Below are 72,089 nucleotides of genomic sequence, written 5' to 3' on the forward strand. Positions count from 1 at the left end.
CTTGGAATCGGGCGCGAGTTCCCGCCATTCCGGCCAGCAGGGTGGGCACTTAGTCTCATAAATGGAAAATTCCACCCAATGTTCTTTCTAAATCTGATCATTTCCTAACTCAGTTCATCTGTATTTCTTCCTGTTCCATAAATATGATAATGTATGGTTTGTATTGCAAGGATTGAACATCCCAAAGAATTGGTGTGACTTTGATAACACATAATTGAAACTTGAGTAATGTATCAAACTTATCTTAATCTCAGTACATTTCTGCCTTAATATGTGGAGCCCATATAATTGAATAAGCTTTTTGACCCAAAATGATTTGTTGATGTGGATTGTTCTCCTTTCGCATTTCTCTCTTCATGTTCTTCCATTGTAATACTGTTTTAACGCACACTGTAGTTTTCAACATTGCAGCTTAATAAGGACTGATCAATCAGTTGTGATGTTCTACTGAAGCCTGCTGACTGGAATATTTGTGTTCCAGCAGCTGTTCAGTCAACTGTAATGTTGAAAACTGCTGTGCTGGTTAAAATGGGATGTGAAGCAGAAGGAATGGGGTCAGCTGTTTGTTTATAACTGTTTCTAGCTGGGGATTGTAACTCAAGATGGGTAACTTTTTAATTCACTGAAATGATGTGTGAAACATGGGGAGTCATAACGGAAGGATTTCTGCGCAGTGATTACATTCACTTATGTGAATATCTGGTAAGTGAATAACCCCATGTAAGAGGGCTTAATTATGTGTAGAAAGTGTTTTTGGCTGAAAGAGATATAAAAACAGAGGTGATGAAAATATGGGTTCCATGTTTTTGTCATGTGTTTCTGACTTGCATTGACAATTTGTATTCACTCTTGCAAATTGGACAAATCACAAATTATACTAAATCATAGAATCGTAGAATACTAACAGCACAGAAGGAGGCCATTTGACCCATCAAGTCTTTGTCAGCTCTCTGTAAGAGCAATTTAGCTTGTCCCACTCCACACTGTTTTTTCCTGTGGCCCTGCAAATTGTTTTTCTTCAGGTGCATATGGATTTGAATTTCCTCCTCCTTCCACCGTCTCAGGCAGGGTATTCCAGATCCGAACCATTTGCTGCATAAAACAGATTTTCCTCATGTCATTTTTGTTTGTTTTTTGCCAATCACCTTAAGTCCTCGACCCTTTTGCTAATGGAAACAATTTCACCCTCCCTGCTCTGTCTAAACGCCTCATGATTTTGAACAACTCTTATTAAAACTCCTTTCAGCCTTATACAAAAGCAAAATCCTGCAAATGCTGGAAATCTGAAATAAAAACAGAAAATGCTGGAAATACTCAACAGGTCAGACAGCATCTGTTAACGTTTCAATCGTGACTTTCATCAGAACATTTCTGATGGAAGGTTAAGTCCTGAAACATTAACTCTGTGTCTCTCTCCATGGATGCTGCCAGACCTGTTGACAATGACCAGCATTTTCAGTTTTTATTCCTCTCAAGTTTGTGTTCAGAGAACAACCCCAGCTTCTAGAACCGATCCACCTGACCGAAGTCCCTCATCCCTGGACAATACTGGTAAATCTTTCCTGTACCCTCTCTAAAGCCATCACATCCTTCGTAAAGTGGGTGCCTAGAATTGGATATCACACTCCGGTTTAGAATAAATTAATATTTTATAAAGGTTCATCATGACTTCCTTGCTTTTGTATTCTATGTTTATAATGCCCAGGACCCCATATGCCTTTTTAATCCCTTTCTCAGCCTGCCCTGGCACTGTTAGTAATTTATGCACATATACCCCAAGGCCTCACTGTTACCTGCGTTTAGAATTGTATCCTTTATTTTATACTGTTCCTCCTCGTTGTTCTTATCGAAATGAATCACTCTGCACTTTTCTGCATTAATTTTCACCTTCCACATGTCTGCCCCTTCCATCAGCTTGTTTATGCCCTTTTGAAGTCTATCAATATCTTCCTCACGGTGCACAATATTTCAACGTGTTGTGTCATCTGAAAATTTTGAAATTATGCTCTGTACACCCAAGTGTAAATCATTAATATAAATCAAGAAAAGCAATAGTCCTGGCAACAACTCCTGGCAAATCTTACTGCATATCTTCCTCCATTCCGAAAAGCAACCTTTCACTATTCTTCTCTGCTTTCTATCACTCAGTTAACTTTGTATTTATGTTGCTGCTGTCCCTTTTATTCCACGGGCTTCATCTTTGCTGGCAAGCCTAGAACATAAGAACTTAAGGAATAGGAGCAGGAACAGGATATATGTCCCCTTGAGCCTGTTCTGCCATTCAATAAGCTCATGGCTGATCTGATCTTGGCCTCAAATTCATTTTCTCGCCCATCCCTCACAACCATTGACTCCCTTGTAGATCAAAAATCTGTCTAACCCAACCTTGAATATATTCAATGACCCAGTCTCCACTGCTCACTGGGGAAGAGAATTCCAAACACTAACTACTCTCTCGGAGTAGGAATTGTCCACATTTCCAACTTAAATGGGGACTCCTTATTTTTAAACTGTGCCCCCAGTTCTAGATTTCCCCATGAGAGGAAACACCCTCTCAGCATTTATCCTGTCAAGCCCTCTCAGGACCTTAAATGTTTCAATAAGATCCACTCTCATTCTTCTAAATTCCAATGAGTATTGGCCTAAACTGCTCAACCTTTCTTCATAAGACAACCCTTCATCCCAGGAATCAACATAGTGAACCTTTTTTTGAACCGCTTCGAATGCAAGTATATTGCTCCTTAAATAAAAGAGGGAGGCTGTGAGTGGAGAGAGTGTGGCTCAGAGTGCCACCGAGAAAATGAGGGTCATGGGCAGAGTGGTCAGAAATGACGAGGCTGGGAGCGGAGCGGTCAGGGAGGGCGAGGCCGTGAGCGGAGTAGTCAGTGAGGGCGAGGCTGTGAGCGGAGTGGTCAGAGAGGTCAAGGCTGGGAAGGGAGTGGTCAGCGAGGGTGAAGCTGTGAGTGGAGCGGTCAGGGAGTGCGAGGCCGTGAGCGGAGCGGTCAGCGAGGGTTAAGCTGTGAGCGGAGCGGTCAGCGAGGGTGAAGCTGTGAGTGGAGCGGTCAGGGAGTGTGAGGCCGTGAGTGGAGCGGTCAGCAAGGACGAGGCTGTGAGCGGAGCGGTCAGGGAGGGCAAGGCCGTGAGTGGAGCGATCGGAGAGGGCGAGGCTGTGAGCGGAGCGACCGGAGAGGGGAGGCTGGGAGCGGAGCGACTGGAGAGGGGAGGCTGGGAGCGGAGTGATCGGAGAGGGGAGGCTGGGAGCGGAGTGATTGGAGAGAGGAGGCTGGGAGCGGAGAGACCGGAGAGGGGAGGCTGGGAGCGGAGAGACTGGAGAGGGGAGGCTGGGAGCGGAGAGACCGGCGAGGGGAGGCTGTGAGCGGAGTGACCGGAGAGGGCGAGGCTGGGAGCGGAGCAATCGGAGAGGGGAGGCTGGGAGCTGAGCGATCGGAAAGGGGAGGCTGGGAGCGGAGAGACCGGAGAGGGGAGGCTGGGAGCTGAGCGACCGGAGAGGGGAGGCTGGGAGCGGAGCGATCGGAGAGGGGAGGCTGGGAGCGGAGAGACCGGAGAGCGACGTGAAGCTGCGAGCAGAGCTAGCAGAGAGACCAAGGCTTTAATTGAAACGTTCAGAGAGGGAGAAGTGTGGGAGTGGAGCAGTCAGAAAGCATGGTGAATCCACAAGGTTGAGAATTTCTTGGATAGCACTTATCTGGATGTGGTCACCCCATAGCTTAAGGTAATGCAGGCAGAGAGTGTGATCGCCCGTCAGTCAAGGAGACCAGGCAGTAGTACAGGTACCTCCTGATTGCATCTCATTCTCTAACACTGGTTGGAGGGCTGGTGCCTTTGTGGAGTGCAGCAATAGAAAAGTCCACAATGCCACAACTAGCCCAGCTGTACACGGGGGCAGGAGGAAGATTGGAAAGTAATAGTGATAATGGATTCTATAGCTAGAGGAACAGACAGCAAGCACTCCTGCAGCTGCAGACATGAACCCAGGATGGTATGTTGCCTGGTGTCAGGGCCAAGGATGTCACTGAGAACTGCAGAGCGCTCTGATGGTGGGGGCAGGGGTGGGGGTGGGGGCTGTGAATGGCCAGTGGTCATGCTCCATGTTGGTGCCAACAACACAGGTAGAAAGAGGGATATGATCCTGCAGTCATAATTTACAGAGCTAGGAAAGATACTAACAAGCAGGACCTTAAAGTAATCTGGATTATTTCCAGTATCATGGGCTACTTAGGATAGAAATAGGAGGATAGAGCACATGAATGTTTGGCTGGAAAGATGTTGCAGGGTGGAGGGCCTTGGGTTTCTGGGACATTGGGCTGATTCAGGGGGAGATGGGGCCTGTACAGGCTTGACAGATTGCATCTGAACAGAGAGCAATGTCTCCTTGGGGTGATTGGCTCATACTATTGGGAAGGGTTTATACTAACTTGGCAGGAGTGTGGGAACTCATCTGTCCTTGTCTTGCTGACCTCCACAGTGTGACGTTTCTTGTGGATTGTATTTCTTGCTTGAAGCAATTTTTCGAAGGATCAGCTTGTCTTTCAGTAGCTTGTCACAGGATGCAGTACAGCCCAGGTCAAAATTCACTTGCACAAACTAAATAACCTTCATGGGAGAACCACTGAGACGTGAATTATCAGGTGATCAAACTGCCTTCATTATTGAGAAGACATGTTCAGCAAGAGCCCTGGTGTGAAAATCAGGTGCTATGAAATGCAATAGATACCAGGAGGCAGGATATACGGGACAATTGGCTGCTTCTTAAGAAAAGTCAGGACACCTGCTTAAATATGGGACTGTCCCTTTAAAAACGAGACATATGGTCACCCTAGAATATGAAGTTACGGTGAATATGGAGACCTGACTCAAAAAGGGCCAGGACTGGGTACTAATTATTCCTGGATATAAGGTGTTCAGAAAAGAAATGGAAGGAAGAAAAGGAGGATGGGTGGCAGCATTGATTAAGGAGAATATTACAGCACTGGAAAGAGGATGTCCCAGAGCGGTCAAGGGCAGAATCTATTTGGTAAGGGCTAAGAAACAATAGAGGTCCCATTACACTGTTGCGTGTATTCTCTAGACCACCAACTACTGGTAAAGATATAGAGGAAAAAAATTGCAAGGAAATTACAGAAATGTGCAAAATTATAATGAGAGATTTTCATTATCCTAATATGAAACATAATAGTGTAAAGGGCAGAGAGTGAGAAGGGTTTCTGAAGTGTGTTCAGGAGAATTTTCGAGATAAGTGTGGGCCGAATGGTCCGAGATTTGTACTATGCTCAGTAGCAGGCGTGAAAAACGTTTTACCCGCTGGCCGCAATGGCTTCCCGCTCCATTAATTATGCAGCCACAGGAAATATACCGTCCTCACTGGCAGGGGGCCTCGGAATCACCCACCACGCTGTTACCTCACTGTTTCCTCACTCAGGGTGCCATATCTAAACTGCAGCCGTGCACACAGTTCTCAATGCTTGCAGCCCAGGACTGCTCCAGTGAGGACATAGCCCTGAAAGCCAAGGAGAGTTCAGTGACTCGTCATTGGAATGCCTTTTGGAGGCCCGCCGTGATGTCCTCCACCTCTGACTGCAGGAGGTCCAGCAATCTCACCACTCCGGTCTGGGAGGCGGTGGTCGGTGCCAGCGCTCCACAGAAGAGGTTGGCCATCCAGTGCAGAAAGCGGACAAATTATTTCACCTGTGCTGCTAGGGTAAGGCACTGTAAACTCACACACTCACAAGCCCATCACACATTCACTGGCATCTCACTTACTGCCAGCACAAGGGACATTGCCACTCACTCACTCACACACACCCTCACATCTCCATCTGGCCTCATCTCCTCTGGAGACTGCCTCCTCAGCCCTCACCATCTGAGGCCACCTGCACAGATCAAGATGTGCCCCCATACACACCCTAGGATACCTCCCTTCCCCAGTACAGCCCTCGCCCTGCAGCCTCTTCCCTTGCCTGGGACCATTTCTCCTCCTTCTCCAAGCAAGCCCAAGCCCTGCAGCCGTTGAAAAGCTACCCCGGCCTTACAGCTGGTCTCGCAAGTAGAGACCTGCCCGTGAGCCCCCTTAAAAGTGATACGGTGCTGCCTGTGAAGCCTGGCGCTGATGACTGTGATTCCTGCCTGAAGTAAGGTAGGCAAACAAACCTCGAAGTCCCGAGTGAAGTGCAGCCCGCCAGGTGCACGTTGCTTATGTACAATGTGAAACAGTCGGTGTACAATCAGGCCAGCGTGCCTGGATGACCCAGCGTGGAGGGACGATTCTGGTGAGCACGGTTTATAATGAGATGCTAAAGCATTGAAATGAGGTTCCGGGCGTGCTGTGTCAGGAAACACGGCCCGACGTTGACAAGTGGAGTGGACGATCGCAAACTGGTTTCATTACGGCGTGAATCCGATTTTTGGCCTTCTCACCATATTGTCTGCTCATGCTGCCAAATATGCCCACCACCAATGCAAACGGAAAATCCCGCCCTATGTTTCCGACTCAACGGAGAAGGAGGCATTGCTGGATCTGCTTCTGGGGAATGAGGTGGGTCCAGCGGGTAAAGAGGCACAGGGGGAATATTTAGGGTTCAGTGATCATAGGAGTTTAAGGTTTTAGTGGGGTGAAAACATTTCTGGCCCAGGTAAATTGAAATCGAGGCTGTCAGGCAAAACTGTAATGGAAGAATGGCCTTTAATGAGAACTTGTTTCAGTTACGGTTGAGGTGCATTCCCAGCAGGGATGAAAGTTAGAATAAACAAAGCTGGGAGCTCCCCAGATGGTAGAAGAGATAGAGAGTAAGATGAAGCAGAAAAAGGGTGCATATGACAGATGTCAGGTTGATAATACAAGTGCAAATCAGGCTGAATATAGGAAGTTCAAAGGGGAAGTGAAAAAAAATAAGAGAAGCAAAGTGAGAGTATGAGAAGAGACAGACAGCTAACATGAAACAATGAAAAAGTCTTCTATAGGCATATAAATAGTAAAAGGGTGACCAGACAAGGGGCAAAATTTTCCATTTTTGAAGCTAAGTGTGGTGGTGGGTAGGTTCCGTCGCCTGGTTCCTGCTGGTCGGAATGGTGGGAAATCATGCCCGATTCTGCACTTGGAAGCTCATTAATTATGCACAGGCGAGTATCTCTCTGAACCTCATGGCGGGCCAGGAACTAATTCATCCATCCTGCCATTAACTAACAGACTGGGAGGTCTGGGCACCATATTTAAATGGCACCTGAGTGCACACATTTCACTCTCTCCAGCCCAGCTGAATTTTAGAAAGCCCCAGAGATGGCTGCCAACAAGAAGAAGGTGGCTGGAAACCAGAAGAAGGCTGTACCCGGCCAAAGGACAAGACCTAGATGGGAGGAGGATATCCCTAACCACGTCCTCATCTCACTGGCCGCTGAGGTTTCTCAATAATGTGGCAACAACTGCATCAAGTAAGTTGACGCAGCGTTCTCACTGTTGTGCTGACTTTCACTTCACAGAGCAAGTGCGTACAGGATGCACCTTTGACCTTCTTAGAGATGATGACCTGGTGAATCACGAGGCTAGAAGGTGCAAGTCTGAATGCTGAACCTGCTCTTGAAGTGACTGGTTGGACATCACTTTCAATTCAATGGAATGGCATTAAAGGACAGGAGAAATGTGGTCATCTCCCATTGTCTTCACTTTACTCCTCCTGGCATCTGGTGACAATTAAAGTGGCATAGGCATGTCTTCCATGTTTCCTTGATGGCATCGTCCTGTAGAAGCTGACCCTCATCTCCCCCTTTAGGTTCCTGGCCGTCCTGCTCTTCATCCTCCGAGGAGCTCTCATCCTCCTCCATTTCTCCCTCTGGTAAAGGATCACTCCTTTGCAGTGCCAGGTTGTGAAAGGCGCAACACACAACGATGATGCGGGACACCCTATCTGAAGAATACTGCAGAGCCCCACCTGAGCAGTGTAAATATTGGAAGCGCATCTTCAGGATGCCAATGTCTGCTCAATCATGATCCGCATGGAGCTATGAGCTGCGTTGTACCTCTCCTCCGTGGCACTCTGAGGGTGAAGCATGGGTTCATGAGCCTTCGTTTGAGCGGGTACCCCTTATCCCAAGCAGCCATCTCAGTACATGCTCAGGCCCTTTGAATATATGAGGCACCTAGGAGTGACTCAGGATGTATGAGCCATGGGAACTCCCAGGGTACCTGGCTCAAACCTGCATTATGTGCTTCTGATGATTGCACACCAGTTGAACATTGATGGAATAAAACTCTTTCCGGCTGATAAACATTAAGGGCTGATGCCATGGAGCCCTCAAAGCTACATGGGTGCAGTCGATTGCACCCTGCACTCCAAGGAAGCCTGACATAGCTGCAAAGCCATTGAATCTCGCAGCCTGGCTATCTTGATCAACTGTAAGCCTCACATATTGATGAGCCTTGTGTAGAGGTCATCTATGACCTCCTTGATGCATCTAAGTGTGGCAGATTGCGAGTTGCACATGGGTCTCCTGTGGAACCCTGGACATTCTGCAGGCAAAGAAATTGAGCAGGAGATAGCCTCCCACTCAATGGGGCACTAGATCCTCAAGAAGGACTTCGCAAATGCGATCTACCAGAGCCTGGGACAAGTGCAGACATGCGCGGCATTGTCTCTCGCTCATCTGCAGATAGGAGAGTCTTCTTTAACACACTCTTGGTCAACCTAGTCACCTCCGTGGTCTGGGTCTATCCTTCCCATCCTCATGTTGTTGCTGAGGCTCCCCTGGACCCTGGACCTCAGGCGGTGCCCCTTCCTGAACCTGTACTCGGCTGCGCTTGTCCCTTCTTCTTCTCCATTCTAATAGAACCCTCAAGAAGGCAGCATTGAGCCCAGACTCCATTATTATTTCCTCCTTCTCTCTGTGAACTGATAGATTAAAGACTAATGAATAGTGGGAAAAAAACAGTGAAGCTCACAATCTTAAACCCAAAGCCACTGTAATGGTCTCAAGTGTCTTCTACTCTACCAGCCTTGTTGCTGATGCTGCAATATATGTGAGGCGCAAAATCACATCAAGGTGACCAAGATCTCGTCCATGAGACTTAATCTCTCAATCCCACAGAGATTGGTGAAGGTTTCAATGACATGTGCGACATTACCTAACCTAGTGCTTCAATCTCAGACCTGGCATACCGATTGAAAATAGCTTGTTCATGATTAATGACTGGATGCCCTTTGGCCCATTATGCATGCTAATTGTGGAAAGCACATGAAAATCTTTAATTGATGGAATACCATATATGCAGCAGCTGCACCTCCTTAATGGTTGCTTGCATTCCCAATTTTCACATTCCTCCATGTTAATGTTGAAATGGAGTGAATGTTAAGTGAAACCAGTGCCTCTGGCATTTTCCTGTTTGAGTGGCATAAGGCATAGGTTCAAATGGCACCATTCTCAAGGAAGTCTTCCTAGTTCTCTGATTCAATTTCTGTCTTGTGGCTACAACAAGTTTAAGGATGCCCCCAGAAAGGACTTCTTAGTCCAGCGGTGTGCTCCTCTCATGCTGTCTCTGACTTCTCCTGTGCCGATTTGTTTCTGCATTACTTTTCATGTGCAAGATGGTGGTTCTTCACTTTTACTTCGATACCAGCTTCAACCCTCCCCCTGTCAGTGTTTGGGTCCCTCCAGTTTTCCTGGAACCTCACGATGTGCAGGTAGAGCTCCCTCCTGTTATTCTCCAGCCTCCCTCAGTAATACTGGATCCCATTGTTGTTGTGGTCAGTATTCCAACCTTCCCCACTGAACCCGTCACTGTTGACGTGCCCATGCCTCATGTGGACCTCACCCCTTCCTATCTAGAGACTGTGTGTACGGTCATCTCCAGAGGAGAACCCCCCAAGAGAGCCTCACAAACCCCACCACTTTATTACCTATTACTGTGACTGTGAGCCCCAGGACAGTCTCTACTCTCTCACTCGTGACTGTGAGCCCCAGGACTGTCTCTACTCTCTCACTCGTGATTGTGAGCCTCAGGACAGTCTCTACTCTCTCACTCGTGATTGTGAGTCCCAGGACTGTCTCTACTCTCTCACTCGTGATTGTGAGCCGCAGGACTGTCTCTACTCTCTCACTCGTGATTGTGAGCCCCAGGACTGTCTCTACTCTCTCACTCGTGATTGTGAGCCCCAGGACTGTCTCTACTCTCTCACTCATGATTGTGAGCCCCAGGACTGTCTCTACTCTCTCACTCGTGATTGTGAGCCCCAGGACTGTCTCTACTCTCTCACTCGTGATTGTGAGCCCCAGGACTGTCTCTACTCTCTTGCTCCTACCTGCTGGCCCTAGACTGAGGATTTTGACTTTTAATTAGTTCACCAATGCCCTCATGACTGATCAATACACTATCTGCCTTCCCCTCCAACACCACCCCCCTCGCCTTCATGAGTCTCTGTGGAACCCATCCCACGTGTGCTGCACTAACACACATGACCCCCCCACTTCCTATTCTGGAGTCAGTGTACATCCCCTCCCATTCATACCTGTGTAGCCCATCCACCCCCTTGTGTGTTTCCGCTTCAGTTTCCCTTGCTGGGCTCCAGTTTCCCACCCCTCAGTCTATCCTTTGACTGCCATTGTTTCCCCCCAACCCCCACACACCCTTCCACCAACTTTCTGCCCCTTTGGCCCCCGTGTGTCCATCAGCCTTTCCCCCAACCCTTCCCAGCTGCAACGCTGGTTTTTGTCTGAATGTTCAGCCCTGTCTGAGTGCCGCTGTACAGTGGTATCGTCCAGGACTACAGAGGCAATCACTGGGAGCAGAACAACTGTATACCCCCAGCAGTGTGGCGTTCCACTGGCATCACAACGCGAGCAGCACAGCGCTGTCACAGGTAGCACTCACCTCAAAGTTGCGAGCGGAGTGAAGTCTGACCGCTGCATGCCACTCTTTTTCAAACGTGTTTCAGATCGATGCAAATTCCTGCTGGCATTCCGCAAGATTGGAAGGTGCCACCTATTTTTAAAAATTCATTCAAGGGATGTGGGCGTCATTGGCTAGGCCAGCATTTATCGCCCATCCGTAATTGCCCTTGAGAAGGTGGTGGTGAGCTGCCGTCATGAATCGGTGCGGTCCATTCCGGCGCGAAGCATATTAAATGAACATTCATGAGGTGGTAATGAATGCAAATGGCATTCCCGACACTAGTCAGCAGGATACCCGACCCGCCATTAACCCGTCATTAAAGAGTTGTCTGGAGAATTGCGAACTGTTTTCATGTCAGCAGGAATCTGATTCTTTGCCTCTTTCCACCAAACCTGCCAAGGGCAGGAGAGGAAAATTTCGCACAAGGCACAAGGAGTGGGGTTGATAATGGACCAAGGAGAATATTTATGTATGGAGGCAGAGGGCATGGCTGAGGTACTAGATGAGTACTTTGGGTCTGTCCTTATTAAGGAAGAAGATACTAGCTAAGTCATAATGAAAGAGGAGGATTGGCTAAACATTGATAAAGGGGCGTTATTAAAAAGGCCGGTTGTACTTCAAGTTGATAAGTCACCAGAACCAGATCAGGATACTTAAGGATGGAAATTGTGGAGGCACTGGCCATAATCTTCCAATCCTCCTCAGATACAGGGGTGGTGTTGGAGGGCTGGAAAATTGTAAATGCTGTACTCGTGTTCAAAAAAGGGTGTAAGGGTAAGCCCAGCAACTACCGGCCAGTCAGTTTAACCTCAGTGGTGGGAAAGCTTTTAGAAGCAATAATCTGGGATAAAATTAACAAGTCACTGGATATATTAGATTAATTAGAAAATGCCAGCATGGATTTGTTAAAGGTAGCAGAGAGGGTTGATGAGAGTGATGCAGTTGATGTGGTGTACATGGACTTCCAGAAAACACTTCGGAAAGTGCCATGTAACAGGCTTGCCAGCTAAAGCCCATCGAATAAAAGGGACAGTAGCAGCATGGATATGAAATTGGCTGAGTGACAGGAAACATAGAGTAGTAGGGAACTGTTGCTTTTCTGACTGGAAAAAGGTATATAATGGAGTTTCCCAGGGGTCAGTACTAGGCCTACTGCTATTCTTGATTAATGACTTAGGCATGGGTGCGCAGGGCACAATTGCAAAATTTGCAGGTGAACTGTAAGAAATATAGAGAAAGACACCAAGAGGACATGACAGATGGGTGGAAAGGGCAGACATGTAGCAGATGAAATTTTCTATTCAAGAAGGGAGGGAGAGAGAAAATAGGCAACTATAGGTCAGTTAGCCTGACATTGGGAAAGAGCTGGAATCTATTACTAAGCAAGTCTTAACAATGCATTAGAAAATCAAATGATCAGACCAAATCAACATGGTTTTATGAAAGGAAAGTCATGTTGACAAATTTATTAGAGTTTTTTGTGGATGTAAGTAGTAGTGTAGATAAAGGGGAACCAGTAGACACAATATACTTGGATTTCCAAAAAGCATTCAATAAGGTGTCACACAAAAGATAAGGGAGATGAGGGTAATATATTAGCATGGATAGAGGATTGGTTAATTGACAGGAAGCATAAATGTAGGGATAAATGGGGCATTTTCAGGTTGGCGGGTTGTGACCTGTGGAGTGTCACAAGGATCAGTGCTGGAGCTTCGGCTATTTAAAATCTACGTTAGTGACATAGACAAAGAGACAAAGAGTAATGCATCTAAGTTTGCTGATGAGACAAAGCTAAGGAGGATTCCAAGCTGTGAGGAGGACACAAAAAAGAGACAGCAAAGAGAAATAGAAAGGTTCTGTGATTGGGCAACAAGTTGGCAGACAGAGTATAATGTGGGGAAATGTATTGTTATTCACTTTGGTCATAGGAGAATATTCTTTAAAATGTGTGAAATTTGTAAATGTTAATGTTCAAAGGGATTTGGGTGTACTCATACAAGGAACACAGAAAGTTAGCATACAGGTATAGCAAGCAATTAATAGTACAAAAATAAAGAAGTTTTGCTATAATTGTACAGGGCTTTGGTGAGAACACACCTGGAGTAGTGTGTGCATTTTTGGCCTTCATATTTAAGGAAGGATAGCCAAAAGGAAAAACCAGTAAAATTTGGAAATGAAGGGTGCCAGTGAATCTTGTCTGAACTGACCTTCTATACCTTAAAATGGAATTCCAGCATTATTGGGATTTGGAAAGTCTAAACTGTTTTTTCCTTCAGAGCTTGCATTGGAGGCAATGTAGCAAAGATTTGTTAGATTGGTCCCTAGGATGACAGGGTTGTCCTATGATGAGAAGCCGAGTAAATTGCGTCTATACTCGCTGGAATTTAGAAGAATGAGAGGTGGTCTCATTGAAATCTATTAGATTCTGAAGGGGCTTGACAGGATACTGAGATTTTTTGTCTCCTGGTTAGGGAATCAAAACATGGGGGCACAGTCTCAGGATAAGGGGCTAATCATTTAGGACTGAGATGAGGACAAGTTACTTCACTCAAAGGGTTGTGAATCTTTGCAATTCTCTTCCCCAGTGGGTTTTGGATATTCCATAATTGACTATATTTAAGGGTGAGACAGACAGATTTTTGGTCACTTAGGAAATTGAGGAATATGGGGAATGGGTGAGTCAATGGATTTGAGCTGAAGATCAGCCATGATTGGATTGAAAGGCAGAGCTGACTCGATGGGCTGCTCCTGCTCCTGCTCCAATTTCTTATGTCCTTATGAAGTTTAATGCAGATAGTATGAAGTGTTTACGTCTTGGTCGGAAGAACAAGTGGAGGCAGTATAAAATAAAGGATAGAGTTCTAAAGGGGTGCAGGGACAGAGACTTGGGACATGTGTGTACAAATCATTGAGACTGGTAGGGCATGTTGTGAAAATGGTTAATAATGCAGATGGGATCTTGGGGTTTATAAAAAGAGGCATTGGATAAAAAGACAAAAAGATAATGGTCAATCTTTATAAATGGCTTCAGCTGGAGTATTGTGTCTAATTCTGGGCAGTGCACTTAGGGAGGATGTGAAGGCATTAGAGATTTACAGGAATGATTCCAGGGACAAACGACTTCAGTTCCATGGTAGATTGGAGAAACTGTGGCTGTTCTCAGAGAAGAGAAGGCTGAGAGGAGGTTTGACAGAGGTGTTCAAAATCGAGGGTTCTGATCAGAGTACATTGGGAGAAACTGTTCCCATTGGCAGAAAGGTCAAGAACCAGAGAACACTGATTTAAAGTGATTGGCAAAAGAATCAAGGATGCATAAGAACAAACTTGATTCCATGCTGATTGTGATTTCCAGTCAGCATGCAGGCAGCCCACATCAGTCTGGAACAAGCCAATATGGTGGCTCAGGTCAGGAGAGGAAGAGGGAAATTTCACTCTGTGAGGGACATGCCCCCCACCACCTGTAGTCATAATGTTCACTGGCCACAGCTGTGATCGTTGGCCCTTCCAAGATCATGGCCAGGCAGCTGTGGCTGTTTTAAAAATAAATAAGACTTACCTGGCTTTCCTCTCTATCTCTCTCTCGCTCTTTCTCCGTGCTTCTGAGGGTGGGGGATGTAGTGGTATTGTCACTAGACTGGTAATCTGGAAACCCAGGGGTAATGCTCTGGGGACCCAGGTTTGAATCCCACCACAGCAGAGGGTGGAATTTGAATCCAGTAAAAATCTGGAATTAAAACCAATGCCGATTGTCATAAAAACCGGTTTACTAATGTCCATTAGGGAAGGAAATCTGCTGTCCTTACCTGGCCTGGCCTACATGTGACTCCACAGCAATGCCCTCTGAACAAGAGCAATTGGGGATGGGTCGAGCTAATGATGCCTACATCCCATGAATGAATAAAAAAAGGGGCAGGAAGGCATTGCAATGGGGTTGGGGGAGGGGGAAACACATGTTGGGAGCAAAGGGATAGGAAGGCATTGTAAGGGGATGGGGTGGAGGGGGAACACACAGTGGGCAAAGGGGCAGGAAGGCATTGCAAGGGAGTAGGGAGGGTAGTGGGAACAATGGCAGGCAGAGGGGAGACCAAGGGATGGGAAGCTGGAGCCTGACAAGGGAAACTGAAATGCTGACGCACAAGCGGGTGGATGAGATGCCATATGTATGAATGGGAGGGGATGCATGCAGACTCCGAAAAAGGAAAGTGCGGGGTGTGTTAGTGTGGCACAAGAGCGATGAGTCATACAGAGACTTATGAAGCGGGGGGTGGGAGTGGTGGGCGGGCATTGGAGGGTGCCTTGTGGGAAGGAAGATTGTGTAATGATCAGTCATGAGGGCCATGGGGAACTCTGTGAAAGTCAAAGTCCTTGGCCTGGAGCCAGCAGGTCGTAGTCAGAGAGTAGAGTCACTCCTTGAGCTCACAGTCAGCAGTGAGAGAGCAGAGTCACTCCTTGGGCTCACAGTTAGGAGTGAGAGAGTAGAGTCATTCCTTGAGCTCACAGTCAGCAGTGAGAGAGCAGAGTCACTCCTTGGGCTCATAGTCAGGAGTGAGAGAGTAGAGACACTCCTTGGGCTCACAGTCAGGAGTGAGAGAGTAGAGACACTCCTTGGGCTCACAGTCAGGAGTGAGAGAGTAGAGACACTCCTTGGGCTCACAGTCAGCAGTGAGAGAGCAGAGTCACTCCTTATGCTCATAGTCAGCAGAGAGTAGAGTCACTCCTTAGGCTCATAGTCAGCAGTGAGAGAGTAGAGACACTCCTTGGGCTCACAGTCAGGAGTGAGAGAGCAGAGTCACTCCTTAGGCTCACAGTCAGGAGTGAGAGAGTAGAGTCACTCCTTGGGCTCTCAGTCAGGAGTGAGAGAGTAGAGTCACTCCTTAGGCTCTCAGTCAGCAGTGAGAGAGTAGAGTCACTTCTTGGGCTCACAGTTAGGAGTGAGAGAGTAGAGACACTCCTTGGGCTCACAGTCAGGAGTGAGAGAGTAGAGACACTCCTTGGGCTCACAGTCAGCAGTGAGAGAGTAGAGTCACTCCTTAGGCTCATAGTCAGCAGTGAGAGAGTAGAGTCACTCCTTAGGCTCATAGTCAGCAGTGAGAGAGTAGAGACACTCCTTGGGCTCACAGTCAGGAGTGAGAGAGCAGAGTCACTCCTTAGGCTCACAGTCAGGAGTGAGAGAGTAGAGTCACTCCTTGGGCTCACAGTTAGGAGTGAGAGAGTAGAGTCACTCCTTGGGCTCTCAGTCAGGAGTGAGAGAGTAGAGTCACTCCTTAGGCTCTCAGTCAGCAGTGAGAGAGTAGAGTCACTTCTTGGGCTCACAGTTAGGAGTGAGAGAGTAGAGACACTCCTTGGGCTCACAGTCAGGAGTGAGAGAATAGAGTCACTCCTTAGGCTCTCACTCAGCAGTGAGAGAGTAGAGTCACTCCTTAGGCTCTCAGTCAGCAGTGAGAGAGTAGAGTCACTTCTTGGGCTCACAGTTAGGAGTGAGAGAGTAGAGACACTCCTGGGGCTCACAGTCAGGAGTGAGAGAGTAGAGACAGTCCTTGGGCTCACAGTCAGGAGTGAGAGAGTAGAGACAGTCCTTGGGCTCACAGTCAGGAGTGAGAGAGTAGAGACACTCCTTGGGCTCACAGTCAGGAGTGAGAGAGTAGAGACGGTCCTTGGGCTCACAGTCAGGAGTGAGAGAGTAGAGACAGTCCTGGGTGCAGCAGGCCATGCTACAGGGCTATGCATAGTGTGCACGTTGTACTCCTGCTCCAGGGAAGGGCAAGCTGGAGTGCTCAATTGGGATAATACACAGCTTGGTATGCAGGGCATTTTCACATTCGGTGTCCATTGGTTATCTGCCTCTTTACCAGTCTGTAGATGGAATGGTAATGGTTATGGGAGGCATCTGAAGCCTGTGTTTGGGGAAAACATAATGAAAGGGGGGTGGGTATGTGAAGCTCTCTGGGGGGTTTGGGGGTGTACTCTGAAGATGACCATGCACACACCCTTTAGGTGGGGAGGGATGAATTCCACATGGGGCATGGGCACGTCAACAGTGATGGGAGGGTAGAAATGTTGACCACAACAATGGGATCCAGTATTACTGGGTGAGGCTGGAGAATATAAGGAAGGAGCTCCACCTGCACAACATGAGGTTCAAAGTCGATTTGTGGAATGTAGACAATGAGAGGGGGAGTGAGGAAGCTGGTCTCGATATAATAGTATAGAACCACCATCTTGCCCAGATGAAGTAATGGCAAAGTTTAAAATCGAAACTGGAAACAAATCTGCACAGGAGAGATCTGAGGCAGTGAGAGGAGCGCAGTACTGGACTAAGCTGATGTTTCCTTTTGGTGCCACAAGGTTAAAATTGATTCAGAGCTGAGAGAAAGTAGGAAGACATCCTTCAGAAGGTAGCCACTGGAACCCATGCCTTTTGCTGCACAGTAACAGGGAAATGTAGGAGTCACTGGCTTAACAGTACAGTCGTTCCATTCCAACATTGACACACAGGAATGTGAAATTTGGGAATGCAGGCGCTATAAGGAGGCGCAGGTGCTGCATATATGGTACCCCATCAATGAAAGACTTCCACGTGCTTTCCATAATTGGCATGCAAAATGGGCCAAAGGGCATCCAGTCATTAATCATGAGCAACTTATTGTTAATCAGTATGCCAGATCTGAGATTGGAGCACTGAGCAAGGTCAGATCAAACATGTCATTCAAACCTTCTCCACCCATGATGGGACAGAGAGATTAAGTCTCAGGGATGGGATCTTGGTCACCTCGATGTGTCTGTTTGCTCCTCAGATACAAGAGGGGGGTTTTTCTGTGCCAGCTGGTGTCGGGCATGTTCGGCAGCGTGAGTGGACAACATGGCGAGAAGGCCAAAAGTTGGTTTCATGATGACATGAAACCAGTTTGCAATTGCCTGCTCTGCCTGTCAATGGCGGGCCACCTTTTGCACCGTCGGATGTCGGGATCCTCATTGTAATATATCTGCATATGGTTATAAGCCCACCCCACCGGAATCATGTCCCCATGCTGGACCATCCAAGTATGTCAGCATGAAACCGATTTACAATAGCATTTATAAGGCGTGCTCTTGGATGGCTGCACTTCGAGGGGAACTCGGAGGTGAGTGCACAGTAATGTTGCGCAAGGGTCGCCAGTGAACTTAAAGGTTGAGGTGACTTGGGGGAGGGGGCGCAAGGGCTGCACTGTGGTCGAGGCAACTTTGGGGGGCAAGGGCTGCACTGTGGTTGAGGCAACTTTGGGGGGGCAAGGGTGGCACTGTGGTTGAGGCAACTTTGGGGGGCAAGGGTGGCACTGTGGTTGAGGCAAGTTGGGGGAGCAAGGGTGGCACTATGGCTGAGGCAACTTTGGGGGGGGGCAAGGACTGAACTACGGGTTGAGGCAACTTGGTGGGAGGGTGGGCAAGGACTGCACCCTGGTTGATGGTAGTGCACAACCATGTGTGGGGTCGGGGGGAGGGAAGCGGCCACGCATTAGGGAAACCTTGTATAAAGTGACTATTGCTCCGCAGTTCAGACGTAGCTACATTGACACGTGTGGAGTCGGGCATCTAGCTTATCTGCCCACTCAAGCAATGCAGAGGCATGAAATTTCCGCCAAGTGCTCCAGAGCTTTTCAACCCTCGAGCACAGACTGCAAATTAATGAGTGTTTTAGTGGACTGCAGAATGGCGCACATTGTACAATCTCCTTGCTAAAGCTGGCCATGGAGCAGTCACTGGTGGAGGTGCTCACAGCCCCTTGCAATATCATCATCCCAGTTTGGACCAGTCTCCCCCATGGTTCAAGTTAACAATGCAGCCTTGCAGTGCAGGTTAGGAGAATGCCTGTGCCTGAGCTGAGAGCACAACATGCAGTCCAATGGGCAAAGCTGCTGCCAATCAGTGAGGTGGAGAGGGGCAGAAGATGATAGGGTCTCGGTCAGCCATGCAGCTCACTGAACTCTGGCCATCTAAATGTTGGCCAGCACCTCCAGGATGTGTTAAGGGGCCTTCAGACATAACCAGGAGAGGTTCTTGGAACACCCACGCTAACCCACGCGTCTCTCTCTTTCATCCTACAAGAGGGGTACATCAGAAGCATGGAGCATAGTGACCGAGCTGTATGCCTCATGGTGTCCGGAGAGTGGAGACGAAGGGGAAGAGAGTGTCGGAGGCACCTGGCTGCACAGATGGAGGAGCAGCACCCTCAGGAAGAAGGGGTGACTGGAGCTCCTACACACGCCACTGAAGAGCCACAGAGAGCTGTGGTTGGTCAGCGTCTAGCTAGACCCAGGGTCTATAGACGCCACGTTTCATTCCTGAGTGAAGATATAATGCAGCTCATACTGCAACTCGCAACTTGGTGGAGCAGACCATCGGGATGCTGAAAATGAGGTTCCAGTGCCTGGACCTGGTGGAGCCCTGCAATACAGTCCACAGAGGGTGTCACGCATCGTTGTCGCCTGCTGCGCCCTTTACAATCTGGTGCTGCAATGGGGAGACGAGCTGGCTGAGGAATAGATGAATAGATGGAGGACGCTGGAGGTCTCCTCCGATGAGGAGGACTTTGATGGGGTTGAGCGTGTGGAGGTTCTCAAAGGTGACGATGCCAGGGATGAGGCCCTCGCACTGGCTAGATGGGACAGGCGCACTCAGGAGGCCCTCATAGTTGCTAGATTTGTGGAGGATGATGATGACATGCAGTGAGGTGACCCCATAGATCCTCACATTGCATCTGTGAATGTTTGACTCCTGTCTGGCTTATAGTGCACATACCCTCTGTGATAAAGCTCCTGTCATGGGGACACAGTGGAGGCCCTAGTAGTCACTCAATTGCAGGAGGATGATGATGACATGCAGTGAGGACACTCCATAGATCTTCACATTGCCTTTGGGAATGTCTGACTCCTGTCTGGCTGAGGGCAGCTTGCTTGCGTTCTGTGATCAGGGTCATATCATAGAGATGCAGCCATGAAACTTTAAATGCACCTAATTCTTTGTCAGCCTTCAGCACCTGTCCCCTTCAGGGCCACACCATCACCGGTCACAGATGCTGAAGAGATGGGGGCCAGCCCCACCTCAAAGGTGCTGAGAGCACAGAGGGAATGACGGAACTCTGTGACGCCTGCCCACGACATTCTGGCAGCAATGACAAGCACCATCGAGGTGCAGTCATCAGTAATGTGTCCAGTGAGTGTGAAGCCGGACCATCACTTTGGTCTGAAGGTTACACACGGCACAGGGAAGAGACCCTGGACTGAGACACCTGCCTTTATCTTGTGCAGGGACCAAGGTTTGTCTTCTGAGTGACACAAACACTGCTCATCAGAACAAGGAACCATACTCGAGGAGACATTCTTGGGAGTTTATTTACAATAGTGAACATTCTGTACAAGTGATTAACACCCATGCCCAGGCTGTGGGACCCCATCTTCTTAGCTTTCCTATCCCTGCTGCTATGTCTTGGTGCCCCCCAGACATCCACAGCGGAGGTGGGGGCAGCCTGCTGACTGCTACTGTCTGTGATGACCTTGATGGGCGTATTCTGGAGGGCTGAGACCTGGAGGGCCCCAACCTGCTTTCGGGGTTCTGCTGTGTGGCAGTGGCACCCTCCTTGGCCTGTGGAGCTGGAGCTACTGAGGTGACAGGAGGAGGGGATTTGGATGGGTCGGACACTCCCGGAATCACCTGGATGGATGGCCCCGGGTGTGCACCTGCTGATCCTTCTCTCCATGGGTGCCCGAGGGCCCTGGCTGACTCCTTGAGGAGAAGGGGAAGCTGGAGTGAGGTCGAGCTGCCCTGCACCCCTCTCGCATACACACTGTTGGAGGCCAACTATGTCATCAGCAGTAGATTTCAGCCCGTGCAGCAGTGCAGGATTAATGTCCTGGACCAAGGTCTCCATGGCGGCCGTCATCCTACCAGTGTTGACTTTGGTGCATTGGCAAGCTGGCACTACCACCTCAGTCTGAAGGTGGATGGATTCCTCCATCGTGTGTTACAATCTGAGGAGTGAGTGGACATCCCATCCTGATGTTCCCGAGCTTGCCTTTGTAGCTTCAGCAACTGTGACATGACTGAGTCCAGAGGCTCCTCTTCTGACTTGGACTTAGCGGTTCTCCAAGTGCCAGGGACCTGGGAAGTCCCTGCTATCTCGTGCTGTGGATCAGACAGTGTGATGTGCTCACCAGATTGTGATCCCGAGGCTACTTTAAAGCTACGTCCTACCAAGCTGTGTGTTTCTGCGCTGGTGGAGGGTGTGGGTGAGCACTGCGATGGATCTTCAATGAAGGTGCCTTCAGATTCCTCCTCAGAGGTTTCTTCGGGTCTTGATTGGAGGCCCTGGGTCATGGACTCCATTGGCTGTTTCCCAGATGTGCCTGCGAAAGCAAGGGAAGATAATTAGTGCATGGCAGTGGCCTGTGAAACAGCACACATCACTCATAGCATGGTTATCTGATGGATGTTGCCCTGCTAGATCCTCACTTGGTAGAGCACCACCGACCTCACCGCCAGCACAGGAATGGTCCAGATCCTCGCCGGCCAGCTGGATGGCTCTGTTTTCAAAATCTGTGAGGACCTTGATTTCAGGCATTCCTCCACCAGTCTGCGACCTCTCCCTCTTGTTGTGTGCCAGCTTGTCCTGCATAAATAGAGATGGAGACAGTGTAAGGAGGATGACTGCCAGGCCAGATGAGAAGTATGCCTGGGTGGTGAATGGTCCCATGGATGAGATGAGGACAATGAAGATGTGTGTGAGAGAATGAATGGTGATGTGCCTTGAACTGGCAGTGAGTGAGGACCCTGTGGATGTGTGATGAGTTTGTGAGTGTGTGAGTTAAGAGTATAGAGAAGAGTGACTTACCCTGGTGGAACGGAGGAGATTATTCATCCTTTTTTGGCACTGGGTGGCTGTCCTCTTTTACAGGGCACTGGTGCTGACCACAGCTGCCACTGCCTCCCATGGTGGATTAGTGATATTTTTGCCCATCCTGCGGCCAGGTCGGGGGTAGAGGACATCACAGCGAGTCTTCCCTGTGTTCAAAAGGTGCTCGAAGGACGCATCATTAGACCTGGGGGCTGCAGCCTTCTTGCCTTTCAGGGCCTTGTCTTCTTTGCAGCAGTCATGGGCTGGGAGCACTGAGAGGCGTGCGCATGGCGAATGAAAGCCTGCCTGCCAGCGAAACGGCATGTTTCCCGGGAATGCATAATTAATTAGGCGGGATTGGGCCAACATGGCATGAAAAGCCGCTATTCCAGCCAGCGGGTAAAATGTCATTTTTCCTGCCCGCTACCTCACTTGGTGCAAATCTGGGACGATTCCACCCAAGGCTACATCAGTAACCAGGCTAGTAGGGCAGAAGCTGTTCTAGACCATTAAAGTTGCTTTTGGTTCAAGATTCTGAGCTTCACTGATTTTACCCATTATTAATGTCTTGAACCTATCATCTCCACAGAGAAGGACAAAATAATAATGGAGCCTTGGCTCAATGCTGCCATCTTGAGGGTTCTAATAGAATAGAGGAGGAGAAGGAGGGACAGGCGCTGCTGAGTACAGCTTCAGGAGGAGGCCCTGTCTGAGGTCCAGGGTGCAGGGGAGCCATAGCAACAACATGAGGATTGGGAGGATAGACCCAGACCACAGAGCTGACTTGCTGGACCAAGAATCTACTGAAGAAGATTCTACTATCTGCACATGAGTGAGAGACAATTGCCGCGCACGTCACATTTGCCACATTCTTCAGGATAAATGAATGCCCTGTGGAGTGGGATGCTATCCCATCCAGTGGCCTTGAAGGTCACCACCACACTCAATTTCTTTGCCTGTGGCTCATTCCAGGTATCCACAGGGGACTTGTGTGGCATCTCGCAGGCCGCCACACATAGATGCATCAAGGATGTGACAGATGCCCTCTGCACAATCTCATCAATTTGTGAGGTTTACATTTAATGAAGATAGCCAGGCTGCGAGATTCAATGAGTTTGCAACTATCTCAGGCTTCCCTGGAGTGCAGGGTGAATGAACTGCACCCATGTGGCTTTGAGGGCTTCATGGCAGCAGTCCCTGATGTTCATCAACTTGAAAGGGTTTCATCCCATCAATGTTCAATTGGAGTGCAATCATCAGAAGCACATAATGCAGGTTTGTGCCAGGTACCCTGGGAGTTCCCATGACTAATACATCCTGAGTCACTCCCAGGTGCCTTAGATATTCGAAGGGCCTGAGCATCTACAGGGATGGCTGCTAGGGGGTAAGGGATACCCCTGAAATGCTGGCTCATGACACCCATACATCATCCTCAGAGTGCCTCGGAGGAGAGAGAGCTCATAGCTCCACACGGTTCATAATCAAGCAGACTATTGGCATCCTCAAGAAGCACTTCAGATGTTTGGACTGCTCAGGCTCACTGTAGTACACTCCAGATAGGGTCTCCCACATCATCATTGTGTGTTGTGCCTTTCACAGCCTGGCGCTGCAAAAGGGAAGCATGATATGGAAGGCCTATCTTGCCACTTTAATTGCCACCAGAATCAGGGAGGAGTAAAGTGAGGGCAGTGGGAGATAGCCACATTTCTCCTGTCCTTTAATGCCATTCCATTGTATTGAAAGTGATGTCCAACCAGTCACACTGAGAGCAGGTTCAGCATTCAGACTTGCACCTTCTAGCCTCGTGATTCACCAGGTCATCATCTCTAAGAAGGTCAAAGGTGCATCCTGTACGCACTTGCTCTGTGAAGTGAAAGTCAGCACAACAGTGAGAACGCTGCGTCAACTTACTTGATGCAGTTGTTGCCACATTATTGAGAAACCACATCGGCCAGTGAGATGAGGACGTGGTTAGGGATATCCTCCTCCCATCCAGGTCTTGTCCTTTGGCACTACCACTGAGGAGACACAACTGTCGCTAATCCTTCAAGACTGCTGAGCTGCCCTCACACAATGATGTTCATGAGGAAAAAGAGTTACAAAAGCATTAAGCATACGCTGCCAATAAAGCTTTTAACACATCTCCATGACATCACACAAGGGTCCGGAAATTATTTTCGGTGAGGTTGACCATCATATGAATGTGAAGCTCACAAAGGGAGACTGTCACTGAGTGGGAGGATGGCTAAACCTCGCAATAAGAGGTTACATGTGTAAATAATCACAATGCCTTCAGTTGACCAAGCCATTCACATAAACATCAAATGTATTAATAAAAGTGTAATATTTAAACAGTGATTGTACACCTGTGACCCAAAAATGATTTCAATGTTTCCTAATTTTCCTAATCCTACCACTACACGTGGGTGCAGCCCCGACCTCTGCAGCAGAGGTGGAGGCAGCCTGCTGACTGCTACGTCCTGTTGTCTGTGATGATCTGAGTGGACATTCTCTGATGGCCCGAGGCCTGGAGGGCCCTGGCATGATAAGGGTCACCTGCTCAGCGGCAGATGCACCCTCCTCATCCTGAGCAGCTGGAGTGGATGGGTTCACAGGCAGAGGGGATTCTGAGTGGCTCAATACCCTCGGAGTGTCCTGAGTGGAGGCCTCTGGGGTCTCACTGATGCTCATCCTCCTTGTGGGTGCCCAAGGGCCCCTCCCTGACTCCGTGAGGAGAAGGTGCACGTGCTGGGAAGTCAAGGTGCCCTGCTCCCCCGTCACCTAGATGCAGATGGTTCCCATTGATGTGTGTGGCCGTGGAAGCCAGGACTGAGCGCAAATCCGGCAAAACCTGCTAGACCAAGGTCTCCATGGCCAAACTTCCAATGTTGGCTTCGAGGTGCTTGCATGTCGGAGCCACGACATCAGACAGAATATGGATGGTCTCCTCCATCCTTCGCTCTATTCTGCTGGGTGACTGCTGCATCTCTGTTTGATGTTCTGCCACGCCTGGCGTTTCATCTCCAGCATTGTGTTGGCGGTCGCTCGCAGAGGTTCATCACCTGACTCGGACTCAGCAGGTGGCTGATCTCCAGCAGCCCTCTGAGTGCCAGAGACCTGGGCTGTCCCTGTCTCCGACTGCTGTGGAGATCTGCCAGTTAGGTGTTCTCCAGTAGGTGACCCCTGGCCTAATCTAGATCTATGACTCACCGAGGTGAGTGTATCTGCACTGGTGGAGACTGTTGGTGGGCTCAGTGATGGTTCTTCCTCAGTGGCTTTGTCAGGTTCCTCCTCCGAGGTGGTCTGGAGGCTGTGCCTTATATTGGCCCTTCATGCATGCTTAGTTCTGCTGGTGCCTATAAGACAGAGAAGATCATCTTAGTTCATGAGCAGGCAGATTACAAGGTTGCCTGTCACTCACTGTGAATGTCAGGATGTGATGAACTCATGGAGATGTCATCTATACTAGGTTGCTGGGATAAGCCGATTTCCCCTTCCCCACAGGTGCGATCCCTGCCCTCCCCAGCCAGCTCGGCGGCATCCTCCTCAGATTTGGTCAGGGGTCTGATGTTGGTCATCCCTCCTCCGGTCTGGGATCTTGCCCTTCGGTTGTGGGCAAGCTTGGACTCTGTGAAAACAAAAGAAAGGAATGTAGTGAGAAGGAATGGAGCAGAGATTGGGAAACATGCCTATCCCCTGTGTGTGGTGAGCCCTCCCCAGAAGGGGCTGAGGATGGAGTGTGAGTACGATGATAGATGAGATGGTGGTGATGTGAAAGTATCTGTGAGACAATCAGTGGTGATATGTATCCCCCGCTAATGGTTGTGTGAGATCCCAGAAGAGAGTAGCCCTTTGAGTACATGATGCCATGACGAGAGTTAGATATTGGAGGGAGCTGAAGGTTAACTTACCCTGGCAAAGCAGATGAGATCAATCACCCTCTTCCTACACTGAATTGCGTTGTGGCAGCAGTGGGCAGCCACACTGACGTGCTCTGCAATGGCGTTCCAGGCTGTGGGCTGAGGCTAGTGTGCTTCTTGGAGCCATCCCTGGGATAAAGGACATCCCTATGCTGCCCTACTCCTCTGATCAAGACCTGGAGGGTGTTGTGGCAGTAGCCGGGTGCAGCCTCCTTCTTCTGGTTTCCAGTCACCTTCTTCTGCTGCACAGACAACACCAAAGGTCTGCTGGAGACAGCTGGGCTGGTGAGAGTGAAATATGTGTGCTCAGGTAGTGTTTAAATATGGCACTCAGACCTTCGAGCCTATTAGGTAATGGCGGGGCCAGTTCCAGACCTGTCAGGTAGTTTGGAGAGATACTTGCCTGTGCATAATTAAGGAGCCTCCAAGCGTGGAATTGGGTATGATCTGCCATTCTGACCAGTGGGAAATGCACTACAGAACCTGCCCGTCACCACACTTAGCCTCAAAAATGGAAAATTCCGCCCTCTGTTTTCTGTTAGTTAGCCAAATGTCTATCTACGCTAAAATGTTACCTTTAACAGCATGAGTTCTTGTCTTGTGTAATAACCTTTTATGTAACCCTTATTAAATGTCCAAATACACTTCACCTGATGGTTCCTCTTAATCCATCCTGCTCGAAGAACTCTGATAAGTTTGTCAAGCACAATTTTTCCTTTACTTTGTTTGATTATATTATGCTTTTCCAAGTGTCCTGCTACTACTTCATTAACAATGGATTCCAACATTTTCCCAATGACACTTGTTTGGGTCATTGGCTTATAATTTCCTACTTTCTGTCCCCCTCCTTTCTTGAATAGAGGCATTACAAATCTGGTTTTCCAATCTACTGGGACCTTTCCAGAATCTATGAAGTTTTGAAAGATACAATCAAGGCATCCATTATCTCAGCAGCCTCTTCTTTTAAGATCCTAGGATGCAGGCCATCAGGCCAATGGACATGTCATCCTTCAGTCCATTTAGGTTTCCTAGTACTTCTTTTCTAGTGATCGTGATTGTTTTCCTTCATCCCTTTTGCACCATCCACCCCCCCAACACAATCTTTTATTATTACGTTTTTAGTGTCTTCTACCATAAAGATAGATATAAAGTATTTGTTTAAGTCTCAGCCATTTTCTTGATTCCTATTATTAATTGCCCAATCTCACTGTTCATTTACTTTAGCTACTCTCTTTTTTATTTTGTTTCTTTTACTTGTAGAAGCTCTTACCTTCTATTTTTATATGTCTTGCTCATTTACCCTCATAATCTATTGTTCTCCCTTTATTAATTGATCCTTTGCTGGTTTCTAAATTTTCTCAATCATCTGGCTTACCACTAACCCTTGCAGCATTGTACATTTTTTCTTTCAATTTGATACTGCCTTAACTTCCTTAGTTAACTACAGTTGTTTCACCCTTCTTGTGGAGTCAATCTTTCCCAATGGAATATATCTTTGTTGAAAATTATGAAATATCTCTAAATGTCATCTTACCTTTCAATCTAATTTTCCATTTTGCTTTAGCTAACTTTGTCTTCATACTTTTCTAATTGCCTTTATTTACTTTTTAAGACACTAGTTTCAGACCAAAGTTTCTGACTCTCAAACTGAATGAGAAGTTCCATCATACTGTGATCACTCTTCCCTAGAGGATCCTTTACTATGCGATTTTTAATTAACCCTGCCTTCTTCGGAAGAATCATATTAGACACAAAACATTGGGTGGAATCGTCCAGATTTGCACAAAGTGCAGTAGCAGGCGGGAAAAAGAATGTTTTACCTGCTGGCCGCAATGGCAGGTTTTCGTGCTGCATCATCCCATTCCCAATGCGTCCCTCCTCATCAATAATGTATTCCCAGGAAACATGCCAGATCACTGGTGGGGCAGCTTCTGATTCGCCCATCCCGTCATCACCTCAGGCCTTCAGTAATCCAAGCTCCATATTTAAAGAGCACACCTGCACAGAGCTCGCTCTCTTTAAGGGATTAGAAGCTGCTGCAAAGTCATGGCTGCCAAAGGAATGAAACATGCTGCCCCCAAATTTAGCAATGCCTCCTCAGGCACCTACTGGATGCAGTGGAAGCCTGCCGTGAAGTCCTCTACCCCTGCTCTGGGCAAAGACCAGCAAGCCAGGCATGGCAGGGGACTGCGGAAGCAAGGCAACAAATCCAGCATGGGAGGTGGTGGCAGCGGTGGTCAGCGCCAATGCCTTGCAAAAGAGGACAGCCATCCAGTGTGGAAAGAGAATCTCCTCCATTCCACCAGGGTAGGTCACTCTTCTTATCACTCTCAACTCACACAGTCATGAACCCATCACATATCCACAGGGATCTCACTCACTGCCAGTTCAAGGGACATCACCATTCACTCTCTCACATACACCTTCAATAACCCTGCAGATTGTGTCCTCATCCCATCAATGGCACCACTCATCACCCAGACATGCCAGGCATCCTTCTCATCCGAACTGGCAGGCGTCCTGCTTACAATCCCTTCGTGCAGGTCAAGCTGGCACACAACAAGAGGGAGAGGTCACAGACTGGAGGGGGAATACCTGACACCGAGGTCCTCACAGACTTTGAAAACAAAGCCACCCAGCTGGCCGGCAACAATCTGGACGGTTCCTGTACTGACGGTGAGGTCAGTGATGCTCAACCAAGTGATAACCCAGAGTGCAACATCCATCAGACAACCATGCCGTGAGTGAGTTCCCCTGTTCCGCAATCCCCTGCCAGGCACTAATTATCTCCGCTCGCTTTCACAGGAACAACTGGGAAGCAGCCGAGGGGGATCCATGAGCCAGGTCCTCAACTCAAGCCCCAAAGACATCACGGAAGAAGAATCTGGTGACACCTGCATTGAAGTCCTGTCACAGCGCTCACCCACACCCTCACTAGCACAGAAACACACACCTCAATGGGAGTTAGGTCTAGAGTAGCCTCAGGGTCACAATCTGGTGAGCACATTGCACTGTCTGAGCCACGGCAGGCGGGCGGCAGAGACTTCCTAGATTTCTGGCACATGGTGGAATGCTGGAGGCCTGAAATCTGCTGAGTCAGATGACGAGCTTCTGGACTCGGTCATACCTCAGTTGTTGGAACTACAAAGGGAATCTCGGGAACATCAGGAAGTGATGTCCGCTGCACTCCTCAGATTGCAACGCATGATGGAGGAGTCTGTCCGGCATCAAGCTGAGGTGATTGACCGAGGACAACACTGGTAGGATGGCGGCTGCCGTGGACATCGGTCCTGCACTACTGCGCGAGCTGAAATCTATCGCTGATGACATAGTTGGCCTCCAACAGTGCGTACACGAGAGGGGTGCAGGGCAGCTCAACCTCACTCCAGCTTCCCCTTCTCAAGGAGTCAGCCTGGGGCCCTGGGGGGACTTCCCAGGTTTCTGGCACTCGGAGGATTGTTGGAGGCCAGAAATCTGCTGAGTTCAAGTCAGGTGAGGAGATAAAAGCAAAATACTACAGATGCTTGAAATCTGAAATAAAAACAGAAAATGCTGGAAAAACCCAGTATCTCTAGCAGCATCTGTGGAGAGAGAAACAAAGCTAACATTTCGAATCTGTATGAGGAGCCTTTTGACTCAGTCATACCTCAGTTGCTGGAGCTGCAAAGGCAAGCTCGGGAACATCAGGAAGGGATGTCCGCTGCACTCCTCAGATTGCAAAGCACGATGGAGGAGTCCGTCTGCCTTCAGTCTGAGGCTTGCCAATGCACCAAGGTCAATACTGGAGCCAACAGCTCCAGTTCCACAGGCCAAGGAGGGTGCCACTGCCACACAGCAGGACCCTGAAAGCAGGCCTGGGCCCTCCAAATCTTTGCCCTCCAGAGGACACCCACCAAGGTCACCATAGACAAAGCGTAGCAGTCAGCAGGCTGTCTCCACCTCCGCTGTGGATGTCAGGGGAGCACTAAGACGTAGCGGCAAGGTTTGGAAGGTTACGAAGATGTGGTTGTACAGCCTGGGCATGGGTGTTAATCACTTGTACATAATGTTCGCTATTGTAAATAAATTCACAAGAATATCTCCCTGCCCTTGGCTCCTTCTTCTGATGAGCAGTGTTTGCATTACTCAGATGTGAAACCTTGGTTTCTGCACAAGATGAAGGCAGGTGTCTCAGTCCAGGATCTCTTCCCTGTGCAGTGTGTAACCTTCAGAATAAAGTGATGGTCCAGCCTCACACTCCCTGGACACATTCCTGATGCCTGCACCTCGATGGTACTTGTCATTGCTGCCAGAATGTCGTGGGCAGGTGTCACAGAGTTCCCTCATTCTCTCTGTGGCTCTCAGCACCTTAGAGGTGGGGCTGGCCCCCATCTCTTCAGCATCTGTGACCGGTGATGGTGTGCTCCTGAAGGGCTCAGGTGCTGAAGGCGGACAAAGGATCAGGTGCTTTTAAAGTTTCATGGCTGCATCTCCATGATGTGACCCTGATCACAAAGCGCAAGCGAGCTGCCCTCGGCCAGACAGGAGTCAGACATTCACAGAGACGATGTGAAGACCTATGGAGTGTCCTCACTGCATGTTGTCATCACCTTCCTGGAATTGAGCATCTATTAGGGCCTCTGCTGCGTCTCCATGACATCAGCCTGAGCACTGAGGGTATGTGCGCTGCCATCAGCCATACAGGAGTCAAACATTTACAGATGCAAGGTGAGGATATCAGGACTGTCCTCACTGCATCTCGTCATCTTTCTCCATGAAACTTATGGCTATGAGGGCTTCCCGAGCGCCTACCTCGCCTGGCCAGTACGATGGCCTCATAGCCGGCACCCTTGCCTTTGAGGGCCTCGTCATCATCATCCCCTTTGCTGTCTTCCTCATCGAAGGAGATGTCCAGCTGCTCCATCTCCTCAGCCAGGTCCTCCCCCCACTCCACCCTGTTGTGGCGCCAGATTGTGGAGTACGCAGCAAGAGACAATGATGTGCAACACCCTCGGTGGACTGTATTGTAGTGCTCCACCAGACCTGTCGAGTCACTGGAACCTCATTTTCAAAATGCCTATTGTTTACGCCACCAAAGTCCAGGTTGTGACACGAGCCTTGTAGTACCGTCTCTCTGCTGCAGCCTGAGGCCGCCGCACGGCACCATCAGCCATGTCCTCTGTTGGAGAGAGGAGCCATTCCTGCAGCCTCTGTGGACCCTGGAAGATGTCAGGGATCTGAGACCTGCTCAGGATGTGGGAGTCGTCGACGCTGCCTGGGAATTGTGGGCAGAACTGTAGGATATGATTGTGGTGGTCGCACACCAGCTGAACATTTAGCGAGTGGAAGCCCTTGCAGTTGATGTAGTTGACTGCTTGTTACCAGGGAGATCTGAGCGCCACGTGAGTGCAGTCGATGGCGCCCTGAACCACTCTGGTGGGAAACCAGAGGTCTGCACAAATCCCAGCACTCTTGCCTCCTGGATTTCCTGATCCTGGGTGAAATTCGCAAAGTTCTGTACCTTGGTGAAGATGGTGTCCATGACCTACTGGATACACTTGTGCGAGGAGACTTGCGAGATCCCACATAGGTTACCTATAGAGCCCTGGAAGGAGCCACTGGCATAAAAATTGAGCGCCGCAGTCACTTTCACGGCCACTGGCAGTGGATGCCGTCCAGGTCCCCGTGGCACCAAATTCCGCAGCAAGTGGTATATGTGACTGACCAGTTCCCTAGACATGTGCAATCTTTGGCGACACCGGTTCTCGGTCATCTGCAGGAATGATAAAGACCATCTATAGACCCTGGTTCTAGCAATGTGCCTACGAGCGACGGCTTGCTGTGGGTCTTCAGCTGCATGCACAGCAGGCCTTGCTTCCCCTTGATCTTGAGAGAGCTGCTCCTCCCTTTGCCCAGTCAGGCACCTCTGCCGCTCTCCTTCTTTCCTAGTCTCTGTAAGCCATGAGGAATATCGCTATCTCACCAGGCTGCATGATCCTAATGTTCTCCTCCTGCAGAATCAACGAGGGAGACACGTGGGTTAGCATGGTTGTATTAAGAACCTCTCTTGGTTAAGTCTGAAGGCCACTTGGATAGCCAGTGTGTAATGCGCTCATTGGCTGTCCGAAACCCCACCCACCTCTGCCCCACTCCACCTGACTGATTGGCAGCAGCCTTGCCCATTGGACTGCATGCTGTGCTCTCAGCTCAGGCACAGGTATTCTCCTAACCCACACTGCAAGGCTACGCTGTTAGCTTGAACCATAATGGATACTGGTCCAAACCTTAATAAAGGCATTGAAAAGGGCTGTGAGCACCTCCACCAGTGACTGCGCCATGGCCACTTTTCGCAACGGAATTGTACAACTTGTCCAGTCGGCCAATTATTCTGCTTTCCCCCCAAAACACACATTATTTTGGAGTCTGCGTCCGAGGAGTGAACATTTCTGGAACATTTGGTGACGTTCTCATGTTTTTGCGTTGCTTGAGTCGGCAGAAAATCTTCAGAGGCCCGACTCCAAGCACGTCAATGGAGCTGCTGCTGAACGGTCTCAGCTGTGGAAGAATGCTCACTTTTGACAAGGTTTTCCAAGTATGTGACCGCTCCCCTCACACTCCACACCCCCACCTCTCCGGCATGCGCTTGAGTATTTCCTTCAGTCTGTGCTGTCTTGCCCCCCACCCCTGGTCTGACCCATATTGGAGCCCTGGCACCGCACTGAAAGCCAGCTGGGAAAAAGCGACTTGCCCATGCCCCCCTTGAATGCGTTGCGCCTCTTCCTTGATGTCCTATGGGCGATGACTGTGAGCACTCACTTCCGAGTTCCCCTTGAAGTTCAGGTCGCCAGGTGCAAGCCTTTTAAAGATAGTCGTAAATCACACCGTTCTGAAGTCACGTCAAGGTGGGTGGTAAATTTGACGTGGGGGGATAATTCTGATGAGCAGGGCTTATAATTAAATGGAAATACATTAAAATGACGTTCCCAATGTGCGGCAGCTGGAAACATGGCCCCCCCATTGACGGGTGGAGTGGACAATCGCAAACTGATTTCACGACAGCGTGCACTGCACCCCACAGCCCCCCCCTCCCCACCGCTCACCCACTTGCCATGACACCTGTCGCCAACGCGGCCGGAACATTCCGGCCATGAACTCTGTTTCTCAATCCACAGATGCTGCCAGACTGCTGAGTTTTTCTAGCACTTTTTGTTTTTAATTCAGATTTCCAGCATCTGCAGTAATTTATTTTTATTATAATGTTTTTTCTGTATGGATAAGTCAAATTTTCTTTATCTTGTAATCTTAGGGCTTCTTTAACTGAATTATGCCAAAGAAAAATATAGCTTGTATATAATACTAAGAATAAGCATTGTGGTTAGATTTTTTTTCATTCAATAATAAAACCAGCTTTAGTTCTATTCCTTATAGGAACGTACTGTGGTTTATTTTGGATTTATTTAAACTGTTACCAAGGTAAAATTTGCATTAGATGATAAAAGCATTTTAAAATTATGAAATTAGCTTTACTTTTTGATTTATTTGACAAACTGTCGTGTGTTTCTTTGACAGTATATTCGAAACTGGAAACTCATCATTGAGCTCTACAATAAACTACATACTTCTGTACTGGAAGTGGAATTTCCACTTGTTGAGCAGGAATTAGAGAAGATTAATAAACAGCTGAGACCTGCTTTGGAAACCCTAACATGGCAGACTGAGGATTCATGGGAATATATCCAGCAGACTAGAGATATTATACAAGATGTGAACAGCAGAGTGCAGAAAATCAAATGTAATGTGGAGAAAATACACTCAATAGTGCATAACTGGAATGATGCGTTGTTTTTTCTGCATAATAAATATGAATCTGATAAGTTCTGCCTTGATAAGGAGGAAAAAATGATAAAATACTACAAATTGATTCAAGACGGAGGAGAATCAATTCACCAACTGGTCAAGGTCAGTGTTTTTAATGCACCATAATATATAAATTAGGTTTCTGATATAATTGTTTGGAGCAAGTTTGGGGATACAACATCCACTGACATAGATGATGGTCTATTTTGGATTGATTAGGTCAAAGACAAAATTCTGGTTGATATCAGAATGTTTTCAGTGACTTTCTTAATTGTAAAGAATTTTTAACCATATGTTACATTTTGGGCTTTTAGAATCATCTAAATCTAAAAAAGCAGTAATGCATTTGCTATAAAAATTTAAGGATTATTAAGATATCACAAAAACTTTGGGTTAGGTACTGGTGATGGAAAGATGCGAAATGCTACTTTTACAGAACTACTTGCTGCTTCTCCTGCTTTCCTTTATGCATTCAGGAATCCATGCAGAAATTGTCCTTTGGTACAAGGAGCTCTTTTATGTTTAGCATTTTAAAATTTATCCTATTGTATAAACTGATATGAAGGATGCTTGCTCTTTAAATACAAATAATGCATTGCTCTATGCTTTAACAAACGATTAAATGAACCTACCTTTATATGCCTTTGTACATCACACCTGAACTGCTAATATTTAAAGATCAGAATCACAGAATCACAGAATTGTTATGGTGTAGAAGGAGGCCATTCAGCCCATCATGTCTGCACAGGCTCTCTGAACATTTTAACTTAGTGCCAATCTCCTACCTTTTCCCCGTAATCCTGCTCATTGTTTCTATTTAGATAATCATTCAATGCCCTCTTGAATGCCTCAATTGAACCTGCCTCCACCACACTTCCAGGCAGTGAATTCCAGACCCGAACCACTCGTGTGTGAAGAGGTTTTTTCTCACCTCGCATTTTCTTCTTTTATAAAGCACTTTAAAACTGTGCCCTCGCAATCTGTTTATGAGCGGGAACAGTTTCTCCCTATCTACTCTGTCCAGACCTCTCGTGATTTTGAAAACTTCTATCAAGTCTCCTCTCAGCCTTCTCCTCTCCAAGGAAAACAGTCCCAACTTCTCCAATCTTTCCTCATAAATGAAGTGTCTGATCCCTGGAATCATTCACATCCTTCCTATAGTGTGGCACTCAGAACTGTACACAATAATCCAGCTGAGGTCTAACAAGTGTCTTATATAAATTTAGCATAACCTCCCTGCTCTTCCACTCTATGCCACTATTAATGAAGCCTGGAATACTGTATGTTTTAGAAACAGCTCTCTCTATCTGTCCTGCCACCTTTAATGACTTATGTACATATACACTCAGGTCTCTCTGCTCCTGCACACCCTTTAGAATAGTATCTTTTATTTTACACTGTCTCTCCATGTTCTTTATACCAAAGTGTATCACCTCACACTTCTCCGCATTGAACATCATCTGCCACCTATCTGCCCACTCCACCAATCTGTCAATGTCCTTTTGAAGTTCTACACTGTCCTCCTCACAGTTTATAGTTCTCCCAAGTTTTGTGTCATCCGCAAACTTTGAAATTGTCCCCTGTACACCAAGATCTAGATCATTTATATATATCAGGAAGAGCAAGGGTCCCAATACTGACCCCTGGGGAACTCCACTAAAAACCTTCTTCCAGCGTGAAAAATACCCATTAACCATTACTCTCTGTTTCCTATCCCTCAGCCAATTTTGTATCCACGTTGCTACTGTCCCTTTTATTCCATGACCTATAACTTTCCTCACAAGTCTGTTGTGTGGCACTGTATCGAATGCCTTTTGGAAGTCCACATCAACCACATCACATTAACGGCCTTGCCCTCATCAACCATCTCTGTTACCTCTTCAAAAAACTCCAGCAAATTAGTTAGATTTTCCTTTAACAAATTCATGCTCTTCCAGATCAATTCAGACTATTAATTCTATCCCGAATAATTGTTTCTCGACATTTCCCCACCACCGAAGTTAAACTGACTGGTCTGTAATTGCAGGGCAGATCTTTACAGCCTTTTTTGAACAAGGGCGTAATGTTTGCAATTCTCCAGTCCTCCCGCACATCCCCTGAATCCAGGGAACATTGAAAGATTATGGCCAGTGCCTCTGCAATTTCCACTCTCACTTCCTTCAATATTCTTGGATACATCTCATCTGGTCCCAGTGCTTTATCAACTTTAAGTACCGACAGCTTATCCAATACCTCCTCCTTATCAATTTTAAACACTTCTAGCGACTGCATTTCCTCCTCTGTCGCCATGGCCTGGGCAGTATCTGCCTCGTAGATAAAGACAGATGCAAAGTATTCATTTAACACCTCAGCCATGCCTCTTGCCTCTATGTGTAAACTTTTCCAATGAGAAGTCAGCAGGGAACACATCCTTGCCAATCAGGTCTGTCCTGCAGCCATTTAATGAGGAGTGATAATTATTTGGAGGCAAGACCTCCGTCCCTCACTCAGGTGGAAGCCCTGCCTCAGAGAGCTGCCAGCCAATCTGATTGATCGGCAACTCTGCAGTCCCAGCAGCACCACTGGGAGCAGTGGCCACTGCTGGGACTACAAGCAGTCCCCAGGGTGAAAGTGCCAAAGCACCAAGACACAGGGAAGGCTGGGATCTCGCAGAGAGGAGGGAAGGAGAGGCCTGGGCAGGGTAGGGATGAGGTGGGTGGGAGTCGTGATTTGAAGGACAGGCGGGGAGTGAGCACCTGAGGGGGAGGGGCCCAGACCTTGCAGGAGGCACCCAATCTCAAAAGAAGGCCAGAACTGGGAGCACGCCCCCTCCCGCACCCCCTGCTCAACCTGCCCAGGCCGAGGCTCAAGAAGGAAAATCTGCTGGGCCTCCCCTCTCCCCCCACATCCCACCCCATCCCTGAGTTGAGGCTGGGCTGGGAAGCAGTTCTTAAGTGACCACTGTTTACTGGTGTAACCCCCCACCCGCCTGTAAACCTGCTGGTGGGGGCCTGTATAATACTGCACCAGGGTTTCCTCATATATGTGTCTGTGTCTGTGTATGTGTATAAATACATGTTCAGAATTTAATATCTTTTATATTACCGCTCTCTGGAAATCTAACTTATTTTGAATCAAGTTGACCTGCAGTAAACCTGATCTTCCAGGATTCATCTTTGCCGCCTTTTTTAACTTTGATTAAATTTGCAGGTTATGTGATGCTTGCATTATAAACATTGCATGCATTTTTCCTTTAGAAATTTACAGGACTTTTATTTCAGAGATATATTTAATGTTTAGGTTAAAAAGTTTAAATTTTGTCTCAAACTGCTATCTGGGTAAATCTGTATTGCTTTCACTTAACTGGCACTTTTCTGTCAAAATATTTCAACCGTTGTGACTTTTAAGTAGTTGCATAAACCAGACTCAAAATATTTGTGATGAACTACATTTCCATCAATTAGATAAGACCCTGATGGACTTGTCTTTTCCCTGGTAAATGATCATCTTAAATTGCTTTTGTTTTGAAACATTGAACTGTAAGATATTTTTGATTTTAGTAGAGTACTTTAGAAAAGCAATGTTGCATTTTTAGTTAATTTCATTGGGACATGTCTTTTTTCCCTTTGGTTTTTTAGTTAAACTATCTCCTGGTAGCCAGAATGGAATTGCATTCAATATTTGCAGATGTTAACCATTCCTTATGTTGTAAGAAATTGACATGTTTTTTTCTGTTTGTAGGATAATCTTCATCTGTTCCGTGCTGATCCCCAAGCTGATGAGTGGAAGGTCTACACTGAGTACATTGATCACATCATTTTGGATGGATTCTTCATTGCTATTAAATCCTTCCTTCAGTATCTAATTGAATGCACAGAAATTTTGCCAAAATCGCCACCTCTGTTTGAAGTGCAGCTGGTCCTTCATGGCTGTGAATTGTCATTCAATCCTCCCTTGGACCTGGAAATGAATAATAATTTTTATGATCTCATAGAAGAATTAATAAATGATATATACAAAATGGCCTCTAAAGTAAAAAGAGTAGCAAAACATCTCGGCGTTGACACCTATCAGGTAATATAACTCTCATTAGATTAATTTCGCTAAAAGAAGGAGCTTGCATTTATGTAGGTCCTCATGGGCAGGATTTTTCAGTTGGCATGTGGGGGTGGGCCCAACACGCCAACGTGTAAAATGACGCACGGTGACGTTGGGCATACATCCTGATGTCATCGTGCAGTCCCGCAATATTTTGTTCGGCGGGCGTGCGCCGGAGTTGGCTGCGCGCCCGCCGAAATGTAAACGGCTTATTAAGGCCATTAACAAAGTAATTAGTGTAATTGTTAATGCTGCCCGTCCAATGTTACGCTGGGCCAGCCTTAATTGGCCCGCCTGCATAAACTGGCAGCGCGGAGCCAATTGTGGGTGGCAATCGGCTCCACCCCCGCCTGCTCCCGCTGAGCCTGCCCACCGCCTGAAAAATTCAGGCCGATATGATTTCAGGTTGGCCAAACATAATTTACAGCCATTGAAGTAGTTTTGAAGGGTTAATGTGAGAAATGCAGCAGCAAGATCCTACTCACAATTAGTAACCAGATGACCAATCGTTGGTGATGGAGAACTTTTTTGGAACATTACAATGGAATCTTTTATACCACCCGGGAGGGCAGACAGGGTCTCAGTTCACCTGAAAGATGGTGCCACCGATACTGCAGCACTCCTTCAGTACTGCATCAAAGTGACCACCTGGATTATGTGCATGAGTCCCTGAAACAGGGCTTGAATCAGTTCTGTTGAAGGGTCATGAGGACTCGAAACGTCGACTCTTTTCTTCTCCACTGATGCTGCCAGACCTGCTGAGTTTTTCCAGGTAATTCTGTTTTTGTCTTAAACCCATAGCTTACTGACTCAGATAAGAGAGTGATGTAAAGGTGACCCTTAAGATAGGAAAGAGAAAGTAAAACTGGGTGAGAAACCCAGAAATAAAAAATGGTAAAAACCGGGGGCAGAATTTTCCCCCCATTGAGGGGGGTTGTGCGGGGGTGGGCTGGAGCGGGCGCGAACCCGATTGGTGCCCCCCGATCAGGTCCGTGCCACCATTTTATACAGAGGTGCCTCAGGGAGATTAGTTTATGGTTTAAACATTTAAATAAAGAAATTAAAAACTTTTAAAATGTGTCCCCTCATATGACAGTGTCACATGAGCTGGGACATGTCAATGAATTAAAAAAAAAATTAATCGAATTTTTAAACACTTCATGAAACCTCATCCTGCCCGTGGATGAGGTTTTAATGAAAAATGCAAAGGCGGCCTGGGCTCTTCGCCTGCCCGTCATCTTAAAGTTGGACGGGCAGCTCATTTTATTAATTCAATTAGTTTTTAACAGGCCTTAATAGGCCTTTGACAGTTCAGTGGGCGTGCAGCTGACTCAGCCGCACACCCGCCGAACTGAAAATCTAAATGACGTGGTGATGTCGGGACGCCCGCCCAACGTCACCACGCGTTATTTTATGCATCAGCGAGTGGGCTCCGCCGCCCCCTCACCGACTCGAAAATTCTTCCCTGGGAAATAAGAATACTGGTCTGAACACCTTAAAAAGGAACACCAGTAAAAACTGGGAAATAAGAGCACTGGTCTGAACTGTTTTTTTCTTCTGGGAAACATAGGGCTAGGGTGTGAAAATAGTGATCAACACCATAAATTTTGTTGCATTGCATCAGAGATGTTGGGAAGTGAATTAGAATCATGACCCAGTGTTGCAGAGAGTAATTCTCATCTTCAACCAGCCATCCATATACTTGCCTGATATGAGTTGACAGTGAGTGTATATTGTTTTGGTGTAAAATACAAGAAGAATGGCAACAGCAGTTCTGTTCCGGAAAGCCAGTTTGTGGAGGGTAGAACTGGACCCAAACATTACACACTTTTATATTTATTTGCTGAATTGCACAATATAAGCATGTTCCTCTGAACTCCACAACCACAGTTTCAATCTGTGTCTCCGTACTTCTTGTAAGACTGATCCACAAAGCCATATAGATTAGAAGGCTCAGGATTTGATCCATGGTCTATGCTGGATCGGTTGGGCAAAGATGGGATGTGGCAATAAGCATCAGGGTTAGGAGACCATGGGATCTTTAACTTGAGAAGGCAGACATGGCCTTGATTTAATGTCTTGTCTGAAAGGCAGCACCTCTAACAGTGCAGCACTTGAAACATTGAACGATTGGGCTTAGGTTATGTGCCCAAATGCCTGGAGTGGGATTTGAACCCACAAGCTTCTGACTCAGGGCAAGAGTCACTGATCCACAGCTGACCCTCTGTCTATCTATTTTTTTTCAGTCTCCACAGAGACTATCAAAAATTGCCATTGCCAACTCTATTTCAAGTCGTCATAGCGGGGTATTGGGAAAAGTTTTCAATAAGCAATAATCATGCCTCGGTTAAACCTCATCGGCTACGATACTGCCACTGTGCAAAGCTTTTTATAAAGGAAAGCATGCACATTTCCAACCATTGTTTATGGAAATCAGGGGACACCTGGATTTGGACCAGGGACCTCTTGATCTGCAGTCAAATGCTCTACCACTGAGCTATATCCCCTCACAGGGAGCTTCAAAATCCAGGAACTTCAGCTATTGTAAAACACCACGAGCCTCACATGATTTGAACACGCAACCTTTGGATCTGGAGTCAGACACGCTACCGTTGCGCCATTATATGGGACTCAAGAGAATGCCCAAATAATGCCCATCAGCTGCAACCAATTAAACTCAATTAATATACAATTGAAAACAGATAGTGTGCTTGGAAGTGCTTCAGCTTGCACTCCTCTGCACTTTAAGGAAGGAACACACTTTCCTGTTCAAAAGGTGATGGTGTTCTTAAATGGAGCATGGATGATGATATAGGATGGTCAACTGCACCCTGCTCAGTAGAAGTTAAGACAATTTTTTATTTGTTCATGGGATGTGGGCATTGTTGGCAAGGGCAGCCTTTATTGCCCATTCCTAACTGTCCTTAAGAATGTGATGGTGACCCACCTTCCTGAAACACTGCAATCCAAGTGTCTTGGCACACCCCTGGTGCTGTTAGGAAGGGAGTTCGAGGATTTTCATCCGGTGATGTTGAAGGAACAGCAACATTGTTGCAAGTTAGAATGGTGTGTGACTTGGAGGGGCACTTGCAGGTAGCGGTGTTCCCATGCATCTGCTGCTCTTATCCTTCCAGATGGTAGGGGTTGAGAGTTTGGAAGGTCTTGTCAAAGAAGCTTGGTGATTTGCTACAGTAAATAGTAAATTTACTATGGTCCATACTGCTGCCACTGTGCGGTGGTGGTGGAGAAAGTGAATGTTTAACAACCACAACCATTTTCCTTTTGCTAGGTATGACTTCAACCTGTGGAGAGCTTTCCCCCTAACTCCCATTAACTTTGATTTTGCTCGGTCTCCTTGATGCCACACTCGGTCAAATGCCACCTTGTGCTGTAATCTCTTTTGAGATCAATACCATTTATAAAGAGATTCGAACTTCCAGGTATTAGCTGAAAGAATGACCCAACAAGATTTCACATAACAAATTACTAAAACAAACACTTGGCATGCATGTAGCTGGACCTCTCTCCCTCTCTGCTGCAGCCCCTGCTCTCTGGAGGCCCCTTAGCCTGGGTGAATGAAGCCCTGGTAGATGGCCTCAGTGCACCAGGGCTCTTATGCAACATACCAACCTCTGCCCTTTTCCTCCCACCTGTTTCTTGTGTTAAAGTGCCAGTGCCCAGATGGGACACTGGCAGCATGCCCCCTCAGTGCTGGCACCTTCCCCCCACCTCCTCCTTTGTTTGCCAGTGCCCATTCTGCTCCACCCTCCCTGGCACACCACTTTGGTTCTCACGATGGCTGGCTAAGAAAGCCAGCACTGAGTTCCCGCTTGCTTGCAGCCTACTTTTACTGGGCAAAGCTCTGAAGCCTTCATGCACCATTTGCAAAATTCAATTAATTCTGTAAAATTCCTCTTTATTGGTCAAGTAATTGCCTTAATTAGCTTCCTGTCTCATACGGAAGTTATGCTAAAGCTGTACTGAACCTTGGTTAGAATACTTAATGTAGTTCTGGTTGCCATATTATAAAGAGGATACTGAAGCACTGGAGAGGATACTGAGAAGGTTTACAAGGATGATACCAGAAATGCAAGGCTTTACATATTAAGAAAGGATTGACAGGTTGGGTCTCATCTCTCTTGAAAGAGGAAGGTTGAGGGGTGGACTAATAAAGGTCTTTAAAATTATGAAAGGTTTTGATTGAGTGGACACGGAGAGAATGTATCCTCTTGTGGGAAGGAGCATAACTAGAGGCCATCAATAGAAGTGAGTCACCAAGAAATCCAATGGGGAATTCAGAAAAAACCTCTTTACTCAAAGAGTGATGAGAATGTGGAACTCGTTACCACAGGGAATGGTTGAGGTGACTAATATAGATACATTTAGAGGGAACCTAGAAAAGCATATGAGGGAGAAGGGAGTAGATGGTTACAATGTTAGATTTGGATGAAAAAATATTGGAGGAGACTTGAGTGGACCATAAACATTGGCATGGACTGGTTGAGGCGAATGGTCTGTTTCTGTATCATATTTCCCATGTGATCCTACATGTAATCCTGTGTCCACATGCGAAGTCATCCTGCTACGCAGGCCGTTGTCAGGAAAATTAAGAAGTGACATGGCAAGGTTGGGCATCTGGCACAATGTCTTCCATCCTGATATCCTGTACACTGAACCTGTTCCCAGAGAGCCTGGAAAATCTGGCCATTATGTCCTGTGCATTATTGCTAAATCTCCCCCAAAAAATTCTCTGGCACCAACAGTAATGCTGAAGCTAATAGGAAAATTGATGTAGAGAAAGTTCCAGGAAAGCAACAAAAAAAGTTTTTAACAGCAAAATTTGAGCAAGTACAGTAACCTGTGAGTAACCTTTTTTAAAATTGCATCTGCCTATTTGATACTTTTGCTGCAGTGATTGTTTTTTTCAGTTAGGCCACAGGTAGTAGGGGAAGGAAAGCAAGCTTCAGCTATCAATCTATAATGAAATTCCATTTACCTCCAGCGAGTTGCCTGTATTGCATGTGCAGGAAAATTGCAACAGTTATTTTTGCAGCAGGGAATTCAGTACTATGTATCGTCGTCCCAATTTCCTCCAACACCTGATGTGAGCCTACCAGAAAGGAAGAGCTATGTACAGGAGGAAAATCCAGGCCTACCATTCAACATTAAGCCCTCATTGTGTGGGCCCAGGATTCTGGATTAGGGAGGTGAAGATTTTGCTTCAGATGAAGGAACTGAAACTAATAAATTCCCTTATACACCAGCTCACCTAGAAAAAGGAGGGGATTTGTGAAGCACTTGTTTTGAGGAAGCCAGTAGTTTATGGGAAGAATCCAGTAGACTAGAAATGGACAATTATAGTTCCCATATTCAAGGTGGACACAGAGGCAAGTACATGTCTAATTGTTTAACTTCGATAAACAGAAAACAAATGGAATCAACAAGATGGAAATGTGTCTGAAGAAAATAACTAATAAATAACGAGCAGCACAACTTTTGAAATGTTAGATTTTGCCTATGCGCAACCACTTACACTTTTTTTCCTGCCCTGAGTGTTAAGAGGTAACTACATAGTGACTCTTGATACTCTCAACACAACTAGAGATGGACAATTGATTGTGTTACTCACATTCAAAGGGCAAAGAAAATACTAAAGGCTTTCTAAGTTTGAGAGATGTCTAAGGGGACATTGTAGAATCAAATAAAATACTTAATAGAATATAGAAATCAATCTAAAATAATACTTTGATGAGGTAATGCCAGTCGATAGCTGGGATGTTTTGTCAGAGAGAGTAGTGGCCAAGATACTGAGTTCCTGTAATGTGAAGATAGTAGTGTTCTTTTCTGGAAGTATGTGATTAAAAGAGCTGAAGCATTTCCTTCATCCAAATCTATATTTTGTTCTTGTAAAGTGTTCCTATTCAATTTTTTCTTGATAAACTTTGAAAATATACTGAATTTATCACATCTATCCATTTGTCCAAAGATTGATTAATCCAGGGTTAGCTTGAATAATTTTGTTATATTGATCTAATATTAAATGTCTTATGAAACGTTAAGTAAATAACTTTGACTAGCAAAATAGCTTTGTGTAAGCTGAAGCATTCATTTGTTCCTTAGTAGTTTGTAGAAAAAGGTTGAATATATTTTAATTTCCGCACACAGCAAGAAGTGGATAAGATGAGCGATTTGGTGAGGATGCGTCAAGAGATCATGGACAGAGTGAAAAGAGCTGTTGACAAAGCAAAGAAATACCAAACTTCATTTGACAAATACAGTTATCTGTGGATGAATGACAAAATAGAATTCATGAGGCAGTTCCTCCTCTATGGTCGCTTCCTTACTTCAGAGGAGCTGGAGGTTCAAGCAGATTATGGACTTATAAAATGTCCACCACAGTTGGAGCAGTATAGACAGCAGGTAAGATAATGTTTCATAAAAGTTTGCTAATTAATGAAAAATGACCGGTTGTCCCTCTTCTGGCCCAGTTGGCCCCCCTCTGGCCCAGGTGTGTTGGGTGTTTTAGCTCTACAATTTATGATCAATGAGCAAAAGTCATAACTTTGCTGCATTGGCATTTTGTTCCACGAGAGATAAGATACAGAATTGACTACATAGTTCTTCATGTCAGTTCATAATTTTAACTACAACACCTGAGGAAATGGCAAATAGATGCTAACTTTCCAAACAGTTGAATGGTCAATTTGCAGAAAAGCAGAAATATTGGAAAAATCACTTGCAAATTCTCTCAGTTGGGGAATGATATTTTGCAAGAAGAAACATGAAGTGGAATGGACTAAAAGCTTTCAAAATGAAAAGAAAACTTACATTGTAAAAGTGCATTCAAGAATAATTTTTAACAATACTAAATTATAAACATTAGGTATACCTTGACTGGCTCCCATGATAGCTGTCATTGTTAACAGTTCTCTATTCTCAGGTTCTGCTCCTCTCTCCTTAAAATCTGCCGTCAAACTCCTCAGAAAGCCAGCCCTTGACCCCTGCTTCCTTGCAAACTATCATCCCATCTCCAACCTTCCTTTCCTCAACAAAGTCATCTGGCGCCTCCCAACTTTGTGCCCATCTTTCCTGAAACCCTATGTTTGAATCCCTTCAATCAGGTTTCTGCCTCTGTCACAATACCGAAGCAGCTCTTATCAAAGTCACAAATTACATCCTATATGACTGTAACAAAGGAGAATTATCCTTTCAGGTCCTTCCCATCCTGCCTGCAGCCTTTGACACGATTGCAAGGAGTCTAGTGAATAAGGCAGATGAACTGAGGGCACAGATAAACACTTGATACTATGATATTATTTAGGGGAGGAGGAGATGTAGTGGTATTGTCACTGGACTAATAATCCAGAGACCCAGGGTAATGCTCTTGGGACCTGGGTTCAAATCCCAAATAAAAATCTGGAACTAAAAGTTGACTGATCACCTTGAATTGATTGTCGTAAAAACCCATCTGCTTCATTGATGTCCTTTAGGGAAGGAAATCTGCCTTCCTTACCTGGTCTGGCCTACCTGTAATTCCAGACCCATAGCAATTTAGTCAACTCTTAAATGCCCTCTGAAATGGCCTAGCAAGCCATTCAGTTGTATCAAATCGCTACAAAGTCACAAAAAAGGAATGAAACCGCAAGGACACCCGGCATCGTCCTAGGCACCGGAAACGACAACGGCAAACTCAGCCCTGTCTCATGTCATCAGGTCAAACATGGGAATGGAAACCTCCTGTTGAGTACCACATACTGCCCCCCTCTGCGCCCCCTCAGCTATTGAATCAGTGCTCCCCCATATTAAACACCACTTGGAGGAAGCACTGAGAGTGGCAGAATGTACTCTGGGCGGGGGACTTCAATGTCCATCATCAAAAGTGGCTCGGTAGCACAACTACTGACGGAGCTGGTCGAGTCCTAAATGACATAGCTGCTAGACTGGGTCTGTGGCAGGTGGTGAGGGAACCAACAAGAGGGAAAAACATACTTGACCTCATCCTCACCAACCTGCCTGCCGCAGATGCATCTGTCATGACAGTATTGGTAGGAGCCCATGGGATCCAAGGCAAAGTGGCACATTGGATCCAAAATTGGCTAAGAGGCAGAAGGGTGATGGTAGAGGGATGTTTCTGTGACTAGAAGTCTGTTTCCAGTGGGGTTCCGCAGGGCCCGGGTGCTGGCATCCTTGCTGTTTGTGGTGTACATAAATGACTTGGACTTAAATGTAAGGGGCATGACCAAGGAGTTCGCGATGACATGAAAATTGATAGAGTAATAAATAGTGAGGAGGATAGGCATAAATTTCAGGAGGATAGCAATGGACTGGTCAGGTGGGCAGAGCAGTGGCAAATGGAATTCAACCCAGAAAAGTGTGAGGTAATGCACTTGGGGAGGGCTAACAAAGCAAGGGATTACACTATGAATGGTAGGATCCTGGAAAGTACTGAAGATCAGAGGGATCTTGGTGTTCATATCTACAGATCCCTGAAGGTAGCAGGGCAGGTAGATAAGACGGTTAAGAAGGCATATGAGGTACTTGCCTTTATTAGCCGAGGCATAGAATACAAGAGCAGGGAGGCTATGCTGGAACTGTATAAAATGCTGGTTAGGCCACAACTGGAGTACTACGTGCAGTTCAGGTCACCACATTATAGGAAGGATGTGATTGCACTGGAGAGGATGCAGAGGAGATTTACCAGGATGCTGCCTGGGCTGGAGGATCTGAGCTATGAGGAAAGATTGGATAGGCTGGAGTTGTTTTCCTTGGAGCAATGAAGGTTGAGAGAGGACCTGACAGACGTAAATAAGATTATGAGGGGCATAGATAGGGTGGATAGGAAGGCACTTTTTCCATTAGTAGAGGGGTCAATAACCAGGAGGCATAGATTTAAGTTAAGAGGTAGAAGACTAAGAGGGGAGTTGAGGAGAAAATTTTTCACCCAGAGGGTGGTGGGAGTCTGGAACTCACTGCCTGAAAGGGTGGTTGAGTCAGAAACTCTCGTAACATTTAAGAAGTATTGAGATATTCACTTGGGTTTGCAATAGCCTCCAGGACTATGGGCCAAGCACTGAAAAATGGGATTAATGTCATGAGATCTTTGTTGAGCAGCTGGTGGGCTGAATGGCCTCCTTCTGTGCTGTAGACGTCTATGAGTCTATAAGTGACTGCCACACAGTAACGTGGAGATGAAGTCCCACCTTCACATTGAGGATGCCCTCCATTGTGTTGTATGGCACTACCACCATGCTAAGTGATTTTAGACAGATCTAGCAACTCAAGACTGGAGGTGCTGTGGACCATCAGCAACAACAGAATTGTACTGAACCACAACCTGTAGCCTCATAACCCGACATATCCCCCAATCTACCATTACCACCAAGCCAGGGCATCAGCTCTGGTTCAATGAAGAGTGCAGGAGGGCATGCCAGGAGCAGCACCAGGCATACCTAAAAATGAGGTGTCAACCTGATGAAGCTACAACACAGGACTACTTGCATGCCAAACAGCATAAGCAGCAAGTGATAGAAGGAGCTAAGCAATTCCACAGCCAACAGATCAGGTCTAAGCTCAGAAGTCCTGCCACATCCAGTCGTGAATGATGATGGACAATTAAACAAGTCACTGGATAAGAAGGCTCCACAAATACCTCCATCCTCAATGATGGAGGACCCCGCGCATCAGTGCAAAAGATAAGGCTGAAGCATTTGCTCCAATCTTCAGCCAGAAGTGCCGAGTGGGTGATCCATCTCGGCCTCCTCCGGAGGTCCCCAGCATCACAGATGTCAGTCTTCAGCCAATTTGATTCACTCCATGTGATATCAAGAAATTGATGAAGGCACTGGATACTGCAAATATTGACAATATTCTGGCAATAAAACTGAAGACTTATGGTCCAGAACTTGCCGTGCCCCTAGCCAAGCTGTTCCAGTACAGCTACAACACTGGCAATTACAATGCAGCAAGCCAAGGACAGATATGTGGGTATGAGAGCAGGGTGGAGTGTTGAAATGGCAAGCGACAGGGAGGTCTGGGTAATGCTTGCGGACAGATCGAAGGTGTTCTGCAAAGCGGTCACCCAGTCTGCGTTTGGTCTCTTCAATGTAGAGGAAACCGCATTGGGAGCAACGAATGCTGTAGACTAAGTTGAGAAGTGCAAGTGAAATGCTGCTTCACTTGAAAGGAGTGTTTGGGCCCTTGGACTGTGAGGAGAGGGGAAGTGAAGGGGCAGGTGTTGCATCTTCTGCGGTTGCATGGGAAGGTGCCGTGGGAGGGGGTTGAGGAGTAGGGGGTGATGGAGGAGTGGACCAGGGTGTCACGGAGGGAACGATCCCTATGGAATGCTGCCAGGGGGGGTGAAGGGAAGATGTGTTTGGTGGTGGCATCATGTTGGAGTTGGCGGAAATGGTGGAGGATGATCCTTTGAATGTGGAGGCTGGTGGGGTGATGAGTGAGGACAAGGGGGACCCTATCATGTTTCTGGGAGGGAGGAGAAGGCGTGAGGGCAGATGCGCGGGAGATAGGCCGGACATGGTTGAGGGGCCTGTCAACCACCGTGGGTGGAAAACCTCGGTTAAGGAAGGAGGAGGACATGTCAGAGGAACTGTTTTTGAAAGTGGCATCATCAGAACAGATGCGACGGAGGCGAAGGAACTGAGAGAATGGGATGGAGTCCTTACAAGAAGCGGGGTGTGAGGAGCTGTAGTCGAGGTAGCTGTGGGAGTTGGTAGGCTTGTAATGGATATTGGTGGACAGTCTATCACCAGCTGCATTGTTCCAGTGAAGCTCAACGCAAACTGGAGGAACAACACCTCATCTTCCGACTAGGCACTTTACAGCCTTCCGGACTGAATATTGAGTTCAACAATTTTAGATCATGAACTCTCTCCTCCATCCCCACCCCCTTTCCGTTTCTTCCCCCTCCTTTTTGTTTGTTCCAATAATTTATATAGATTTTTCTTTTCCCACCTATTTCCATTATTTTTAAATGTATTTCCACCCATTGTTTTATCTCTACCTTTCAGCCTTTTTAGTATTCCTTCATCCCACCCCACCCCCACTAGGGCTATCTGTACCTTGTTTGTCCTGCTTTCTACCCATAATTAGCACATTCCTTTAGATAATATCACCACCTTCAACACCTCTTTGTCCTCTTGTCTGTGACATCTTTTGGTTATCTCCACCTATCACTGGTTTCTTGTCCCAACAACCACCCCCCCTTAAACCAGCTTATATTTCACCCCTTTCCTATTTTTACTTAGTTCTGTTGAAGGGTCATGAGGACTCGAAACGTCAACTGTGCTCTTCTTCACCGATGCTGCCAGACCTGCTGAGTTTTTCCAGGTATTTCTGTTTCTGTTTTTGATTTCCAGCATCCGCAGTTCTTTGCTTTTATCTCAAATCCATTGTGATGGGAGATCTCTGGTCTTGAGTGTTTGTCATGGGTTATCAGAGTGTCTCTCTCTCTCTCCCAGCTTGTGAGGGAAGGGAGATTAAAAAGAGAGACACAAAAATACTCAGATGGCCAGCTTTTTAATGCAAAGACTGCTGGGAAAGCTTTCGCCAGGGTCAGGATGTTAGAATGCAGGCCAGTGGTTAGAAGTTATTTTGTTTAAATCAAGCAAAATGGCCCACTGATTTGGGAAAATGTACGATGTTGATGCTGCACTGTTACATGAAGACAGGTTGTACAGATTTGAATTAAACAAGCCCAATCATAATTGTTGTTCTGTATGTTCAGTTGCTGTAGAATAAAGTAGCTCGATGGTTGTACCTGCTTTCATCTTACCAAGTCTTCTGTTTGCAACTTCAAATAGATGGGAGCGTGTGAAAGACAGAGAGGGCTGAATTTTAACGTTGTGATCTGCTTACAGTGGGGTAGGCCGACAGCACATCAGGAACCTGGAAGTTTGAGCAGTGGATTGGTTAGTGGCTTTTTAGCTGAGTCATGGCGTTAGCATTCCACTTCTAGATTTCCCAATTGGAGCAGGCAGGCGCAATGATGACTCGCAGTTGACTTTTGACGGTTCACCATCTAAAGGGACCCTGCAAGGGTCAGAATTGAAGCATTCCATAACTGTCAGGAGAGAGCCAGCTATCATGGCGACGGTGTGTCAACAAGGGAGGGTGGTTCTCACCCCTGTACATCATGCTGCAGGCGGTAAGGGCCCACAGAAAGATTCTGTTCTCTGTGGATGGGAAAAAAGGAAGACAGCCTCAGAGGCCAAACAGGCATGGCTGGAAGTGGCAGAAGTGAACAGCAGGAGTGTGGTGCCTTCTTCTAGGTACAGTGCTTCAAGAGGTTCAATTACCTGAACTGGGCTCAAATGGTGAGTGACATAGCACATTGAAGTGCAAATCCCTTCACTCTGACTTTTCTTCTTCTGCAGCACTCCTCAGACTAACACAATCTTGCACGTGCATCTATTCCTCTTGTTTAAGGCACCTCCTTACATCCTGATCTGACAAGCCAACCCCAAAACTCCTGACTTAATTTCCACGTCACACCTATCCCTCACAGTAACCCTCCACTAATGTCCTTCCAGCCTCTCAAATCATTCCACTTCTCACACTCATAGCTCTCTTCTTTCTTTGCAGGAGAAGAGAGCACAGAACACCAGGGCGAGGCCGGAAACTGGGATGGCCCACCAGTCAACACAACCTTGAGTGCTATGGAGGAAGATGCATTGGAGATAAGCAGAGTCCCACCTTATATGGCCATTAAAAATGGAGAGAAAGATGTCTCCTAGCAACCTGGTGACAAAATTAGCTAGCCCACAGCCACATGGCATACAACACTCAGTCATGTCAGCTTGATGTCAGCAGCTACTGAATATGATGACCTGCACAATGATGCCTGAGAGGCGTCTCATCCTGGAGCCCTAATTCATCTCCTTCATTTTGCACAGGCCCTGCAAGCTTCCTTCAGGAGCTGGTGCCAGAGGAGGATGAAACATCCTTGGAGGAGGTCATACATTCTGAAGAAGAGCCATCATATGACTCATGCACCCCCACAGAATCACAGAAATTTAATGGCACAGAAGGAGGACCATTCGCCCCATTGTGTCTGTGCAGGCTCTCCAAATGAGCATTATGACCTCGTGCCATTGCCCTGCCTTTTCCCCGTAACCCTGCACATTGTTTCTATTCAAATAATCATCTAATTCCCTCTTGAATGCCTCGATTGAACCTATCCCCCCCACACTTCCAGGCAGTGAATTCCAAACCCGAACCACTCGTTGTGTGAAAAGGTTTTTTCTCACCTCGCATTTGCTTCTTTTGCAAATCACTTTAAACCTGTGCCCTCTCGTTCTTGATCCTTTTACAAGCGGGAACAACAACTCCCTATTTACTCTGTCCAGCCCCCTCATGATTTTGAATATCTCTATTGAATCTCCTCTTAGTCTTCTCACCAAGGAGAACAGTCCCAACTTCTCCAACCTATCTTCATAATCTCCAAAGTGTTCACATCCTTCCTATAATGTGGCACACAGAACTGTACACAATACTGCAGCTGAGGTCTAATGAGTGTCTTATATATATTCAGCATAACCTTCTTGCTCTTGTACTTTATGCGCCTATTAATAAAGTCCAGGATACTATATGTTTTATTAACTGCTCTCTCCACCAGTCCTGCCACCTTCAGTGATCTATGCACATATACAACCAAATCTTTCCACTCCTGCACCCACTTCAAAATTTCACTCCTTATTTTCTATTGTCTGTCCATGTTCTTCCTACCAAAATGCAGAACTTCACACTTCTCCACATTGAACTTCATCTGTCACCTATATGCCCACTCCACCAACTTGTCTATGTCCTTTTGAAGTTCCACACCATCCTCCTCACAGTTTACAACACTCCCAAGCTTCGTATCATCCATGAACTTTGAAATTGTCCCCTGCACACCAACATCTAGATCATTAATATATATCAGGAAAAGCGAGAGTCCCAATAACAACCCTTGGGGAGCTCTACTATAAACCTTCCTCCAACCTGAAAAATATTCATTGACCTCTCTGCTTCCTATTTTTCAGCCAATTTTGTATCCACATTGCTACTGTCTCTTTTATTCCATGAGCAATAACTTTTCTCACAAGTCTGTTGTGTGGCACTGTATCAAGTGCCTTTTGAATGTCCCTGTATACCACATCAACAGCATTACCCTCACTGACCTTTTCTGGTAGTTAGTTAGACACAATTTCCCCTTTAGAAATCCATGCTGGCTCTTCCTTATCAACTCATATTTTTCCATGTGACTACTAATTCTATCCTGAATAATTGTTTCTAGAATCCTGCCCACCACTGAAGTTAAACTGATTGATCTGTAATTGCTGGGCTTATCCTTACAACCTTTTTTGAACAAGGGTATAATATTTGCAATTCTCCAGTCCTCTTGGCACCACCCCCGAGTCTAGGAAACACTGAAGGATTATGGCCAGTGCCCCTGCAATTTCTACTCTCACTTCCTTCAATATCCTTGGATGCATCTCATCCAGTCCCGGTGCATTATCAACTTTAAGTACCCACAGTCTATTCAACACTTTCTCCTTATCAATTTGGAACCCTACTAGTGACAGAGTTCCCTCGTCTGTCACCATGGCCTGGGTAGCACCTATCTCCTTGGTAAAGACGGATGCAAAGTATACATTTAATACCTCAGCCATGGCCCCTTCGTCCATGTGTAAATTCCCCTTTAGGTTCCTAATCGGCCCTACTCCTCCTTTTGCTACCCTTTTACTATTTATATGCCTATAGAAGACTTTGGGATTCCCACTTATGATGGCTGCCAGTCTTTACTCATAATCTCTCTTTGCTTCTCTAAGATGCTTTTTCACCTCCCCTCTGAACCTTCTGTATTCCTCTTAGTCCTCAATTGTATTTTCTACCTAGCACCTGTCGTAAGTACACTTTTTCTCTTTTATCCTAATATCTACCTCCTTTTTCATCCAGGGAGCTCTGGGTTTGTTTGCCCTACCTTTCCTTTTCAATGGAATATACTTTGACTGTGCCCGAATCAATTCTTTTTTGAAGGTAGCCCATTGTTCAGCTACAGTTTTTCCCGCCAATTTTTCGTTCCAGTCTATCTGGCCCAGCTCCGTTCTTGCTCCATCAAAGTCGGCTCTTGTCCAGTTAATTATTCTTACTCTGAATTGCCTACCGTCCTTTTCTATCATCATCCTAAAACATACAATACAATGATCACTGTCTCCTAAATGTTCATCCACTGCCACTTGATCTACTTGGCCCACATCATTCCAAGAACCAGGCCCAACAGTGCATCTTTTCTTGTTGGATTGGACACATACTGCTGTAGAAAATTCTCCTGAACACAATCTAGGAGCTTTTGCTCCTTTCTGCCCTTTACACTACCACTGTCCCAGTCTACATTTGGGTAATTAAAGTCCCCCATTATAACTACTCTGTAATGCTTGCATCTCTCTGTAATTTCCCTACAGATTTGCTCTTCTACATCCTTCTCACTAGTTGGCAGTCTATAGACTACACTGAACAATGTAATTGCACCTTTTTTGTTCCTTAGCTCTAGCCAAATTGATTCTGTCCTTGAACCCTCTGGGACATCCTCTTTCTCCAGCACTGCAATGCTGTCCTTAACCAATACAGCCACCCCTCCTCTTTTCCTATCTGTTCTGAATACCTTGTACCCAGGAATACTTAACACCCAGTTCTGCCCTTCCTTGAGCCAGGTCTCTGTTATCACCACAACATCATATTTCCACATGGCAATCTGCACCTGTAACTCCCCAATCTTATTTACTATACTCTGTGCATTCACAGACATGCACAGTAACCCTGACTTAGATTTTGTTACTTTCTCCCTCACCCCGGCTTCACCTATTAACTTACTATTCTCTATACTGATGCTATTTGTCCCTCCAGTATTTTGTGCGCCATGGTATTCCTCTCTAATATTTTCTCTTGGTTCCCACACCCCTGCTGAGTTAGTTTAAAGCCCTCCCAACAGCACTAGCAAAACACCCTGCAAGGAACCCAGTCCCAGCTCTGTTCAGGTGCAACCCATCCGGCTTGTACACGTGCCATCTCCCCTAGAGCCAGTCCCAATATCCTATCCCAGGAATCTAAAGCCCTCCCTCCTGCACCATCTTTCCAGCCACGCATTCATATGCCTTATCCTCCTATTTCTGTACTCACTGCCATGTGGTGCTGGGAGAATTCCGAAGATTACTACATTTGAGGTTCTGCTTGCTAATTTTCTACTTAGCTCTCTAAATTCTGATTGCAGGACCTCATCCCCTTTCCTACCTAAGTCATTGGTACCAATGTGGAGCATGGCCTCTGGCTGTTCACCCTCCCCCAGAAGAATGTCCTGCAGCTGCTCTGTGACATCATTGACTGTTCACCAGGGAGGCAACATACCATCCTGGAGTCACGTCTATGGCTACAGAAATGCCTATCTATTCCCCTAACCAATGAACCCCCTATCACTATTGCTCTTTCTTTCTTCTTCCTCCCCATTTTTTCAGTGGAGCTGCTCGTGGTGCCACACACTTGGCCCTGACTGCACTCCCCTGAAGAACCAGTGTCCTCACTAGCTTCCAAAATGGAAAACCAATTTGTGAGGGGGACCCCAAGGGACTTCTGCACTATCTGCTTACTTCTCTTGGACTGCCTGGTCCCTCTGTTTCCAGGCCCTTAAGCTGCAGTGTGACCACCTCTCTGAACATGCTATCCACGTAGCTCTCAGCCTCGCGGATGCGCCACAGTGACTCCAGCCGCCGCTCAAGCTCTGAAACCCGGAGCTCCAGTTTCTGTAGCTGGCAGCACTTCCTGCACATGTGGTCAGCTAGGACACCGGTAGCATCCATGACTTCACACATATTACAGGACACGCATTCCACTTGACTGAGCCCCCCTGCCATGTCTTAACTCTACTTCCCTTATGTTAACTTTATTATACTTCGGGTTATTTATGTTACTTTACTATATTGGCCCTACATTTCCCTTATTCCTGGTGCTTCTCAGTTAAATCCAAGTACAGCAACTTGTTTAAAAATATTACACCTTTCTAATTTACTCACCAGATCCTACTTACCAAGGCCAACGCTCTTCTTTATGAGGAAAGGTAGAAAAGGAAAGGAGTACCTCCTCCCTCCTCACCGAACTCCTTCAGTCACCTCTGCTCTCGAACTCTCGCCACTTCTCACGCTGCTTTTATAGCTCTTCTGCTCTCTGCTAGGTGCTGCTTACTGCCTGTCCCAGGGTCCTCCTCTCACACTCTCCTTTAGGTGCTGCTGACTGCCTGTCTCAGGGTCCTCCTCTCACACTCTCCTCTAGGTGCTGCTGACTGCCTGTCCCAGGATCCTCCTCACACACTCTCCTCTAAGTGCTGCTGACTGCCTGTCCCAGGGTCCATCTCTCACACTCTCCTCTAGGTGCTGCTGACTGCCTGTCCCAGGGTCCTCCTCTCACACTCTCTAGGTGCTGCTGACTGCCTGTCCCAGGATCCTCCTCTCACACTCTCCTCTAGGTGCTGCTGACAGCCTGTCCCAGGATCCTCCTCTCACACTCTCCTCTAGGTGCTGCTGACTGCCTGTCCCAGGGTCCTCCTCTCACACTCTCTAGGTGCTGCTGACTGCCTGTCCCAGGATCCTCCTCTCACACTCTCCTCTAGGTGCTGCTGACAGCCTGTCCCAGGGTCCTCCTCACACACTCTCCTCTAGGTGCTGCTGACTGCCTGTCCCAGGGTCCTCCTCTCACACTCTCCTCTAGGTGCTGCTGACTGCCTGTCTCAGGGTCCTCCTCTCACACTCTCCTCTAGGTGCTGCTGACTGCCTGTCCCAGGGTCCTCCTCTCACACTGTCCTCTAAGTGCTGCTGACTGCCCTTTCCTAGGATCCTCCTCTCACACTCTCCCACCAGCTCAGATACACTCTCCTTGATTGGGCCCCCAAGGCAAGATGTTGGGTTGTCACATGGTAAGGCACACATCACAAATGAGCAGGAACAGATGATAGGGACAGGGACAGCAGTGAAGAGTCCCCATTGGAGAGTGCAGGACCCTCCGGGCTCTGCTCAACTGGATGCAGATTTGAGCCTCAGGGGTCATTAATGAAGAGGACCATTCTGGAGCAGCATCATAAAACGTATGGTGTTCTGTCAGTGTTTCCAGAAACACTGCACACGATTGCAGAGATTAGAAAACTCCACCTCTGCCATGAGTGCCATGATGTTTTGAACCTTTGTGCTGATGCCTGTGTCCGTGAAAAGATTGGCCACCTGCTTGGAGCATCAAAAGTGACAGACAACTGAGTGCATGCTGGCCCTTACCAGTGCCCTGCCACCTTAGGCAAGTTGGAGGAAAGCCTCACCTTGGCTGTTCAGTGCCTCAAAAAGTACAACAAGGTGCTATCCAGCTTTTGGCTGGCAGGGAGGTATGGGTGGGCCATGAGAAGGAAGATGGAGAAAAGGGCACATGGAAGTGGGGACTCTGCTCAAACCCTGCATTGCTGCCCCCTGTCCTGAGGGCTGAGTCTGCCCCAGTTGGAGTTGGTGCAGACTTTGGCAGGTATCTCACGGGCTCCAAAACTCAGAGGAAGTCAGTTCAGAGCATCTGAGCAGGGGGGCTGGCAGCCTGCCTCCCGTTCTGCTGAAGCCATAGGGGCAGCATCGCACAGGAGTGATAGGAAAAGGAAGAGAAAGTATTTGCTGTTTTTCAAGGGTAATCACTTGGGTTTTTAACACTGTGTTAAACTGCCACTGATATGTTCAATGTTTACTAATCTTCCCCAACCACCTGCCAAGTGACCTTCAGTCTTGAGGAAAATGATACAAGAGTGAAAACTGAGCAATGGGTGTCAGTGAGAGAGATGGATTGTTGACTGTGGGACTGCTTTGTCCTGAGTGCTGAGGCTGGTGGAGGAGGGATGGGGGGTAACAGTGGGTAGTGGCACTGCCTCAGATTAGCTGACGTGTACTTGAATGAGACTGTTCCAGGCATCCCCGGTAGCTAAGTGAGCAGCTGCAGGTTCCCACGATATATCAGGCCCTCCTCTTTCCTGTTGCTTCTCCTCTTCTTCATCCTCTTCCAGAAATAGAGCAGTCATCATCTTCTTCTTCCTACAGCTCCAGTCCTCACTGCTGTGCTATGCTGTGCAAGGGGCAAGGGGCAGTACATCACTATCATTCTGGAAAGACTTGCTAATGCATACTGAAGGGTGCTCCCCAGATCTGCCCAGGCACCTGAATTGCATCTTCAGCATCCCGATCGCTTGCTCAGTGACCACTCTTGCGCTCATGTGGCCTACGTTTTCCTGGACATCAGTGGTAGGGCTCCTCACAGATGTCATCAGACACATCTTTAGAGGGTAACCCTTGTCTCCAAGGAGCCATGTGCTGACTCTACTTGGAGGTGCAAATATCTGTGGGAGACTTGACTGGCACAGAATGAAGGCATCATAGCAGTTTCCTGGGCATCTTGCACAAATATGGATGATAATCTTTTGGTGGTTGCGTACCAACTGACCATTAATGCAGTGGAATCTCTTTTGTTTGACAAATACTACTGGCTTATCTGAGGGCACCCTGATTGTCACATGGATACAATCTATGACCCCCCTGGACCTGTGGAAATCCAACCAAATTTGAGAACCCCCCTCTTTCTGACTGACTTTATCAATAGTGAAGTGGCCATATGTGGCGGCTCTGAAAAACATGGCATCTGTCACCTGGGAGATACACTCGTACACAGCAGCCTGTGAGATTCTACAGATGTCATCTGCTGACCTCTGAAAGGGGCTGCAAGCAAATAAATCCAGAGTTGTGGTGATCTTGACCACCACTAGCAATGAGTGTGCATCAGGTCCACTTGGAAGGAGGTTTTGTTCCAGGGGGCTTTAATGTCAGCAGTGACCTGCACGAAAGTCAGATCCTCCTGAAGCACTGTTGCTCCACTATGTCCTGAAAACTCATCCTCTGTATAACCTGTGTTAGGGGGATTGCCTCCTGCTCATCCCTCTGTTCTGTGGTGCAGCAGGTGGTTGAAGAAAAGGTTGTTGCTGGTATACTCCCCCTGCTTTTGGTGTACTCCTCTGCTGTTGGTGTTCTCCCCCTGCTGTTGGTGTTCTCCCTCTGCTGCTGGTGTACTCCCCCTACCGTTGGTGTACTCCCCCAGCTGTTGGTGTACTCCCCCTGCTGTTGGTGTACTCCCCTTGCTGCTGGTGTACTCCTCCTGCCGTTGGTGTACTCCCCCTGCTGTTTGTGTTCTCCCTCTACCGCTGGTGTACTCCCCTTGCCGCTGGTGCACCCCCCCCCACCCCCCGGCCATTGGTGTACTCCCCCTGCCACTGGTGTACTCTCCCTGCCGTTGGTGTACTCCCCCTGCCGTTGGTGTACTCCCCCTGCCGTTGGTGTACTCCCCCTGCCGTTGGTGTACTTCCCCTGCCGTTGGTGTACTCCCCCTGCCATTGGTGTACTCCCCTCCGTTGGTGTACTCCCCCTGCCGTTGGTGTATTCCCCCTGCCGTTGGTGTACTCCCCTTGCCGTTGGTGTACTCCTCCTGCCGTTGGTGTACACCCCCTGCCGTTGGTGTACTCCTCCTGCCGTTGGTGTACACCCCCTGCCGTTGGTGTACTCCTCCTGCCGTTGGTGTACACCCCCTGCCGTTGGTGTACTCCCCCTGCCGTCGGTGTACTCCTCCTGCCGTCGGTGTACTCCCCCTGCCGTCGGTGTACTCCCCCTGCCGTCGGTGTACTCCCCCTGCCGTCGGTGTACTCCCCCTGCCGTCGGTGTACTCCCCCTGCCGTCGGTGTACTCCCCCTGCCGTCGGTGTCCTCCCCCTGCTGTTGATGTACTCCCCCTGCCGTTAGTGTACTCCCCCTGCTGTTGGTGTACTCCCCCTGCTGTTGGTGTACTCCCCCTGCTGTTGGTGTACTCCCCCTGCTATTGGTGTACTCCCCCTGCTGTTGGTGTCCTCCCCCTGCTATTGGTGCTGCTCCTCTTGTTCCTCATCTGTGGTATGAGGTATAGCTGCATAAACAGATCCCATGCCGCTGAGAAAGCTGACAGTTGGGAAGTGCAGGTCAAAGACAAAATCTCCTAAGTAACAGAAATGACCTCCAAAGTGTTGGAAATCGCTTCTAAAGCAATGAAAGCACACTCTCAGAACAAGTTATCCAAGCAAAAGTCTTTCACTTAGGCAAAGAAGCAGCTATCATATCTCAGTAATCAAGGCTCTCCAGCCTCTCGTTTGCTCGGCCTCATCAACCCCCACAGTCCCCTCACCCTGTTTAACCTGATAAGTTCCAAGGAGTCCAGGAAACCCATGTGCTGATAGTTGAATCCAGGGTTAGTAGCACTCTTTCCTCTAATTCGCAAGGTTGTTGGTTTGAGTCTTACACCAAGACTTGAGCACAAAAATCAAGGCTGACATCACTGTGCAATAGTAAGGGAGTGCTACACGGTTGGAGGTGCTGTTCTTAGAATGAGGAGTTAAACTGAAGCCCTATCTGCCCTCTCAGGTGGATGTAAAAGATTGCAGTGCACTATTTTGAAGAGCCAGGGAGTTAACTCCAGTATCCTGGTCAACATATATCCCTTAATCAACATCACAAAAACAGATGATCTGGCCATTATCACATTTCTGTTTATGGGTCTGTTATCATCCTTGAATTAGGTTGTCCTTGGTCAGGATTGATAGAGACTGCTGGAGGCAAGGCTGTTAGTAAACTTATCCGGTGATGAATTTGTGATTCCTTCGCCTGCAGTTCATGGGAAATCTTCAGTCTGGTTCTCTTGCGGTTTTCACATGATTCTATTAGGTTCTGGTCTGCAGAGCACTTGTTTCAGTCATCTCAAGATCTCTGAATAATTTTGGAAATTCTGTCCTGAATTCTTTTGGTTTTTCTTGGCTTCCCAATTTGTCTACTTTATCGATGATTTGTGGATCTGTGCAAGCTTTTGACTTAACAGTGAATTCTGTTGGTTTTGGATCATGTACAAAGATTCTGTGATTTCTCTTCCTTTGTTCTGATGTTTGGTAGTCAGCTGCCCCTTGACCTTCAGTTGAATGTCTTCTGGGCTGTGGAGTGATATGGTGGATGATTGGAGGGATTCTTGCTTTCACCACTGTTCTGTGTCTGAAAGAACTGGAACTCCTGCTTCAGTGTTTAATTTAAAGCTTGTTTTATGTCCTTTGAACATGATATCTGCACTGCAATAGTTGCCATTAGATCCTGTAATTTCTCCCAAGAATGGCACTTCATTGTCATTTTTGTCTTCAATTTCTTGAATGTTACATGTTTCTATTGGCTGTCCTTTAATTTCTGTGTTAGTCAGTAGGCACTAGTCAGTAGTGCAGACAACACAATGGTCAAACAGGACACAAAAACAAAGAGATGGCAACATACAAGCCTTTGATACATATTTCAGCCTTAGAAGGAACACCACCATAGAAAGGGTAAAGTTTAATAGACGTACCCAAAGACCGGGAGAGAGCATTGATTCCTTCATTAACAATTTATATCGACTAGTAAGAATTGCAAATATGGACCCCTGAAAGATGAATTAATTTGGGATTGCAGTTGTTTCTCTTGCTGCTTTTTCCAGTCACTGGGCTCTTTAATTTGTGCATTTTTTGTCGTCTTTTCCACTGTCACCATCTGTTATCATCGTTGTGGATCTTAGATTACATTGTCCTTTTATTGCACATTCTGCTAACCATGTACAGTACAAGGCTTAGCATGAGGCTTCACATAGAACTATCTCTCAGCATACTCTGTTGTCATGTGATCTTATATCACTGATGATGTAGGTTGTCTACTTACATACTTAACATTAACCTTTTATATTACAATGAGAACTTGCTGTGCAGAAATTAGCTGCCATGTTCATTGGCTGTAAAGCACTTTATAGCATGCCCAGTGGTTGTGAGCAGTGCTATATAACAGCAAGTCTTTCTCTTCTATTCTTAATTGCCTGTTAGCATACATTAATCACAGACCTGGCTGTCCCACTGGGATTTCCTGCGGGCTACCAAATGCACTTGAGTTAAATGTCACAAACTGCCAGTATTTTTGCTCTTTTAACCTGCACCATGGACCGAAGGTCGCCCATCCTGCCAGGATAAAACGCCACTCCTCCCACCCCCTCAATTTCCAGTTCCAGTTACAATGGATACTGTTGTTATACCCCTGCAATATATTATTGTGCAGTGACATGCTGGGCAGGAGTTTGCGTCCCATGGGTGGGCACACGCCCATCTGATCGGCCGTTAAATCATGCACCATGATGTCAGGCGAGCATCCCGACATCATTGCGTAATCTCACGACCTTTCGATCGGCGGGCACGTGTGAGAGTCGGCAACGCGCCCGCCAACATTTAAGGGGCCTGTTAAGGCCCTTAAGCAGGTAATTAATTTGTATTTTTCATTCCCTGTCCAACCTTTCGGTTGGTGGGCGAGCGAATCAGCAATGCGGCCTTTGGATTTTTTATGAAACCTCATCCATGGACAGGATGAGGCTTCCAGAAGTAATAAAAAAAATTTTTTTGAACATCATTTTAAACATGTCCCACTTCATGTGACTGAGTCACATGTGGGGACATGTTCCACTCATTTTTAAAACGTTTATTTTTGTGTCCACAATTCTTCAGCTTCCTGAGGCAGCTCTGTGTCCTCAGGGAGCTTTCAGTGCGCGCTCCCCCGTGCATGCGCAGACTTCCGTGCTCACACTCCTCCCACCCTCACCCCAGCAGCACTGAACTCCTCAGCATGCATTTCACGCTGGCTGGACATTAATTGGCCCGTCAGTGTGAAATCGCGGTCGGGGTCCGATCGTGGGTGGTGGACTGTTTCGCGGCCGCTCTCAGGCCCGCTCGCCGCGCCCGCCTGACGACAGGAAAATCCTGCCCACTGAGCAGCAATGTCACGCCCCTAAACAAAAGACACTTTGCCTGCTTACTGGAATGAATAGATTTGCTGTATCCACAGGAAAATCTCAGGCTAGACCCTTGTACAAGTAGAATATTTACAATTCTTTTTTAAGTTAAATGCAGATTTCATTAATCTGGGAATACTCTTGAACAGTGTGTACATAGTATGGTGATATATTTTCATTTATTCAACTAAATATTTCAGCAGAGCTTTTTTTCTGTATTCCATGTTACTGTAAAGTACTTCAAAGAAATTTAATAGGCATAAACCCATGTTATGGGCCACTTTAAGATACCGCTAAATTAATCATTCAGGTCTCAGACAGTGCGAAACACTTCAGTACTTATTGAAATGGATGAATTAGGGTCTGAAACAGCTGAAGAAAAGTCTTGAGACATACTTCAGTAAAGATGTAATACAAGTTACTCTAGGTATGCAATAAAATGGTAACATAAATAGTTTTTAAAATTATTTTTTTCTTTTTCTAGATCAATATTTATGAAACATTATATGTTCAAGTTAGTTCCTTTGAAGATGTTCACTCATTTGGATGGTTTCAAGTGTGCATTAAACCATTCAAATCATCTTTGTTAAATGCAATAAAAAGATGGAGCTGGATGTTTAAGGAGCATCTTCTAAACCATGTGATCGATAGGTAAGGAAACACTAATGCATTAGTTTACAAATTGAGTAGTTATAGAGAAAAAGCTTTTTATTTATTATGTTTTCTTTTACCATGTAAAAGTCAAAATACACGCAAGGCAAACCCGACTGAAAGAAAATCTTTAAAGCCTAGATGAGTGTCCACCTTTTGAGCTCTAATCTACATAAAATTTACTGAAGTAATAAATCACATCACTGCCTCAAAACAAAAATATTGTAGTTCTTACCACCATTGCTTCCTCTCCTCTGGAGCTATGACTTCTCTTTCTAGGCAGCCATCATCATGCTCCCTGAATGAAAAAAATCCTCGATCTTGCTGGCCTTGCGAACTTCAACTCAATCTTCAACCTCTCCCTCTTTAATTCCTTGAGCATGTTGTCATTTCTCAAATCAGAGAATGTGGAGTCAGGGACAATTGGCAGAATAGATTGCTAGCTGGCTTCAAGACAGAAAGCAGAGAGTTGGAGTAAATGGTAGTTATCATAGTGACAGAAGATGGGAAATGGTTTTCCACAAGGATCAGTGCTGGGAGTACTGCTGGTCACAAGTTACATAAATGATTTGGACTTTGGAATCAAAAACACAATTTCTAACTTTGCAGATGATACTAAATTTGGGAAGGTGGGGGAATAATCAATAACTGAGGAGGATTGCAACAAATTATAGGAGGACACTAATAAATTTATGGAATGGGCAAGTAATTAGCAAATTAAGTTTAGCACAGATAAATGTGAGGTAGTACATTTTGGTACGAAGAATAGGGAAGTCCCTTAATAATTGGAAGGTGGAGCAGAGGAACAGAGGGACCTCACACCAATCACTAAAAGTTGTGCCACAGGTTAGAAAAAGGGCATAGAAAATGCAAACCAAGCACTGGGCTTTTTTCTAGAAGGATAGAATTGAAAAGAAGGGGAGTTATGTTAAACCTGTATCGATCCTTGTTTAGAGTACAGAACTGTGTGCAGTTCTGGTTGCAATATGATAAAAAAAATATGCAAAGAAGATTTACAAGGGTAATACCAGAAATGCAGAGTATACATATCAGGAAATGATTGACAGGCTTGGTCTCCTCTCTTGATAAAAGAAGGCTCAGTGGTGACCTAATAGAGGTCTTTAAAATTAAGAAAAGTTTTGAAAGATGGATACAGAGAGAATATTTCTTCTTGTGGGGAAGAGCATAACAATAGACCATCACTATAAGATTATCACGAGAAATCCAATAGGGAATTTTGAAGAAATGTCTTTACCCAAAGAGTAGAAAAAATATGCTACCACAGAGAGTGATTGAAGTGAATAGTGTAGATGCATTTAAGAGGAAGCTAGACAAGCGTATGAGGGCTGAGAGGTGAGAAGAGGATTACGATAATAGATCTGAATGAGGAAATATGTGAGGAGGCTTGAGTGGAGCATAAACACTGGCATGGACTGGTTGGGCTGATGGACTGTTTCTGTGCCATTTATCCTATGTAAATCCATGTCCACCTTTTCAACAACTCTCTTTTTAAGTCTCTCTCACAGCCCAAACTAAAGTCTGAAATGGCATACCCTATGACTGTTACCATAGTGCACTATACTACCTGCTTGGCCTCTTAGAAGCTTTGAACATGGTTAACCACACCAGCTTCCTCCACTGTTGTCCACGTCTTTGGATTGTCCTTGCTTGGTTCCACTCTTACCTATCTGATTTTAACCACAGTGCCTCCCATAATAACTTCTCTGCCCACCTGACACAGAGGCCTCCACAGATCTCCATGGATATATCCTTGACCTCCTCAACTACTTGCTGCTCGTTGGTGACATCATCCACAGACTTGGGGGTCAGCTTCCAGATGTTCAGTTCCACCTTTCGATTACAGCTCTTGGTTCCCCTCCTGCCAGTATGTTTTATTGCATTTAATCTTGGATGAATACAATTTCTTCCAGTTAAATATTGGCGAGACTGTAACTATCATGTTTGTTCTCTGCCACAAACTCTCCATATCCTTGCAAATGATTCCATCCTCATCTAAGGTCACTGTCCTGGGTTGATCCAGACGATTGAGAACCTCAGCATTTTATTTGACTTCAAGCAGTAGTTATGAACCCATATTGTCTCCATCCTCAACCTGCCACCATCCTTACCTCAGCCAATCTGCTACCGAAACCCATGGGCAGAATTGTACAGAGGTGAGCAGGTGCATTATATCGCGCTGATAGCCAGCGTGCTGTTGCTGGACTAACAGCTGTGGCCATTTTTTAACGTAAAAGTTTTAAAAGTGTTGAGAGGGCACCTCATGATGGAGGCACCGTCTCTCTGTCAAATGTGAAATGACAGGTTGCAGCTCCTTCTGTGTGGGAGGGCTCCTGATTGGATGGTGAGCACACCCTCTGGCTAATAATTGGCCAGTTCATGGAAAATCACTGCCAGGTGTCTGTTCCCAATTCAGTGCGGGGTCAGGACCCCCATTTGACCCTAACATCAGGATCCTGCCCCAAAATCCAGAATCCTGCCCCATGTCTTTGTCAGCTCAAGTTACTGCGCAAGAGGAATAAACAGGAAATGTTTAGTCAGTTGGAATTCTATGCTTGGACCTGAGATGCCATCCTCTGAAGCCAGCTAATGGCTTCAACTTTAATACTACTGAAGCTTAATTCTTGAAGATTTTTGCTACTTTGTCTTTTCAGTGTAAATCAATTGGTGTCATTTATTGCTGTGACCGAGGAGGGCATTGTAAAGAAGGTCAAGGATGGCAATTACGTTGGACTGGTTCAAATCATGGCACATCTAATGGCAGTCCGGGACAAGCAATCAGCTGCCGACGATACTTTTGAATCTCTGAAAGAAACAGCGGAATTGTTAAAAACTTATGGGCATCAGCTTCCTGAATATATTTATGCAGAGCTTGCGGTAAATACCTTTTGTTGAAGCAATAATTTTTGGGATGCATTTAAATTTTCTTGGGTACTGTATTTAAATATTGCTTTTGGTTTGCTTTTAATCTAAGGATCTGTAATTGTTTTAGCATTGGCCTTTCAAAGTTTTAGTTTGTAAAACTTTTATTCTTCTTTGCTACAACGTTAAAATGAGTGACATCTGGAATATTTTAAAATTAGAGGGTGGAATTTATCCGGCCTGTTCATTTTTTTTCAATAATTTTGGCAATTCAAATATATTATTTTCTTTCATTCTGGTCTCTAGCACATACATCTAAGCCATCATCTCATAACATTGGCTTCAACAGTAACAATAACGATATAAATCGCCTTGATTCTTTGTTTTTTCTGAGAATACCACATCCACAACTGCTTCCCCATGGCGAACCAATGTGTATAAATCTTCATTCAGTTGTCCTTCTTTAACATATGCTGGACTATTAGACACGTAATGAAGTTGGTAATGTTATCTGAAAGTGTTGTAAATTTATTTTTTTATCATATGTTCTTGTATTTTAAGTGAAAGTGCTCTGGGCACCTATTATCTATTTATGGGAATCCTCTGAGATGAAGGTGGTTTCCAACAGCTGTTTGGTGAATACCAGTGATCAGAAATTTTACATTTTACAATATAGAATCCTGTCATGGAGGCTCTGATGTAACCAAGTGAAATACATGAAAGTACTCAATAGGTTACGGTCTATTTTATTTGAGCATTCTTAAATAATAGCCTGGACTGCTGGAGACCAGATAGCAGTGCAGACTATTACATTACCTTGAAGTGAGAACCAAGATGTCAGTGCAGAGGAATTGGAACACTTTGCTCAGTATTTGAATCAAAGTTTTAAATACACTCCCTGAATTTACTCTGCAATGCATGAACAATTCACCTTGCCTCAGTCCCAAGAGCACATTCTTTTGCAACACCAAGATTCAGCACATGTATCAACCTTATGGTCTCTCCCCATGATTCTTATTTGGTATTGATGCAGGTTCAAAGGTAGTATTGTGTAGTGGGTTGACATCTACTAGGAACTTGGTTCTAAGCTGCCCAAACTCCTTTTACTTAGGATGACTCACACCAGTATAGAGAAAACTGTTATGCATTGGCTCCAAATAAGAATCTCACCCTTGGATTCAAACCCAGTTTTCAAGGGTGAAAGAAATGTGTTTTATTCAATATATAAACCCAGCCTTCAGTGGATATTTATTTGTTAGTGGCGAAGAAGGGAAAATAACCATAAAATGTAAGTGCGAGGGGTGGGGGGAATGTTTAAACATTAGAAATTTTGGAAAGAAAGTGGAAGTTATTGTTTGCATTGGTGAAATGGTGAGAATCAGAGGACACAGATTTAAAGTGACTGGCAAAAGAATCGAAGGTGACCTGAGGAAAAGCTTTTTAACTCAACGAGTGGCAATGATCTGGAATGCATTGCGTGAAAGCGTAATGGAGGCAGTTTAAATCACGGCCTTCAAAAGGGAATTGGATAAGCATTTGAAGGAAAAACATTTGCAGGGCTATGGGGAAAAGTGGGACAAGCTAAGTTGCTCCTGAAGAGAGCCAGCATGGGCTCAATGGGCCAAATGGCTACCGCCTGTGCTGTGACTATTCTATGATTCTAAGTAAAATGTGTTTGGTCTTGAGGCAAATAAAGGAAACTCAATGTGAACAGAAGAACGTGGAAAACAAACTGGAAAAAAAGTTAAAAATCTAATACGCTGGCTAAGGTAGAGATTTTAAAATGTGCGGCTATCGAAAATGTTAAACAACCTTCTAAAAAAAATTAGGTAAACTTCAGTTCTGGTTTCCAGCTGCAACTGTGATTGTGTTGGATAGACTTCTTGTGAAGTACTCAACTAGTTCTATGCAACTTTAAGGGTTATTTCAAGATCATGCATGTAAATGCATATTAAAAGAGTCAAGGCCTGTTTCTTGTCTACACCATCCAACTATAGTGTGTAACCAAAATATTTATACAAATATAATTTTGAATGCTTGACTACTACATTATGCATATTTTCTTCATCTGAAATATTTTAGGAACTGCCAGAAAAGTGGAAGAACCTCAAAAAGATTGCTTTAACTGTAAAGCATGAAATGGCACCTTTGCAGTCCAATGAAGTGTCTGTTATCAGAAGAAAATGTGTACAGTTTGAGGTGAGATCAGCTTTTAGCTCAGTGCTTTGAACCAAATGGTTTCACATTTTTGTTCTGCTAACAAGCTAGAGGTAAGCACCAGTGAACCAAGAAATTGTAAACTCTGTGAGAAGGGCATGTCCAGAGATAACAATTATGTGTTTGACGGTAATGAATTCCAAATAGATCTGATAATGTAAATCCCAGTTTATAAAATGGGAGTAGTGCTTCCTCCCCTTTCAGTGTGAATTATGCTTAATCTAGTAGATTATGAATCTCCCTTGGTAATTGTTTGCAGACCATATAGTCATTCTTTATAGCTTGCTTTGCTGTGGAACATGAATTTTTTTTAATAGCACCACTAAAGTTAAAATGTGTGCTGTTAATATCCTAGTACAGTCATGTTATGTAATCATGAAATGTCAGTTTATGGACTAACTGGATTTGATGTTAATATAAATTTTGTAACTTGTAGTATTTGAAGCCCAAACAGTAATTGTACAGGATGAATAAATCTGAGTTGAGAATAATAATAAGCTGATTAGCTTCCATTCTCGAATAGTGTTGTTTCTTTACATTGCAGCAATGATATTTGTATTAATGGGAGATTTGGCATTTCACTCGAAATACCTTGTAGAATATTTTGAAGGTCCTATTGTTTCTATAGCTATTTCTATACCAATGTACATTGCACATTTTCAAAAAGAAATAAGCAGTGGGATGTTGCAAATTATGTTTTAGTACACTTATTACTCATCAGAAAACTATGGTCTGAAAGCCGCTTCTGGTGTTATTATCACTTAGCTGCATTTACCAATTTTAATTCATCACAGGTTCTGTGAACACTCAAATACAAATATTCAGGCCCGGATTTTCACTCCTGAGACAGGTAGCGTGAGTCAGGAAATTTCTCAGCTTGCTGCACTGGCCCCAGGAGAAACTCCCCATAATGGCAGGGGAATTGGGCCCACCACCCCGGACATAGATCAGAGGCAGCAACAGAGGCTGCTACGTGCTGAGGCGAGCAATTTAAATTTAGTCTATTTAGTCTCAATTTAGTCTATTGCATTCGCTGCTCCCAAAGCGGTTTCCTCTACACTGGAGAGACCAAACGCAGACTGGGTGACCGCTTTGCGGAACACCTTCGGTCTGTCCACAAACATGACCCAGACCTCCCTGTCGCTTACCATTTCAACACACCACCCTGCTCTCATGCCCACATGTCCGTCCTTGGCTTGCTGCAATGCTCCAGTGAAGCTCAACGCAAACTGGAGGAACAGCACCTCATCTTCCGACTAGGCACTTTACGGCCTTCCGGACTTAATATTGAGCTCAACGACTTTAGATCATGAACTCTCTCCTCTTTCCCTACCCCCTTTCCGATCCCCCCTTTTCCAATAATTTATATATATTTTTCTTTTCCCACCTATTTTTAAATGTATTTCCATCCATGGTTTTATCTCTACCTTTTAGCCTATTTCGATTTCCCCCCCACCCCACCCCCACTAGGGCTATCTGTCCCTTGCTCATCCTGCTTTCCACCCTTAATGTCCCCATTAGCACATTTCTTAGCTAATATCACCATCATCAACACCTCTTTGTCCTTTTGTCTATGACATCTTTTGGCTATCTCCACCTATCACTGGCCCTCTATCCAGCTCTACTTGTCCCACACCCCCTTAAACCAGCTTATATTTCACCTCTTTTCTATTTTTCCTTAGTTCTGATGAAAAGTCATTCGGACTCGAAACGTTAACTGTATCTCTCTCCGCAGATGCTGTCAGACCTGCTGAGTTTTTCCAGGTATTTTTGTTTTTGAGCTATTTAAAAGGCCTGCCTCAGTTCTCTGGGACTTTAATCCAGCTGTTTGCTCATATTTTAAGCCCTCTAGCCCTCACCCTTCATAGACCCTCACCCCACCACCCACTTTCCATCTGTGTCCACTCATGCCCACCAAGCACCCCAAGTGACCCCTCATACCCTCCATGCCAACTCATGCTCCTCACCCACCCCCATGGCCCCTTATAGTCCCAATACCAATTTAATGTCAACTCATACCAACCCGCCCACCATCCTTTGCCCTTACATCCTCCATGCCAACTCAACCAGTATCCACCATGGGTAGACCTGAGGAACCATGTTGAGATGAAATAAAATAAAGTTCAAAATATCTGTTATAGCCTTCACTACATAAGCAAAACTCCCATTCATGAAAGCCCATTCAAAACTTGTAAATCCCCTTAAGTACTTAATCCCATATAAAAACAAGCAGACTTGTATTCATAACCCCACATCAAAGACAGGTAATCTTTTAATAATCTATAGGAGCTGTCAAGTAAACTGTGAATTTAGGATACCCTGCTGGGATAATTATAGGCTGTGTAAAGAAGCCAAGCATTAATAGTGACATAATGATAGCCCTTAAGGTAATGTCAACAAACAGCTATTGTAACTGCTAGACCAGAATTTTTACCTATCACTGACATAGGCAGCCTATTTTTAAATTTTTAAATGGCTAGGGATTTAAATAACTTCACTGCTTGACAGTTCTCCACCCTTCAAGAGCATTTCTACTCCAAAAAATTGTAACTCCCACACACTGTGGGTTAGGGCCCTTGCTGCAGTGGAAATGGGGTCTGCTTGAACTCACACTGAGTTCAAATGGCCCTGCTGAGTTCATATTTCCCTCGTGTGAGTCACAGCCTCTTCCCTTTTCCATGACTCCATGAAAACCCAGGCTTTAGCTTCTTGGTTTCATAACTACACCTGATCTAAGTCATGGATGGCTGGAAAACCTGGTTGAAGAACAGAATCCTCTTGAGTGCTTGGTTCCACTTGTCACCCTTGGCAATTTCATCTTTTACAGATCATATATCTGCCTAGTGATGAAACATTATCGACATTATGTTTGAGGGATGCAGAGAAAACTCCTCTCTCTCCTGAACTCCATACAATCTAAGGTCAAGCAAATCTGTAAACTTGATGAGCCCCACCGAGACGGCCTATTCCCTAACAACATTTTAATTCTCCATAAATTTGATGTGCCCAGATTTAGTGCCCTACAAGACTATAACTAGTGCAAATAATATTGGAGCCCACAAGAGTGGGTGACTTAATTTTGATTTCCCCCTGGTGGGTTGAATTGCAGCAATGAAGTCAGCGGTGTGTTTACAGCATGTCAAAAATTGCACCAGCCTGGGGTAGGTTTGTACCTGTAATATATTTGCATGCCATGAATGCACATTAGCCTGAAATAGTTTTCAATAAAGACCCACCCTTGGGATAAAGTCAGCAGCGCACAAGAATCTCATGGCACCCAGTTCACTATCAATTAAAGGTGGTGTGCACATGTCAGCTTTGTGCAGTTATGTGTAAGGTCAGCAGTTTTCCTCATTTAACTGTACAGCACATGCGGGGTGGGGGAGCAGGGAAATGGACTCTTGCATGGAGGCTCAGGACCAGCAAGCACGAGTCAGTGGTGAAGGGGGGTTGTGAAGTGAGGTTGCGGGCATGAAGGAGTAGAAGAGGCATCCAGGGGAGGACAGAAGGTGAGGTCGGGGACATGGAGGAGTGAAGCGGGAAGGGCCTGGTGACCTGGGAGGGTTGGGGGGGTGGGGGGTGGGGTGGTGGGGTGGTTGGTTGGTGGGGACAGACAGCCAAGGTAAGAAAATGAAGGGCCTAAAGGTCAGTGTCAGTGCTGTCCAAATGTGTGCCCAGCTGAGGCTGTTGGCTAGCAGAGTCCTTAAGGGCTTTGAGTTCACCCACAACATTTCAATTACTCCTGCTGAGAATGATCTCGGACAATGTCCTTTACAATGCATAGAAGTGAAGGCCAGCTGAGCCTACAAGTTCAGTCATGTCCCACAGGGCGATGAGTACAACACTGGACACTAACAGGAACATTCTAATAAGAGCGAACAAAAAAAACACAACATTGTTTCTTCCACAATAAAGGAAATGTCCCTAACTCCCCCGTAACCATCAATGCGTGCCAACCATGAGGCATGCCAATACATTTAGCCCTCTGGCTAAGCTAGTCTCAACAAATAACAATGATGCACATGTGAATAAATTGATGTAATTGATGTAATTTAATGTAGAATATTTAGAAGTGAAATTTAATTTTGAAAAATACCCACACCACCTTTGTGCTGTCAAGTCTTATGTTAATGGCAATATAGTTGGGCTGGAAAGTTGTGGCTGTAATACAGAACCTCTCTGTTTGACTAGGAGGTTCTTTAATTGGCAGCCTGTAGATGCAGCATTGTCAGTTTACTGCAGGGTATGCCATTGAAAAGCTTTACCTGCCACTTAAAATACATGTGTATAAAATACATGCACGTAGCCAGTGCTTAGAATTTTAATTATAATCGCGTGGGAAATGGCAAAAAGAAAGATAGCGGAAATGTCACTCAGTTCCAGTTACGACATCGGGAATGATATGCTGTTGACAAAATTCCTGCCTTTGTGTGGCATGGCATCATCTGACATGTCCTATCAACCTCTGTGTTTGTCAGATGTAGGAGGCTTTGTTGCATGGATACTTCAGCTTTTCAGAAAATGTCCTGTAGGCATAGTTTGCCCACAAAAATAGTTTGCCTGATGGCTGAAGAAAAATTTAGGGAAACTTAAATTAGACGTGAGTCATGTTGGTTCCATCTCCAGATTATGAATCAATCTTTAAAAAGCAAATTGCATGCAATACCAGTGGCAAAACTTAATAGTGCTTTCTGATGTAGTGGAACACTGTGTGCGGGTGTTGCTGCCTGGTGTACCTTTTATATGCAGAAAATTAAATACAACTGCAAATCAAGTTGCTGGAGCATGTGATAGACTACAAAAGGTCTGTGGCTTTTTTGTTACTTTGGTCA

General features: G+C 46.1%; 2 non-coding genes across 2 annotated transcripts; both read right to left on the reverse strand.

Moving 5' to 3' along the window:
- Positions 1-39,843: 39,843 nt before the first annotated feature.
- LOC144686996 (U4 spliceosomal RNA) lies at positions 39,844-39,984 on the reverse strand. The gene has a single exon (XR_013578034.1). It is a non-coding gene; the product is annotated as a U4 spliceosomal RNA (small nuclear RNA).
- A 48-nt stretch (positions 39,985-40,032) lies between these two features.
- On the reverse strand, positions 40,033-40,104 carry trnac-gca (transfer RNA cysteine (anticodon GCA)). Its single transcript has one exon. It is a non-coding gene; the product is annotated as a tRNA-Cys (tRNA).
- Positions 40,105-72,089: the final 31,985 nt, after the last annotated feature.

This window comes from Cetorhinus maximus, chromosome 11 (genome assembly GCF_964194155.1).
Source record: "Cetorhinus maximus chromosome 11, sCetMax3.hap1.1, whole genome shotgun sequence".
Classification (NCBI taxonomy): domain Eukaryota; kingdom Metazoa; phylum Chordata; class Chondrichthyes; order Lamniformes; family Cetorhinidae; genus Cetorhinus; species Cetorhinus maximus.